The 72089-nt window shown below is 44.2% G+C and overlaps 2 protein-coding genes across 4 annotated transcripts in view; one reads left to right on the top strand and one right to left on the bottom strand.

The window, feature by feature from the left end:
* The window catches only part of ATP5F1B (ATP synthase F1 subunit beta), a 340468-nt gene extending 326412 nt beyond the window's left edge, over window positions 1-14056 (top strand). For both annotated transcript variants that reach the window (XM_078766925.1, XM_078766926.1), the window contains 8 exons: window positions 46-167; window positions 10700-10884; window positions 11537-11695; window positions 11826-11948; window positions 12587-12799; window positions 13219-13338; window positions 13556-13637; window positions 13831-14056. In XM_078766925.1, the coding sequence (XP_078623051.1) occupies window positions 46-167; window positions 10700-10884; window positions 11537-11695; window positions 11826-11948; window positions 12587-12799; window positions 13219-13338; window positions 13556-13637; window positions 13831-13928 (1102 nt within the window). In that variant the 3' untranslated portion in view covers window positions 13929-14056. The remainder of the gene's footprint in view (window positions 1-45; window positions 168-10699; window positions 10885-11536; window positions 11696-11825; window positions 11949-12586; window positions 12800-13218; window positions 13339-13555; window positions 13638-13830) is intronic.
* Window positions 14057-31813: 17757 nt separating this feature from the next.
* Window positions 31814-60458, bottom strand: LOC137437494 (insulin-like growth factor-binding protein 5). Of its 2 annotated transcripts, none has more exons than XM_068131858.2 (4): window positions 59731-60458; window positions 55413-55669; window positions 35384-35503; window positions 31814-33712 (listed from the first exon to the last, which is right to left on the bottom strand). In XM_068131858.2, exons 1-4 carry the CDS (start codon window positions 60101-60103, stop codon window positions 33605-33607), a joined length of 858 nt encoding a protein of 285 aa, XP_067987959.1. In that variant the 5' UTR covers window positions 60104-60458; the 3' UTR covers window positions 31814-33604. The 2 variants fall into 2 exon arrangements, with proteins under 2 accessions (XP_067987959.1, XP_067987960.1); XM_068131859.2 differs by having other exon boundaries at window positions 59824-60418.
* Between the last annotated feature and the right edge of the window lie 11631 nt (window positions 60459-72089).

The raw sequence follows: 72089 nt of genomic DNA, 5'->3' as shown, positions 1-72089 counted from the left end.
TTTTTTAAATTGTTGATAAATGCCGTTTTCGTTTTGTGGTTGTAGACATGCTTCCATCCATGCCGAGGCCCCAGAGTTTGTGGAGATGAGCGTGGAACAGGAGATCCTGGTGACTGGCATCAAGGTGGTGGATCTCCTGGCACCATATGCCAAAGGTGGAAAAATTGGTAAGGTCTTTTCTGGCAACCTATGAGCAATGCATGCGTTTGGTACGCCAACTACCCTCATACCTCTCAGGATGCTTTCTTGGAAAAGAGCCAATTATATTACGCTTGGGTGAAACTTCTGTATAGAATGGATCTCTGCATATTTTTTGTAATGATCCATATGGAGGTTTCTGTATTTTTGTCAGAAAAGCATGCCGTGATTATCGGGAATTTTGAAGTGCTTTTCCGACATGCTGAATAGTTTGTTACCCCATGGTAGTTTTTCAGATTTTTTTTTTTCCGCCCTCTCTCCAAAGTTAGTCAGGTACAAAAGCTTGCAAGCACGTTAACGTGATCAGACTTTTGCCAGGCAGGAGACAGTCTGTCAGTGAATGCAAAATGGCGTCCGTCATTCGCCTGTCTTCCTATGAGCTTCTTGGAAAATACCGAAGTGCCCTCTTCACATTACACAAAGTAAAGACACGGTTCTGCTGCACACAAAACCTGATGGCTGTCAGTCGCTGTGAATTTTGTAACCACATCGACACGAGACCAATAAATCTTAACGAGGAACTTTGATGCAGGAGGAGGCCATTTTGGCCCATCATGCCTGTGCTGCATCCCAACCACATTGCATTTATCTGTCTTTCTAGACCCTTTTATTTGGGGGGCGAGTGGGAATGAGAAAAGTGACAGACACGGGACTCAAGTGTTAGAAATGCAAATGAAATCGATATGTAAAATTTTGTTCGTTATGGCTTGGAACGTGTTCCTTTATGTCACGAAGCATGATGTGCGTTTACCGACTCCTGCTGGAGGGGTGGTGGTGGTTAGAATTGTTAATCCCACCTGTCTCTTTTTAGAGAACATTGACAATGTAACCTTTCCTGTAGAAAAGCCATTAAAGCCTTGCCCAAATGGTTTCTCACAAATAGTGCTAAATCTGCAATAACCGGTCACCACACCAAACGTACGGGCAGATAAATGTACTCTCGATCCGAGAACGACTACTATCCGCAAGTAAATAAATGGGCAAAAAACATAATTGGGCAGTGAATGCCCTGGTTTACACGGGAGCAAAGGTGATTCTAGTACCTTTAATGCATGATGCATGACATGAGGAGGTGTTAGTCATGTTCACTATGTCAATAAATTATATTTCGTTCAAAATCATGGTAGATTAGCAAACCTATACATTTTTGGAAAGGTTATAGCATAAGGAAACTAAAAATCAATGTTTACATTTGGAGAGATACCTGTATGGCGGCCATTTTGGATTTTCAAAATGGCCACTGTAAAATAAATATTTTGTTCTATTTCTGCCTCTAATTACCCTAAAAACTTTTTAAAATATACTAAACCTATATTTTCAGGGACAAGGAATCCAATGAAAGTATCAAATTAGTGCTATGGGGAATGGTAAGACACGAATCAAAGGTTTTGAATTGCAAAATACTGTCTTTATATGCGCGATAAGTTGCATAATCAAATACATGTTATCATTTTGTACAGGCAGTTAATAACATCAAAATGTGTCACAATAATTCATATCACCAAACATACACAGGCAGTCAGCAAAATCATATATACACAGGCAGTCAGCAAAATCATATATACACATGCAGTCAGTATAACTTCACATCTACACAGGCAGTCAATGACAAAATATACACAGGCAGTCAATGGCATCAAACATACACGATTACAGAATATGCCATTTAGAGTTCGTCATCACTGTCCTGTGTGTCGTATCCGACAATATAGTCCGCATCGTTTTCACAGTCCGTTCCACACAAGCAAAGGTCGGTGAAATTGATTGGCAAATCGAATTGGTCGAATGGTCGATCGAAGCGATTGGTCGAATGGTCGAATTGGTCGAATGGAATTGGTCGGAATTGGCAAATCTAAACATTGATTTTCAGATTTTCCATGTAATAACGTTTCCAAAAATGTATAGGTTTGCTAATCTACCATGATTTTGAACGAAAAAACTGTGTGTGTGTGTGTGTGTGTGTGTGTGTGTGTGTGTGTGTGTGTGTCATTTTTGTGGAGCTCTTCTGGAACTTTCTGATGTAGAGTGTGATACACCAAAATAAGCGTTATTATCTGAGTTGTTTCGGCTAAATAATCTGGAAGAATTCCCATGTTTTAAACGCACGTTGTGCTAAGGTGTATAGAGCAGCTTAATAGGTCCTTCCACTGCACTTCCAAAGCCTGGTGTTGGGCTAGCGGCTAGGGTGCCAGCTTAGGATCCCAGGATCCTGGGTTCGAATCCCGGTCGATCGCTGAATTAACACCAGGGGGGTTGACTCAGCCTGTCATCCTTCCGAGGTCGGCTAATTGAGTACCAGTTCACTGGTAATTCCCTGCTTGTCGTAAAAGGCGACAAAAAGGGTTGGCGGCAGGAAGGGCATCTGGCCGTAAAACATTGCTTCAAAAAGGGGACCGAAAAACAACAACAACCACGGTCCCCGAAAAAGGCCAACCCCCGCTTTGCGGGGAAAAATGGCCTCTAAATGTGGTTATTATTATTATTATATATTACTGCATAGACAAAGAGCAGAGATTGCAAACCCTCGCCAGGATGTGTTTTCGGTGGTTTTTAAGGTTTTTGTGTTAAAACAAATATGGCGCCGACCCACGTGACCGATGACATCATTTTTTAAAATAAACTAAGTTATTCCTAGATTATACTCAAGAAATTTCATCTTGATCGGATGAAGTTTTGTACTTGTCGAATTATGACGTCATAATGGAGGCATCTATGACGTCATCATTAACATATTTTATTTCCCCATGGAGAGTTCTTTACAATGAGCGATGTCAATTTTTTTCTATTCAGTGCTTTCGGGAGAGAGGTGCAAAGTTTCCCCCCCCCTCCCCAAGATGGCGGTGGGACCACGTGACCTATGACGTCCTAATTATCATTTAAAAAATTCTACAGGTGGAGTTTCACCTATGGTGAAAGTTTCCTGTCAATCGGACCAACTGTTGCAGAGAAAATTATATTTATTCTGTTCGGACAGACAGGCAAACTGACTCAAATGCAATACCCTCTCCTCTGGTGAGGATAATGACATTGTAAAACCACCGTTTAGAGGCCATTTTTCCCCGCAAAGCGGGGGTTGGCCTTTTCGGGGACCGTGGTAGTTGTTGTTTTTTGGTCCCCTTTTTGAAGCAATGTTTTACGGCCGGATGCCCTTCCTGACGCCAACCCTTTTTGCCGCCTTCAACGACAAACAGGGAATTACCAGTGAACTGGTACTCAATTAGCCGACCTCGGAAGGATGACAGGCTGAGTCAACCCCCCTGGCATTAATTCGGCGATCGACCGGGATTCGAACCCAGGATCCTAGGATCCTAAGCCGGCACCCTAGCCGCTAGCCCAACACCAGGGATTGGTACTGACATTGTAATAAAGCATATATTAATTAATAATAATTATGCTTACAATAACAGGAGTATCGTTTGGCAGCAATAGCGAATGTGTAATCCCTGCCCGAAGCACATCTATGCTTGGTGAAAGGTAAAGTAATGCTCACAGTACAGCAGCCAGGTATGCTATGAGGCTGCGAAGACAGAGGACTAATGAACGAGCACCCACGGACACCCTCAGACTCGTGTCCAATTGAGACGAAATTTTCAGGGTAGGAGTGACACCCATGCAGAATGTTTTTATGATTGTGACGTCATCGGTCACGTGGTATGGCAGCCATCTTTGATTAAATGCATATAATTAAAAACTATTGGAAACTGCTGAATGGAAAAATTTGAAACTTTGCACATTGTCATGTACTCCCAATGGGGAACAAAAGCATGATAATGACATAGGTGAAGTGGCATACCAGCCAAAAATGTTTTAATCAAATTCCTTATCCTAAAAATATGAAATTGCATGCACATGATCAGACCCATTTGTATTGAAATATGAAATTTATGACATAGGTCACATGGTTTGGCAGCCATATTAGATTTAACCTAAAACCAGAAAGAAACATCTTCTCCCAAACCACCAAATCGATTAACTCAACTTTACATGTCATTGACTAGGCATGGCGATTTAAAAGAAGATCACAAAAACATCATTGGTCACATGGTGTGGCAGCCATATTGAATTGAAGGAAAAATATTAAAAAATTATATCTCTTAAACCACTTACCCTATTGATGCAAAATTTTACAAATATCTGGCACCATTGTTGCATATAGTTTGAAAATTATGTCGTGGGTCACGTGGTTTGGCAGCCATCTTGGATAGAAAAACGAACCTTTTCCGATCAACACGAAATTTCACAAACGTGCCCTACCCATACATATGCAGAGTGTACATTTTTAAGGTCATATGTCACGTAGCGTGGCAGCCATATTAGTTTGAAAGCCAATATTTAAAAATATCCCTTCTCTGAAACCGCTTCACCGATTGATGTGAAACCTGTCATGGCTGGTGAAATTTGTGGTTCTTGAAAACAGCTGAAGGGATTTAAATAATAATACATTTATTTTGCATCTAGCGCTTTTCAAGAAACCCAAAGACGCTTTGACTTTTTTTTTTTTTTTTTTTTTTTTTTTGTTTGTATACAAGATCGAGGCTCGTGAAAGAGCGAACATCAATCACACAGAAAGACAAACCGACACACAAAACACACAACATCGGGAGCGGTAGACAAGATGGGGAGAGAGGGGGAAGGACACAAACACAACATTTGAGAGCAGGGACCGAGAGACATGGAGACATCGAGAGATCTGAGAGAGGGCGAGGGCTTTGGGGGGGGGGGGGGGGCATGGGAAGGGGGCGGTGGGAGAGGTATAAAACATATGGACACTGCCAGGACTTCCAGGAAAGAAGTTGGAATTTCAAACAAGGTGGATCTGGGGTGAATTAGCGGGGGTAGAAAAGATCAAGGTTTTGGATGGGGGAAGATAAGAGATGGTGGTGAACAGCTATTTTAAAGACCTGGAGGGAGGAGTGGGATTGAAGGGAGTGAGGGAGTTTGTTCCAGAGGCGGGAGAAAAGAGGAATGAAAGAGTGAAGGTGAGCAGAGAGCCAAGATTTCGGCAGTTTAACCATCAGAGGGTTGCTGGCAGATCTTGTGCGACCTGTAGGAATATTTGGGGGACAGAGCACAGAGAGAGCTGGGGGTGCAAGGCCGGAGAGGAGTCGGTAGAAGACAGAAAGACCACCCACCTACCTGCCTGCGGTGAGTGAGTGAAAGGCCCTCAGAGATAGCTTCATCGCGGGAGATTCCAATAATTCTGAAAGCTTTGGTTTCAACAGCGTGAAGCCGAGCTAGGTGTGAGGCAGGAGCACCGGCCCATAGGGGAGAACAGTATTCCATTGAGCTGCGGATGAAAGCCTTGTATGTGGTGAGGAGCTCAGGTGTGCCGAGGAAGGACTTCGCACGACGGAGGATGCCCAGTCGGCGACTGGCTTTGGAGGCCAGCTTGGAAATGTGGTTTTCCCAAGAAAGATCATGGCAGATAGTGAGACCCAAAATCTTGAGCGACAGAACTTCTTGGAGAGGATTGTTGAGAAAGTAGATGGGAGGGTTGTCCAGTCGATCTTTTCGGAGAGACATAGTAAGAGTGTGAGATTTGTCAGGATTGAAAGACATGTTCCACTTGTTTGACCAGTCTGTGATTTTGTCCAGGTCTTCAGAGAGTGAGGAGGCAGCAGACTGCTGATCTGAGGGAAGAGGAATGGAGCGGCAGAGAGTAGAGTCATCAGCAAAGAGATAGAGAGGATTTTCGAGAGAGTCAGAGAGATCATTGATGAAGACCAGAAAAAGCACGGGGCCCAGAACACTGCCTTGGGGAACTCCAGCCTGAACAGGAAGAGGAGATGAGAGAAACCCATTCAGGGCCACACGACGACGACTAGAGAGGAAGTCCGCCAGCCATGCGTGGAGATTTCCATGGATACCAAAGGAGGAGAGTTTGGTGAGCAGAGCGGGGTGCCAGACCGTGTCGAAGGCACGTGATATGTCGAGGGAGACAGCTCTAATTTCCTGTTTGGCATTGAGGACCTCCATCCATTGTTGAGACAGCAGAAGCAGCATGTCCAGAGTAGAGTGACCTGGTCTGAAACCAAATTGATGATCAGAGATCAAGCCATTGGAGAAGAGGAAAGATTTCATATCCGAAGCAATGATGGATTCCATGACTTTGCTGATTAATTGGGAGAAGGCTGATTGGTCTGTAGTTGCTAGGATCTGTTTTTGCACCTTTTTTGTGCAAAGCGGTGATGTTGGCTGATTTCCAAGCAGATGGCAGTTGACCTTGAGCAAAAGAGAGGGTGAAGAGAACAGAGAGAGGGTGAGATAGAGCAGCAGAGCAGGATTTTAGGACCCGTGGGCTGATGCCGTCGGGTCCAGTTGCAGAATCAGAGTCGAGGGTTGACAAACTTTTCCACCTTGTCAGGAGGAAAGGACACGGAGTCCAGGAGCAGCAGGGTACGACTGGGTATGGTGGGTACAGAGAGGGATGGGTTTGGGACACAAGATTTAGAGGCAAACACAGAGTTGAGGCATTCAGCTTTTTCACGTGCAGAGTCAGCTGTGTAGCCGTTTGAGGTAAGGGAGGGGATGGAGGGGGAACAAACACCAGAAACGGATTTGACCAGACGCCACCAGGATTTGGAAGAGGGAGACAGATAAGAGAGTTCGGTCTTGAGAACGGAGAGATATTGTTTCCTGGCTCGCCTGAGGGTGGACACACACTTGTTTCGGGCTTTGTGAAAGGAAATGAGATTTCCTTCCGTTGGATTTGCTTTCCTGGAGACGAAGGCAAGTTGTTTCTGGGCAACAGCCTCACCACAAGATTCCGTGTACCATGGACGGGAGGAAGGGTATGACAACTGAAGACGAGATGGGATAAATCTGTGCATGAGAGAGAGCAATTTACTTTGGAAGAATTCCCAGGATGAGTTGATGTCAGAGGTGGTAGAGATGGGAGACCAGTCCAGATGATTGATGGCTGCTCGAAGACCGTGCCAGTTGGCCTGAGTGAAATGCCAGACTCGTCGACGCTGAGCAGGCTCCCTGAGGATGGTCAGAGAGATGTCCACTTTAACAAGGACATGATCAGATGATCCGATCGGAGCAGAAGAAGAGCAGCAGACATTTTCAGGGAAGTTAGTCATAACCAAGTCCAGAAGAGAAGATGTTCCGTTGACTGAGATCCGGGTCGGGAAATTGACAGATTGTGTCAGTCCCAGTGAGTCGCAGAAGTCCTTTGCTGAGGAGCCATGGCTGGTGAGAGAGGTACCCACACCCAGCCAACTGGCATGATGACAGTTGAAATCACCACATATGAGGAAGAGAGAGTTGGGATGAGTAGATAGAAGTTGGTCCATATCATCAGACAGCGAGATGTAGATGGAGTCATCACTGTTTGGTGGACGGTACAACACACATATGAACAAGAGGTGGGAGCGAAGGGGAAGCCGTAGCCAGAGGTATTCCTGGGGGTGAGGTGGAGAGAGTGCAGTGCAGGGCGAGTGAGGAAGAGTTTTTGATAAAGATAGCAACCCCGCCTCCAGGACGAGGCTCAGGTCTATCATACCGGAGGAGGGAGTAGCCCGGGAGAGATACTATGGAATCAGAGACATCATAAAGGAGGAAAGTTTCTGTTAAGCAGATCACGTCTGGTTTGACAGAAGCAAGCTGTATGGAGAGATCAGTTAAGTTTGAACGAAGGCGCCGGATGTTTGAGGTCCATACCGTTAATGAAGAGGAAGGGGGAGCATCAGATACAGAACAGGGGGGAGGAGGGGTAGGGTAAGATGTGGAAGAGGTGGAAGAGGTAGGGAGAGCTGTTGAAGGTGTGTCAGAGATTTCAGAATAGCTCGGAGAAAGGGAAGGATGGGGCGGACAAAAGGTTTGATGGTGATTGGGTGAGCCACAATGAGGTGTTATTTGAGGAGGGGGAAGAGCGAGGCAGAAGGTTGGGGGAGATGGAGGTGAGTTTGAAGGGGGAAGAAGCGGGGAGGACGCTTTGAGGAGGGGGAGTGAGGGGGGAAATTGAGAAGCAATGAGGGTGGGGAGATTTGAAGGTGAGGGGGGAGTTTGGGAGGGAAGGGACAAGGGGAGGGATTTGAAAGGGATGGGATATGGGGGAGATTTGGAGGGGAGGGGTGAGGCAGGAGTCTAGGAGGGGAGGGGAGAGGGGGCGTCTTGGCGGTGCACGTGAAAGTGCAAAACAAAGACAAAAATGAAACTTGTTTATTTTTAGGACAGTGCACGACGGCATCTACCCATTGTGGGACCATACGGAGGCAAATCGGCAACGGTCGCATTGTTCTAGTTTTTATTAAATCGGTAAACTGGCTCCACCTCCTCGAACCCCACAATCGTCCACTGCATCCAGCAATGTCTTCTGCCTTGACAGTTCATACAAGTGCTCATAACTTCTTTGGCGAGTGCTTTTTCTTGGCCTTCTGGAAGTCCATAATTAACTCCTTATCTTGACCATCTGTTGCGTAGACCAGCTGCCTGAACATGCATCGTCGTGTATATATGTATATATGTATATATATATATATATATTTATGACGTGAAAAAGTAAGTACACCCCATGTAAAGTTTTGACTTTTTCAACATACAGCTATTTGATCTTCATTTCAACAATATTGATAGATAAAGGTGATATAATATAACAAATATCATAAAACATTTACATTTTGTAGTCCATTGTATAATTTAAATAAACATAAATGCAAATTTCGCATGTGGAAAAAGTAAGTACACCCCTACATTTATCACTACTTCAAATACCTAAAATTAGAATCAGGTGCACCAGCTCAGGTGCAAATGATTAGAACATCGTTAGAGAAGATCTTGGAGGAACCTGTCTTATTTAAACCTCAGACATTTAGTTTGGTTTGCTCTTTGTTGTTGAATTTTGCGGCGTCACCATGCCTAGATCAAAAGAGCTCTCTGGCCTTCCGAAAGAAGGTTATAGATGCCTACGAGCCTCGGAAGGGGTTTAAAAAGATCTCCAAACAATTTGAAATCAATCATTCGACTGTCCGGAAGATCATCGACAAGTGGAGAAGATTCCAAACAACTGCCAACTTGTTCAGGCCAGGCCGCCCCAGCAAGTTCAGCCCGAGAGCAGACCGCAAGATGCTGAAAAGTCTCTAAGAACCCCAGAATGTCATCACGGGACCTACAGGTCGCTCTTGCCACTGTTGATGTCAAAGTGCACGAGTCTACCATGAGAAAGAGGCTGTACAAATTTGATCTGCATGGGAGGTGTCAGGATGAAACCTTTGCTGTCCAGAAAGAACATCAGGGCAAGACTAAAGTTTGCCAATGAACACCTTGGCAAAGACCAGCACTTCTGGAACAATGTGCTCTGGACAGATGAGTCAAAGGTAGAGCTATTTGGCCACAGTACCAGAAGACATGTTTGGCGAAAACCAAAGACAGCATTTGACCACAAAAACCTGATACCAACTGTAAAGCATGGTGGTGGAAATATTATGGTTTGGGGCAGCTTTGCTGCATCAGGGCCTGGGCAGCTCACCATCATGGAATCCACTATGAATTCATTGCACCAGCGGGTGCTTGAGGATAATGTGAGGCCATCTGTCGGAAAGTTGAAGCTCAACCGAAGGTGGACCTTGCAACATGACAATGGCCCTAAACATACCAGTAAATCCACCAAGGAATGGCTGAAAATAAAGAAATGGTGGGTTCTGGAATGGCCAAGTCAAAGCCCGGATCTAAATCCCATCGAAATGTTGTGGGGGGATTGGAAACGAGCTGTGCATGCAAGAAACCCCTCAAACATCGCACAGCTGAAAGAATTCTGCATGGAGGAGTGGGCAAAAATTTCTCAGGGACTGGTAGACAGTTATAAGAAACGCCTACTTGAGGTTGTTTCTGCCAAAGGGGGCAATACCACCTATTAGAGCCAAGGGTGTACTTACTTTTTCCACATGCGAAATTTGCATTTGTTTATTTAAATTATACAATGGACTACAAAATGTAAATGTTTCATGATATTTGTTATATTATATCACCTTTATCTATCAATATTGTTGAAATGAAGATCAAATAGCTGTATGTTGAAATATGTTGAAAAAGTCAAAACTTTACATGGGGTGTACTTACTTTTGCGTGTGTGTGTGTGTGTGTGTGTGTGTGTGTGTGTGTGTGTGTGTGTGTGTGTGTGTGTGTGTGTGTGTGTGTGTGTGTGTGTGTGTGTGTGTGTGTGTGTGTGTGTGTGTGTGTGTGTGTGTGTGTGTGTGTGTGTGTGTGTGTGTGTGTGTGTGTGTGTGTGTGTGTGTGTGTGTGTGTGTGTGTGTGTCACACACACAATGGTGGCGGGTGTGTTTACTCGGCGTACGGATTTTCTTTGGAATTTTATTTTTTTTCTCCAGAACCAAGCTTTGAATTGAATCTGTGTTCAAGTGAGGTTGCTAAGCAAGTTATTGCTGTACTTTTTATTTTTATTTTTTCCCCTCTGGTGTTCAACATTCTGATTTTTCTCCATTGGTTGTGCAATTACTGTGGAGTTTGAGATTTTATTTTCTGTTGCTGATCTCTCCAGGTCTGTTTGGTGGTGCTGGCGTTGGGAAAACTGTGCTCATCATGGAACTCATCAACAATGTGGCGAAGGCACATGGTGGCTACTCGGTCTTTGCTGGTGTTGGGGAGCGAACGCGTGAAGGCAATGATCTCTACCACGAGATGATTGAATCAGGGGTCATCAACTTGAAGGATGACACTTCCAAGGTGCTTTGTTTGTCGATCTTTGACCAAGGGTGTGTGTTAGTTTGTGTGTTAGTTACACTAGCAGAAGTACCTGGCGTTGCGGGGTGGGGGGTGGGTTGTAAGTGGTTTGTGAATGTGGCGTTCATCATGTTTCTGAGTTAAGTGTGATGCCGATCAGGACGAAGAAGAAGAAGCTGTACTAGCAACTTCGTACACTTCCGGAATTGTTTGATTTCTTTGTATTCAAATGTCTGGTGATTGTTTTGTATTTATTTATGCGAATGTGTCCTTGTATATAACTGGCATTAATTTAAAAAGGCTTTTAAAAAGGCTTCTTTTTTTTTCTTTTTTTTTTTATAAATAAACTCCAAAGAAACGGTTTTTTTTTTGGTTTTTTTTTTTTGCCTAAAACACTCAGGCATTCATTGATGAACATCAAAGTTTGATGAAGATCTGTTCAGCCATCTGAGAAACATGGCGACACACAGACAGACATCTCTTATATAGTAGATTATACTGACCATTCTATATGCACCTTTGCAGTTCTGGACGAGTTAAGAGTTGAGCCATGTTGACAATGCACTTATTATAGTGTGCAATTAAATCTCTGCCTTGATTTGAGGTGCAACCACGATGGATGTATGATCCATTGCACCTGTTGCTGCTGTTTCAGGTGGCGCTGGTGTATGGGCAAATGAACGAGCCCCCAGGCGCTCGTGCACGCGTCGCGCTCTCTGGTCTGACGGTAGCCGAGTACTTCCGTGACCAGGAAGGTCAGGACGTGTTGCTGTTCATCGATAACATTTTCCGCTTCACGCAGGCCGGCTCTGAGGTTGGACTCTTAACCATTAATTTGTCTCTGTGCTCAGCCTTTCCCAGCCTGTATTTATAACATTAGGCCTTTTGTGCAGATGTCTTGAACGCAAGTGGTTGCATTGTGGGGTTGTTTTTTTTCTCTGCAGGTGTCTGCCTTGCTTGGCCGTATTCCCTCAGCTGTGGGTTACCAGCCTACCCTGGCCACTGACATGGGCACCATGCAGGAGAGAATAACGACAACTAAAAAAGGCTCCATCACGTCTGTGCAGGCAAGGCGGCTGTTGGTTCATCACAGATCCCTGTACCTCCATCTCTTGAATTTTAATGCTGTTCAAATCGCCTGGGTCCCCCCCGCCCCCCATACTCTTGCTTACTTGGCAGCCCTGTGCAATGTTTATCTTTGGACCTCGTTCATGGGGTGTTTGTACTGCATGAGCAGAGCCGTTAACTATTGCACGCAAGTTCGCATCATCGCTTTGCACAGGCGACTCGTTGTTGCAGGTGGTCAGAACTGAGGCCATTTTCTCTGCTGGTACAAGTGGTCCATTCAGAATGTTCCTTATCTGGTAGTGGTGTCGATATTTTGGTCATTGCTTGTGCATATCGAGTGAAGCGCAGCGTGTTGCTGGTTTGCCCGTGTTAGCGTACCGGGACCACAGAATTGCTTTACCAAGATGCTAGAGCAAGCGAGACTCGAAGTGACCCGAGCTGCCTGTTAGTCTTTCCTGACTAGCACGACATAAAGTCTACCTTGTCATTTGATATCCTTAAACATAAATTGTTCATATAGTTTGCATGGTTGGTTTCCAAGTAATTTTAATATTAAACAAATGTCACCTGCACATGTTTTCTCCTTTACATTATTTGCCTTACGTTTGAGCGTGGGGTTATTTTATTCCTTCCGCAGGCCATTTATGTCCCAGCCGACGACTTGACCGACCCGGCTCCAGCAACCACCTTTGCTCACCTGGATGCCACCACTGTGTTGTCTCGAGCCATCGCGGAATTGGGCATCTATCCGGCGGTGGACCCTCTCGATTCTACCTCCCGCATCTTGGACCCCAACATTGTCGGGCAGGAGCACTATGACATTGCCCGTGGTGTGCAGAAGATCCTGCAGGTAAGCGAGCCCGTGCGGTTGGTTTTGTTCCATGCCTGTGGTTTTTCTTGTTTGCTGCTGTATGTTCGTCCATCAATCCTTTTTGCTGAAGTTTGAGATGTTCTTCAGCATTTCTCCTTGTTTTGCACTTTCCTTTGTTATCGGTGTTGTGATGATGCAAAGAACAGGTTGGGCCATGTGATGCGAAGGTTATGCTCGAATTTGCCATGCTTTTGTGCATCCAATGAGTAGTTGTCCGTCATGCAATTGAAGTTTCCCAACAACCCATTTGCACTGTCGGAAGGTACCAACATGTCCGTTGCCCCGCCCCTCATACTCCATGGTATTTTATGCCTTTGGGGGTCAAAGGAGGCATCTGGTGATGAATTACAACAAGGTAATTTACTACGGTGCATCATGTTCTGTTTCATCACGTGCAGGATTACAAGTCCTTGCAGGACATCATTGCCATCCTCGGCATGGATGAGCTCTCTGAAGAGGATAAGCTGACTGTCTCTCGTGCTCGTAAAATCCAGCGCTTCCTGTCTCAACCCTTCCAGGTTACGCTCCATCCTATAGCATTGCAATGACTTTCCATGACACACCACGGATCCTTTTGAGCACTTTTCTCGTAAAACCACACTCCACCACCATTTAACCACAGCTGCCCATTCTTTGGAAAGCATTCATCACTTGAGGTTCCAGCTTTGCATCAATGACTGTTCGCTGCAGATATTTTGTGCGTGATGCGATGTTCTTGCTATCACCCCTTGCCAGGTTGCTGAGGTTTTTACGGGCCATGCCGGCAAGCTCGTGCCTTTGGCTGAGACTATAAAAGGTTTCCAGATGATTTTGTTAGGTGGGTTTCCATCATGTTTTTTTTTTTTTTTTTTTTTTTTCCCCCTGCTCTTTACTGATCATTTCACCAACCGCAGTGATCCTGCACCGTTTCAGTCGATTTTAAAACGTTTCCATTTGGTGTGATCAATTGATGTGTACATGTGTAAAATGTTCAGCGTCTCACGCATGTCTGCAATACCTGTTTTGTGCAGGCGAGTTGGATCACCTGCCAGAAGTCGCGTTTTACCTGGTGGGTCCGATTGAGGACGTTATCGCCAAGGCTGCAAAGCTAGCCGAGGAACAAAGCTGAGCCACCATGCCCTAACCAAGCACCTGTAATTGTCATTTCTTTTTGAAGGTTTTGTTTGTACAGATGCCATCTGTTGCACTTGACATGCCAGCCCATTGTGATTCCGAATAAACTGGCAGACAAACTCTTTTTGTCTGATCGTGTGGTTTGTGTTTGAACATGTGAAGCCTTGACATCCTTTTGAGCAATTTTGTTTAAAATGGAGACCATGCCGTCCCATCTGCACTAGTTCCAGCTTCCTGTGAAGAGCTTTCTGCACAAGCTGGTTTGCTTGCATCCTCTCCAACCTCGTAAGTAGATGACGAATCGTAATCTAGAGATGTTTGACCAATCTCTCCCTGTGATTGTGACGAGCTCGTCTTTGCAAACCATTGCAATGTGATGATCAAGTGGTTACCTTGATGTATTTTATTTTCATTTTCTCAGTAAAAGGCCTGTTGGGCCATTCTGCATCCATCTTGCATGGTGCTTCCTTCTTCCACTGTCTGTGCCCCAAAAGTGGTAGTACCACCTCGTGTACCACCTTGGATTGGAAGCGGTTTACACTCGGTCAATAAAAAATGAGAATGGATTTTTTTTCTTTTTTTTTTCTTTTGCCTTCCTGCTGATGGCTAGAATCTGAACGACAATTACGTGACGTGAGACAGCGTTTGTTCAACGCAAGTGTTTTGCAGATCATGTTTAAAGAGTTGATTTACTTGACGTTAACAGCTACCACCCATTGGTTGACATTAGCCATAATATTGGTAGTGCTCATTATCGAGTTGTGTAACTTGTGCTCCAGATTCTGAATACGTTTGTTCGTTTCTTTCCTCCTGCGTTTGATTATTTTTTTTACCCTGCGCTTCACGAAGCGGAAAGCAGGGTTAAGCATTCGGGTCCGTACGTACGTACGTGTCTGCATTTTAAAAATTCGTTTTCTCGGCAACCGTTGGTCCGATTGACATGAAATTTTCACCATAGGAGGGCCTAGAATATTTTGGTGAATATTATGGCGTCACAGGTCACGGGTCACGGGGTACGGGCACCATCTTGGAAAAACCAAAAACCTTTGCACCTCTATCTCAAAAGCCACTGCACAGAAATAATTGAGATGGGTCTCATTGCAAAGAACTCACCATGTGGAATAACATATGTGAATGATGTCATCGGTGCTGCCGTTATGACGTCATAATTCGACAAGTAAAAAACTAACAAATCAGGATGAAATTTCTTGAGCATCTTCTCAGTATAAATTGATGTAGAAATAAAATTATAATGACGTCGGTCACGTGGTTCGGACGCCATATTGTTTTGAGTGAAAAGCCTGAAAAAACCACTAAAATCCAATTTTTCTCAAACGACTGAACAGATCGAGGCCAAACTTTGCAGGCACAATCGCATACCCATGACAAACAAAAAAGTCACCGAGCGTGACGTCATGCGTCACATGGGTTCGGAGTTATGACGTTTTTAAGCATAAACTTTTAAAATCTAGCTCCTCCCTCATTTTTGATCCTATCGAGGGGAAACTTCACAGATGTGTTCGGCATATCAGTCTACTAAAATGACCTTTTGGAATTTGCGATAGATGACATGGTTTGGCAGATATAAATTAAACGAAAATATTTTAAAAATTATAACTGTTGAACCACTTCATTGGTCGACATGAAACTTTGTTTATTATAGTAGAGGTAATGAAATGTAACAAGTGTGCAAGATTTCAAGATGATTGTATGTACGGTCTGGAAGCTAGAATTTGTTATTGCATGAAGAAGAAGTCTTCTCGATTGGGCATGGAATTAATTATCACTGTACATGACGAGCAGGCAAAGTACGGAGTGACCTCATGGGGTCATTTTGACCTCGAATAAAATTCTGATTTCAGATTTGTCAATCGCTGAGGTATATTAACACGACCAAAACATATTTGGCGAAATTCCGACGATTTTTCACGAAAATATAATATTTGTGTCTGCATTTCAGTAAAGTAAAGTGTGTGCCGTGTCAGCATTTAAAAAAATTTAAACGTGGCTCATTGTAAATAACTCCATATGGGGAATAGGTGTTAACGATGGCGTCATTGGTGCCATAATTATGACATTCGACAGGGACAACGCTTAGTCTGATCAGTTTGAAATTTATTGAGCATGATCTATGCAACAATTATTTAGAGAATATACATTTATGATATCACTCACGTGGTCTGGCAGCCATATTGGATCAAAAAAAAAAAACGCTCAAAAATAGAAGAGTTGCCTAACACCAAGTTGACTGCGCAGGTTAAGTATTATGTCGGTGAGTCGGGCATATATCGATCCAGGTAGATCTGCATAGGTCGGTGCTTCGTTTTTTTTTTCGTTTTTTTTGTGTACAGAGTCGAGGCTCGTGAAAGAGCTAACATTTAGCAAACAAACAAATCGAGCAAACAAAGTATATAAAAAGGGGAGCGGTCGATAAGATGGGGAGAGAAGGGGAGGAAGCACACAAACACAACATTTGAGAGCAGGGACATCGGGAGATGTTTTTGGAGGGAGGGCCTGGGGGGAGGCAGGATAGGTATAAAACGCAAGGACACCAAGGACCTCCAGGAAAGAAGTCAAAAGTCACCTCAAAAAAGTGGATTTGGGGTGAAATTAGCTGGGGTAGAAAAGATCAAGGTTTTGGATTGGGGAAGATAAGAGATGGTGGTGAACAGCCGTTTTAAAGACCTGGAGGGAGGAGTGGGATGCGTGATGGGGAATCTTGATGTAATTTCTGTCACCCAAATGTCGGATTAAGCTTGTCTTCGTCCCCGCCACGAGGGGTCGGGGCTTGTTAACTAGCATAGGGATTATGCTAATTCCATTGTGTGTCATTCCCTCTGAACATCCCAGTGTCCCGTATGGCAACGCACATCACATACACGAGATAGGCCCATTAGCACGACACTAATTAAATTCCCCCTCTGCCAAAAGACTATAAAACTGACCAGAAGAACCAACAGGAAGCGGCCGCGTACAATGGCGCCATGGCAAGCAGACATCTGCCAGGCAGGCAATAGCCACGCCCAGAAGGACTTGATTGACAGGAGGGGGAGGGGCGAGCAACACCAAGAGCACTGATTGGAGAGTAAAGAAGGACTTGTGATTGGCCCCCGACCAATGGCATGGGAGCAGGGTGCCAAGTGCTCGGCCAATGGGAGGGGACGGATGAGATCAGAAGATTCGAGAGAGCTGACGTCAGAAGACGATCAGTAAAACGACTGGCTGACCGACATTTTCCTCTCTTCGCCTCTGCCTGTCTTTGCCTCAGCTTTTCTCTTCCCTTGGCCCTCTTGCTCTGGACTGTCCGATTGAGTTGGCCCTTCTCGCTTTGGTTTCTTCCCTGCCCGGACCTCCCTTCTGCTTTTGCCTTTCGTTCCCGGTTGGACCTTTCCTTTGCGAACCGCGCATTGCCTGCGTTACGACGGACGACGGGGGAACCTTGGAGCACCGTCGATTCTCCTCCCTGGCGTTCACGTGCGAGCGAGGCTTGCTGCTGGAGCGGGCGCACCCTGGGTGAGCGAGTGGCTCGGTGGCCTAGCATTGTGTGAAGGGGGCCTCATCGAGGCCTAGTGGACAAGAGCGCGCCGAGGCCTGCTTCTCGCCAACATCGGAGCCGGACGGAGCCTGACCGACACCACACATCCAGACAGATAAGACGCATCCACAAACAACGTTTTATTTGATTCATTCTTCCTGTGTTGTGTATTTGAAGTGAAGAGTGGGAGCGCTCCATTAGAGGGGTTTAGGTTTTATCGTCGCGTTTCATTGTTCTCGGGTTCCGTATATTTATTTCTTGTACATTTTACCTGTCTCGGGTTGAGTTAATTTCCACAGGGAAAAGACTGTCGGGACCGTGAAGGTAAGCCGCCGCATCCTCCCCCGATCCCCCGGTTCGTGTATCGATTCTCCATTGAATTGGAAACACCTCAAAGTAAGCTCTATTCCATCCGTGGATGCTCTGTCTTAATAGTCGTCCACACGACAGTATTCTGTGAATACCATCTAGTTGCGAGATGTGGTAAAAAACGATTTATATCAAGATATATCAAAGTTGTGGATGAGTTGGCTCGATGATCATAAGCCGATTCGATCTTGGTTCAGGTCCGAATCCAGATCCGGCCTATCGGTGGGATACAAATTGTAAACTGTTCAGCCTGGCGGAGGTATGCGCTCTACCGAGTGACATTGTTCCTGTAAAATTTATGCTGAAATAACATTTTTTACGGCGTAGTCCATAGGGCACAGCCGTCTAGAACAGTGTCCGTCCATATGTATGTCCCCTCAAACGTATACCAATCAGAGCTGAGGATCTGGTCACATGACAGGGTGATGTGATTACGTTTGATGTCATTATGGCAGTAAGGCTGCTGACTATCCACACTCCGGCAATTTAATTCCAATTTCGTTCAGGCTGAACATATCGTCGAACCTGTTTTGTATCACAATCGCCATACTCTACCGCAACGTTTTTCATTCAGTGTGAAACAAACAAACCGATTGTTAAAATGACCATGAAATAGCAAAAGCATCGGCGTTATGGCTCTTCAAACAATATGGTACGTATAGGCCTTAGGCTTCATGCCTCACCTTCGGGCTGTTTCGGTCAAATTAAGCACAGGTTTCTTGATACAGTAGTGTATCGTTTCAGTAGTATCGTTTTTGCAATAGTAATAATAATAATATAGTAAAAATGACCAAAACGCTTTAATCCCAATGTCGTGAATACAAAGTTAGTGGATTGAAGTGGTGTATGGTTCATGAATCGACGATAAGCGGTGTTCGGACTAACAACCGTGGAAGTAAGGAATTTGCCTCGGTTTTTTGATAGCATGTTATTAACCCAACCCTTGTGGGGAATATAGATTGCAGTAGATCTTCCCTCAGTTCTGTAAGTAAAACTTACCTCATGGATGTCCGGATTCCTCCAAATTTCTTTGTTTAATGTTAAAAAGCTAATCATATGTGTTTTTGGTTTATAATATTTTACAAGCCCGGCTTCGCCACTGTTAGACTTTGTCTTGTTTACTTTTGTTTATAACACTGGTCAACAGCCAAATTGGTTCACTTATTATTCCCGCCAGGGAGTAATGCATTCGATCGTGTCCGTCCGTATGTGTTTGTGAACAAGATATCTGGAAAAGTTGTGAACGGATTTGGATGAAAGTTGGTGGGATGATTGCCCTTGGGATAAGGAAGAATTGATTAGTTTTTGGTGAAGCTCAGGATATTATTCTGGATCCAGGAATTTTTTGAAGGATTTTTTTACCATTGGAAGATAGGGCTCAGCAGCGGCCACCCATGGCGGGAGTATGCGTTCTACTGAGTGGCGTTCTAGTTTTCAACTGTTTCTAACTACAGACTTGGCATTTAATATGGAATATTTTTTTTGTGGGGCTGAACTTACTTTTCAAGATGTCTTAGAACTAAAAGTTCATTGGAATTATGTTGAAATTATTCTAGATTTTGTTAATGTGACCTTTAAAAGAAACAAAAACCACATTTGACATTTCGAAACAAATAAATTAATCCTTGAAAGTGATGTAAACTGATATGGAACTCAATTCATGGACAGTACTGTGTTAAGCTTCTGTACGTTTTCCAGAAGTATGTCTTTATTTTGCACATTAGCCAAATTTTTTTTAACAAAAACAAAAGTTAAATTACGACTGGGATTACGGACAGTAAAATTACAGTTCAGTACTTCGTGTAACCCCCACGAGCATTCAGGAGAGCACGTACACGTTGGGCATGCTGTTCACGAGATTTGCCAATGTTTGGACAGGAATCGCTTGCCATGCAGTGACAATAGCCTGCTGCAATTCACGCACAGAGGTCGGCTGCTGGTCCAAGTGGTCGATTTGACGCGTTAATTCTGCCCACAAGTTCTCTATCAGATTCATATCCGGGGACATGGCAGGCCACTCCATATGCTCTACACCACGGTCAGCCAGAAAGTGTTGGATCGTGCGAACATGATGAAGCCCTGCATTGTCATCTTGGAAGACAAAATTTCCTCGAAAGGCTGCACAAGCAAATGGAAGCAGTTTCTTCCAGAATGGCCCTGTACTTGAACTGGTTCAGGTTTCCATTCAGAACAACCAGGTCAGTTTTGCCCCCTGCATGAAAAGCAGCCCAAACGGTCACCCCACCACCTCCAGCTTGGACTCTTGGCACTATACAATCTTTTTTGTAGGCTTCATGCACTTGTCTGCGCACTCGGACGTGGCCATCTTGTCGATAGACCAGAAATCTAGACTCGTCACTGAAGGTCACGTGATTCCAGTGTCCTGGCTGCCATTGACGGTGCTCTCTGGCCCACTGCAATCGGCGCTGGCAGTGTTGTCTGGTCAGGCATGGGTTTCTCAGGGGATGCCTGGCACGATAGCCTGCTTGAACCAGTCGTTGGTTGACTTGCCTTCTGGATACAGGCACATTTGTCAGTTGCTGCCACTCAGCCCTAAGCCGATTAGCTGACTTGGTACGGCCATTGCGGACTAACCGGTGCAGCTGGCGATCATCCCTCCTTGTGGTTCTGCGGGGACGTCCCGGCCTCGGTATTGGAGGAGGGACACCCCTCTGAGCATTTCGTTTCAGGATCTTTGACACCTGACCTTGAGTGATGCCATACTGCCGAGCAACAGCACGATGTTTCATGCTGTAATTTCGTAAAGCCACCACTCCATGACAAACAGCATTGTCGAGTTGACGGACCATCTCCAGAGGAAGCGGCAATAACTTTTGGAGACGTGCAGCAGTTGTTTTCCACTAATACAGAACACAACAACCCTTGTATACCCGACGGTGAAGCCAATCATCAAATGCACCTGTCCGTACATTTTGCCACGCCACCTGTGATATAATCCTGTTGTTGACTTCTTGCTGCGACAGACAGTGACATGGTTCTTTTAACAAATAAATCACCAAAGTGTAAAAGAAACTCACCAGATTGATATACTGAGTTAAGAAAGTAAACCCAAGTCGAGAAGAAAAAAAAATTCCATATTAAATGCCAAGTCTGTAATTTGGTGCCTCCGAATCTGACCTTAAAATTTCGCTATCACGTAACCTTCACATAGTACATCATAAGTGTGGAAAAAAATCTTTGGAGCATGCGAATTTCTTGATCAAGTCTCAATGTCTATTGTTACAAAAAAACAATTTCCTTTTCCCTCGTGGTCCCCCTGTGCTGTGTTCCTGGATGTCTTTTTGTTGAATGTGTTTTAATGAATGTTTCCCCCTGTACTGTCTTTCCCTCGCGGTCCCCCTGTGCTGTGTTCCTGGATGTCTTTTTGTTGAATGTGTTTTAATGAATGTTTCCCCCTGTACTGTCTTTCCCTCGCGGGCTCCCTGTGCTGTGTTCCTGGATGTCTTTTTGTTGAATGTGTTTTAATGAATGTTTCCCTCTGTACTGTCTTCCCTCGCGGTCCCCCTGTGCTGTGTTCCTGGATGTCTTTTTGTTGAATGTGTTTTAATGAATGTTTCCCCCTGTACTGTCTTTCCCTCGCGGTCCCCCTGTACTGTGTTCCTGGATGTCTTTTTGTTGAATGTGTTTTAATGAATGTTTCCCCCTGTACTGTCTTTCCCTCGCGGTCCCCCTGTGCTGTGTTCCTGGATGTCTTTTTGTTGAATGTGTTTTAATGAATGTTTCCCCCTGTGCTGTCTTTCCCTCGCGGTCCCCCTGTGCTGTCTTTCCCTCACGTTCCCCCTGTGCTGTGTTCCTGGATGTCTTTTTGTTGAATGTGTTTTAATGAATGTTTCCCCTGTGCTGTCTTTCCCTCACGGTCCTTCCTGCACACAGTGTGCTGTGTGCAGGAAGGGTGTCGGAGTGAACTCCATTCAATGTACAATGTGTGCTGAGTGGGTTCATCAAAAATGTAGTGGTCTGAGAGGGTCATTAACCAGTGTGGCAGCTACATTCAAATGTAAGGTGTGCACAGAGGGAGCTGCAGATGGAGGAAATGTTGAGTTGGATCTTGGAGACGGCGTGAAGCTGGAAGGTGTGAAAACATTTTGCTACCTCGGAGACTTGGAGAAGGTGGATCAGACTCGGCAACGGTTGCTCGAGTGAGATGTGCATGGAAGAAGTTTCGGGAACTGAGTGGCGTGCTGATGAGGAGGAGAGTGTCGCTGAAGCTGAAGGGAAAGGTGTATGCTGCATGTGTGAGAAGTGTTATGATTTATGGGAGAGAGACATGGGTAATGAACGTAGAGCAGCAACGAAGGCTGGAAAGGGTGGAAATGCGAATGGTTCGATGGATGTGCGGAGTATCGTTGAGAGAGAGGAAGACAAATGATGAATTGCGAAAGATGATGGGAATATTGCCTGTGATTGATGCTGTGAAGAGGAACAGGTTGAGATGGTTTGGTCATGTATTGAGGAAGGATGAAAGTGACTGGTTGAGAAGAGTGATGGAAGTTAATGTAGAAGGAAGTAGAGGATGGGGAAGACCGAGAAAGACTTGGCTAAAGATGGTGGAAGAAGAAATGCGGGCAAGGGGGTTAACGAGGAGAGATGCAGAAAATAGGGCAAAATGGAGAAGATTGTCATGGGGACCGCAAGGCTAACCCCCGCTCTAGCAGGGAACATGGCCTTAAAATGCATGTTGTTCCCCCTGTACTGTCTTTCCCTCGCGGTCCCCCTGTGCTGTGTTCCTGGATGTCTTTTTGTTGAATGTGTTTTATGAATGTTTCCCCCTGTACTGTCTTTCCCTCGCGGTCCCCCTGTGCTGTGTTCCTGGATGTCTTTTTGTTGAATGTTTTAATGAATGTTTCCCCCTGTACTGTCTTTCCCTCGTGGTTGTCAGCTCTTTCACGAGCCTCGATTCAGTATAAAAAATAATAATAATAAAACAAATTTAAAAAATTAGGTTCACGAGTTATCAAACAGTGACCACTATATTCGTCATGGGTGTGTGTCTGTCTGTCTGCAACATAACTACCCGATGATATCATCCGATCTTGATGAAACTTGGTTGGGTAGGAGGTTGATATGATCTCGTGTCCTGCCTGGAGTGGGTGTATTGTGGGCGGAGCGACGCCCGAAAAAGATGTCTTTTTCGGGGGTAATCGAGTTCAAGCTACATCTTCTCCGAGTTGGTGGAATCTGACAGGGGTTTCAGTATTTGATTAGGCCAATATCATGTGTCTAGCCCCACGGAGCTCGATTTTTCATTTTCGCGACAAGGTCACGAAATTTAGAAAAGTCGATTTTTTTTTTTTCTTCATTACATTGTTCGCTTCCTCATCGGGTGAAATGTCGTACATGATCTTATATTATCACATACATCATGAAATACAAGTTTTCCAACAAATTTCAGAATCTTCGACCTTTGACCGTTGAAGGTCACAAAGGTCAAATTTTCAAACTTGTCGGAATCGAACTGAATTTTTGGTATTGTGTAGCTAACTCGTCTCATAACAGATAATACATTCCTATACGCAGCGGATTGGGCCCCTTTGTGAATAGGCATGTACACCGCATGCCGGGGGCCAACACCTGCTACGTGGGCCCCCGACCCCCGCCACTCAGGGCCTGTTTCGGTTATAGTCCATCCTTTGTCATTGAATACTGCTTGCTCATGAACCATTGTCTCCTGACTTGTATGAACTTAAAGTTTTTTTTTACATCACACAAAAAAAAGTAAATCTCCAAAAATAATATGAAGTTTAAGTTTTTTATTTACATCACATTAAAAGTGCTTCTGAAATTTGCTTTTGCGTTTGTAGGAGCAATCACTTTCACGCTGTAAAGTCCAACAGTAGTCGCCCATCATGTTTGGATTGAATCGGTCTTGATATCGAGTCTCCATGATGGCAATTTCCTGGTGAAACCTTTCTCCATGTTCATCACTGACATCGCCAAGATTTTGTGGAAAGAAGTCCAGATGAGAATGGAAGAAATGTATCTTGAGTGACATTCGAGCACCGAGCGCCTGGTAACTCTTCCACATCTTGTCCACAACCTCTTCATAATTTGGTGCTCGAAAATTTATATGGTAATTGTTAGCAAGAGCCACAAAGCTATCGCAAGCAACGCTTTCCAGGTGAGATAGTCTCGTTACAAAGTCCTGATTAGTGAGTACAAGACGAATTACGGCTGTGGCTGATATTCCTATGGTACACTGGTTCTCAAAAACGATGTGCTAGTGAAAATTGGATATCATAATCGAAATCTACAGGTTCATGTAGGTTCGAATCATCTCAAAATATACTGGAACCATAAAACTTTTAAAATTTGGTTGACCAGTGTAATCGAGGAAGAACTTAATTTCAATATAATGTTACATTTTGAACATGAATCAGAACTGAACCTGTACTTTAACAGCACCTTGGTTCTGAATTAGCCCCAGTCGTTCATCCGCAGAGAGGAGTGAGGTCATTCTTTAAGTGGCGAAGCTGCTTCACGATTTGGCTATGTCCGTCCGTTCATTAACAATGAAGAAGAACCTTTCTAACCCACCGTGTTTAATTCTGGAGTTTTTAAAAGGTAATTCTAGATGGTTCTAAAGTTTTTTTTTTTGGGGGGGGGGGGGTTTTGTGTACATAATCGTGAAAGCAAGAGGCTCGTGAAAGAGCTAACGTTTATCACAAACAAATCAAACAGACAAACAAACTATAAAAAAGGGGAGTGGTAGACAAGATGGGGAGAGAAGGGGAAGCACATAAACAACATTTGAGAGCAGGGACATCGGGAATGTGTGGGGGGGAGGCGGCGTGGGAAGGGGGGGGGGGTGGGAGAAGTATAAACACAAGGACTTCCAGGAAATAAGTTGGTATTTCAAAAAATTGGATTTGGGGTGAAATTAGTGGGGGTAGAAAAGATCAAGGTTTTGTATGGGGGAAGATAAGAGATGGTGGTGAACAGCTGTTTTAAAGACCTGGAGGGAGGAGTGGGATTGAAGAGAGTGACGGAGTTTGTTCCAGAGGCGGGAGAAGAGGAGTGAAGGTGAGCAGAGAGTCTTGATTTTGGCAGTTTAACCATAAGAGGGTTGCAGGCAGATCTTGTGCGACCTGTAGGAATATTTAGGGGACAGAGCCCAGAGAGAGCTCGAAGAGCAAGGCCAGAAAGGAGTCGGTTGAAGACAGAAAGACTACCAACCTGCCTGCGGTGAGTAAGTGAAAGGCCCTCGGAGGTAGCTTCATCACGGGAGCTTCCAATGATTCTGAATGCTTTGGTTTCAACAGCTTGAAGACGAGCTAAGTGTGAGGCAGGAGCACCAGCCCAGAGGGGAGAGCAGTATTCCATTGAGTTGCGGAGGAAAGCCTTGGATGTGGTGAGGAGCTCAGGTGTGCCAAGGAAGGACTTCGCACGACGGAGGATGCCCAGTCGGCTCGGCGACTGGCTTTGGAGGCCCAGATTTGAAATGTGGTTTTCCCAGGAAAGATCATGGCAGATAGTGAGACCCAAAAGCTTGAGTGACAGAACTTCTTGGAGAGGATTATTCAGAAAGTTGATGCGAGGGTTGTCCAGTCGGTCTTTTCGGAGAGACATCGTAAGAGTGTGAGATTTGTCAGGATTGAAAGACATGTTCCACTTGTTTGCCCAGTCTGATTTTGTCCAGGTCTGCAGAGAGTGAGGAGGCTGCAGACTGCTGATCTGAGGTATGAGGAATGGAGCGGCAGAGAGTGGAGTCATCAGCAAAGAGATGGAGAGGATTTTGAAGAGAGTCGGAGAGATCATTGATGAAGAGCAGAAAAAGCACAGGGCCCAGAACACTGCCTTGGGGAACTCCAGCCTGAACAGGAAGAGGAGATGAGAGAAACACATTCAGGGCCACACGTTGACTACGACTAGAGAGGAAGTCCGCCAGCCATGCGTGGAGATTGCCATGGATACCAAAGGAGGAGAGTTTGGTGAGCAGAACGGGGTGCCAGACCGTATCGAGGGCACGTGATATGTCGAGGGAGACGGCTCTAATTTCCTGTTTGGCATTGAGGACCTCCATCCATTGTTGAGACAGCAGAGGCAGCATGTCCAGAGTAGAGTGACCTGGTCTGAAACAAAATTGATGATCAGAGATCAAGCCATTGGAGAAGAGGAAAGATTTCATATCCGAAGCAATGATGGATTCCATGACTTTGCTGATAAGTGGGAGAAGGCTTATTGGTCTGTAGTTGCTAGGATCTGTTTTTGCACCTTTTTATGTAAAGTGGTGATGTTGGCTGATTTCCAAGCAGATGGCAGATGACCTTGAGCAAAAGAGAGGGTGAAGAGAACAGAGAGAGGGAGTGAAAGAGCGAAAGAACAAGATTTTAGGACCCGTGGGCTGATGCCGTCAGGTCCAGTTGCAGCATCAGTCGAGGGTTGACAGAAACTTTTCCACCTTGTCAGGAGGAAAGGACACAGAGTCCAGGAGCAGCTGGGTACGACTGGGTACAGAGAGGGATGGGTTTGGGACACAAGATTTAGAGGCAATCAGAGTTGAGGCATTCAGCTTTTTCACGTGCGGAGTCAGCTGTGTCGCCGTTTGAGGTGAGGGAGGGGATGGAGGGGGAACAAACACTAGAAACAGATTTGACCAGACGCCACCAGGATTTGGAAGAGTGGGACAGATAAGAGAGTTCGGTCTTGAGAACGGAGAGATATTGTTTCCTGGCTTTCCTGAGGGTGGACACACACTTGTTTCGGGCTTTGTGAAAGGAAATGAGATTTCCTTCCGTTGGATTTGCTTTCCAGGAGACAAAGGCAAGTTGTTTCTGGGCAACAGCCTCACCACAAGATTCCGTGTGCCATGGATGGGAGGAAGGGTATGACAACTGAAGACGAGATGGGATAAATCTGTGCATGAGAGAGCAGTTTACTTTGGAAGAATTCCTAGGATGAGTTGATGTCAGAGGTGGTTGAGATGGGAGACCAGTCCAGATGATTGATGGCTGCTTGAAGACCGTGCCAGTTGGCCTGAGTGAAATGCCAGACTCGTCGACGCTGAGGAGGTTCTCTGAGAATGGTCAGAGAGATGTCCACTTTAACAAGCACATGATCAGATGAGCCGATTGGAGCAGAGGAAGAGCAGCAGACATTTTCAGGGAAGTTAGTCATAACCAAGTCCAGAAGAGAAGATGCTCCGTTGACTGAGAAATTGACAGATTGTGTCAGTCCCAGTGAGTCGTATAATTCTAAAGGGTAATTCTTGAGGGTTCTAAAGTGTAATTCTGGAATGTTATAAAGGGTAATTCTAATAGGTTCTCAAGGGTAATTCTAGAAATCTATCGGGTAATTGTAGTGGGTTCTAAAGGTTAATTCAAGAGGGTTCTAAAGTGTAATCTTAGAGGGTTCTAAAGGTTGATTCGATTTGGTTCTCGGGGGTTCTAAAGGGTAATTCGAAAGGAATATAAAAGGGTAATTCTGGATGGTTCTAAAGGGTAATTATAGAAGGTTCTAAAGGTTAATTCTAGATGGTTATAAAGGGTAATTTGGTAGGGTAATTCTGGAGGGTTCTAAAGGTTAATTCTATATGGTTAGAGTGGGTTTTAAAGGGTTAATTTGAAAGGGATCTAAATGGTAATTCTTGAGGGTTCTAATGGGTAATTCTAGAGGGTTCTAAAGCGTAAGTCCAGAGGGTTCTAAAGGTTAATTATATGTGATACTCGGGGGTTCGAAAGGGTAATTCAAAAGGGATCTAAAGGGTAATTCTGGAGGGTTCTATGTGTAATTCTAGAGGGTTCTAAACGTTCGTTTTAGAGGGTTCTAAAGTGTAATTCTATATGGTTCTAGTGGGTTATAAAGGGTAATTTGAAAGGATATAAATGGTAATTCTGGAGGGTTCTCATGTGTAATTATAGAGGGTTCTAAAGGGTAATTATAGAGGGTTCTAAAGGTTAATTCTCGATGGTTTGAAAGGGTAATTCTGGAGGGTTAAAAAGGGTAATTATAGAGGGTTCTAAAGGTTAATTCTATGTGGTTCTAAAGGGTAATTCTGGAAGGTTCTAATGTGTTGTTCTAGAGGGTTCTAAAGTGTAATTCTCGAACGTTCTAACGGTTGGTTCTAAAGGGTAATTCTGGAGGGTTCTAATGTTTAATTCTAGAGGGTTCTAAAGTGTAATTATAGAGCATTCTAAAGGTTAATTATATATGGTTCTAGACTCTTCCTCCATTAACCCTCCATCACATGGTTCCCCGAACCAACAGACACAGCAACTGCCCCCTCTTTAAATCTCACAACAAATAGGTAGTTAATCATTAAGATCACTGTACTCGTTTGTCATATAAACCAGATAACACAATCACATCAAGCCATTCATCATTTCATTACCCAACCTACAATTAACTCAGTTTCACAAATGTTAGACTAGAGGGGTCAAAAAACAAATTTCTCATCCAACCAGGTGGTTGGCAAGTACACAGACTCAGCATTGTTCAATTAGTCCGTGTTTTCTTCCTTTCTCGCACCGGAAATCTTCTGGACTCGCCAACCCGATGAGGTAGCTGACCAGATGATGGGGGAAGGCATGGGTTCATCCACAACCGGTTCTGAGTTCCCAAATTGATCAACCCGTGGAGAAAAAAATTGAGTCATCAAAATGCTGACCGGGAAGAGCAGCTCGTTCAACAGGTGGTGTAAATGGAATAGACATTTCCTGACTCTCCCTCCCAACAAGAGTAGTTGGAGACAAGGGTCCAGAAAGCGAGACTGGGAATTGGTCAAGGCCCCCATTTCACCACCGGGTTGTGAACACGAAGGGGTGTTTACATTCCAGGGACGTAGTTGTTCTTCATGTCTCTTCCACACCAACCCGTTTACTCACACATCATAATTTATTGGACTAATGACCCGATAGATAGTCCCAGGAACCCAGCTCGGACCTTTTCCAAAATTTTGCGCAAACATGAGTTGGCCTTGCTGGAACTTTGGGACATGTCCGAGGTTCTCTTGGAACACCTTCACTTGTTGTTTGGTTTGGTTAGCTCTAAGAGCACTGAGCCTTATTCTAGCTTGTCTGTTCATTAACAGTTCTGAAGGTGATTTCCAAAACGAGGTCGGCCTGTCCCTGTAAGTCAACAGGAATCTGTCCAGTTTGGTTTGTAACAACTCTCCGGTATCTCCAATGTTTTTCATTTTCTCCTTAAAATGACCGACATAACGTTCTGCCAAACCATTCGTAGTAGGGTGTCCTGGGGCCGTCAGGGTATGTTTAATGTCATTTGTCGTAAGAAACTCTTTGAACTCGGCGCTGGTAAATTGGCTGCCGTTATCAATAACAAGGTGTTTCGGCAAACCAGAAACACTGAAAACATGTTGGAGGCTTTGAATAATGGTCGTGGCAGTAGTGTTCACCAAGGGAATTACTTCTAAGTACTTTGAATAAGCGTCCACCAGGTCTCGATGAAGTCGTTTCCAGGGACCGGCAGGCCAACACCACGATGCGGGCTCGCTCCCCGGCGGAGCCTTTGCATTCCCCTGACACATTACACACGATTTCACGGTGCTTTCAATATCCTTGTCGATATTTGGCCACCACAGATATCTCCTGGCCATTTGTTTCATTTTTATCATGCCTGAATGTTCAGCATGTAAATCAGTGAGTAGAATCTGCCGAAGAGATCTGGGAATAACCACCCGAGAGTTCCCCAGTACAATATCGTGTTCCAGAGAAAGTTCCAGCCTTTTGTTGTGATAAGGCCGAATCACCTTCTCCGGATTCTCATTCCAACCATGTTTTATGAAATTAAGTACCTTTCAGAGAACTGGGTCCTTCTTTGTTTCAGCCACGACAGTGGTATTCACCATTTCATCATTTTTCACCAGAAGTACCTCCACAGTCACTCGTTCAGGCTTTGTAGGATGACCCGGTACGGGTTTTCGTGAGAGGAAATCCGCATAAACGTTTTTCTTGCCTGTGATGAACTGTATGGTGTAGTCGTAAGCTGCTAACAGTAAGGAACATCTCTTTATCCTTGCTGACGCTAACTGAGACACGGGTTTGTGCTCGTTAAACAGAGTTATCAGAGGCTTATGATCTGTCATTAGCATGAAATGTCTCCCCAGGAGGTATTGCCAAAACTTTGTCACTCCAAAAACTATTCCCAATGACTCCTCCTCAATCTGGGAGTAATTTTTTCTGCGTCATTCAGAGTTCTCCATGCGCAGGCCACCGGCTCTAACTCACCCTCTGGACTGAGTTGAAGTAGGACTGCCCCTACACCCACGGAGGATGCGTCCGCCTGAAGGACCAAGCAGGCTTGAGGGTTGTAATGACGTAGTATGTGACTAGCACAAAGCAGCTTAATTTTTTTCGAATGAGTGACCTTCGGCCTTTCCCCATTTCCATTTCACCTCCTTTTTTAGTAGCTTGCACAAAGGAGACATGATTTCGGCAAAATCTGGAACAAAACGACGAAGGAAATTTGCGAGGCCAATGAATCTTACTATAATTCACCAAATGTCCGTCCGTCCGTTCGAAGGTACCGCAAAAACGGCTCAACCTATCGCAACGATATTTTGGGTAGGTATTCCTGGGACCCCTGGGAGTAAAATAGGCTGTATTGTTTTTCCAAATTTTCCAGTTTTTCCAAACACGATGGAATAATATTTACCGATATGAACAGTGATGTGGCTTTTGTTGAAATTCTACAAATACTGTTTATTTTACGTACCAGGTGAGAGTAGATCGACTCCTGACGAACTCTTCCTATATAAATGTGCGGCTCCGAAGTAACATGGCAACGTGTGCAAAGCGACTGAGAAACAGGTGTAGTGTCCGCTTCCGTGTTGCAGATTCGGCGCGCACTCTTCACACATAAACGTGCGACTGAGAAAGATGTGTAGCGGCCACTTCCGTTTTGCAGAATTCAATCTTTTTTGGAGTGCCATGCACTGTTTAGATTTTGATGATTTGCGTGTAATATGATTCAACGGATGTTTATATGAATCGTTTAAAATAAAAAAAGCCTTCAATTTCTGATATTTTGCCTTTTCATTTGGGGTTCGCAAATGAAGCCCCACCCATAGGGTGGGTACCGTTGCTCGTCATAAAAATATGAAATTTCGCTCATGATCTATGACCCATGTCTATTGAAATATTACATTGATGACATCATAGGTCACATGGTTTCGCAGCCATATTGGATTTAACCTAAAACCCTGAAAAAACCCTTGACTCAAAACCTTACGTGTGTCATTGATTAGGCATGGCGATTAAAAGATGATCACGAACACATCATTTGTCACATGGTGTGGCAGCCATATTGGATTGAAGGAAAATATTAAATAATTATATCTCTGAAACCGCTTACCCTATCGAAACGAAATTTTACAAATATCTTCTAACCGCACTTGCATGTAGTTTGAAAATGAAGATGTCGCAATTCATGTGGTTTGGCAGCCATCTTGGATAGAAAAACTAACCTTATCCAATCAACACGAAACTTCACAAACGTGATCCCCTACCCATACATATGCAGAGTCTGCATTTGTTAAGGTCATATGTCATGTGGTACGGCAGCCATATTAGCTTGAAAGCCGATATTCAAAAAAAATCCATTCTCTGAAACTGCTTCACCGATTGGTGTGAAACCTGTCATGGCTCGTGAAAGTTTGATACTTGAGAACACCTGAAGGGATTTAAATCAAACTTGTTTATTTTTAGGGCAGTGAACGAGGGCATCTACCCGTTGTGGGACTTTGCGGAGGCATATTGGCGACAGTTGCATTGTGCTAGTTTTTTAAAGACGACTTTTAAAATCTATTATTTCAATTGAATTACATATTTCAAAACTGTGTCGGGTAAGTTCTTTTCTGACCTCTCGAGTTACCTCTGTTCTTGGTACCAACACTGTTAAAGTGATGATACACATACCTTACGTAGAGCTTGCAACAGTTTTGTTTAAAATAAAAATGCATTCAATTGATGTGAGGAACATTTTCGGTCTGACAACATGCAACGTGTGCAAGTTCCTTTTTATTGATCCCAAAACTTTATAACAAAAACCTTGAAACATGCTTTAAAGAAATAAATAATGCAACATCGGGACTCACTAAGAAGTGTGTTGGGAGAGATGACAGCAGAGTGCAGTTTTGAGTACAGTACATAAAGTGAAGTAAAAATCATTGTCCTCAGCACCACGTTCATTTTTTTTATTTTTTGTTCTGCACCCTGTGACGTCACCACCGCTGCGGGAAAACACCCAAACACATTTGATGGTGACGTGCAGTTTGGTACTTTTACGCACCGTTCGGTTGCAAAAACAGTGCCAACGTTGGACAGGTAGAGAAGTGCATTGAAAAAGTTTGGTTTTTTTTTTTGTTTTTGTTTTTTCGACCCATGGCTCTTAGGTGGGGGTGGTGGGAGGAAGGGGAGAAGGGGGACTTTAGGAACAAAGATGCAAACCTTATAGTTGAGATTCAATGAAACTTCAGTGTTCACTTTTGGACATCTGCATCTATTAGATGTAATAACGAGGGAGGGTTTTTACCTGTACGTTTCATAATAAGATCAAGGTAAAACAAATCGGTGATATCAGCTCAACGGTCGTGCACGTCATTTCTTCTCTTCTCTTTTAGCTCTAATCGGTGTCGAAGGTTTTGCAGGGTCGAGCTATTGGAATGTTTCGTACAAACATCGTCAGTTAGTGCAAAACCTTGTAGGCAAGGATTCTCAAGGGCAGTCTCATCTGGTTCTAGAGTATAGTTAACTCATGGCAGGTTTTCCTGTCTCTAACTAATCAGTTTTGCATTTTGTGAAGGCCTCGACTAGAGGGTGTTGCACCGGAGTATAGAATATGTTATGACTGACTGTGCTGGAACGGGGTAAAGCGGAACTACCCAGACTTCTACATAGCGATGTGGTAATAGTTTCAAAGCTTTACTCTCCTACGATGTCTAAAGTCATTTTAGTTGCTAGTACAGAAGAAGCCGCTGATCTGCCTTAACATTGGATCTTTAAACATAAGCTGGTAAGACTAACCGTGTAAATGTTGCCTCTTTGAAAGTCGCTGCCAATTGTGCCGCTGCATGCTTTGCATTAAAGAAGGTAAATAAAATAGTCTAGCTTTGACTTTGGCAGATGAAGGAAAGTGTTAGTGCAATATGGACACATTCACAGGCCTTGCTCTGCAGGCTTCAAGATACATCTGCACTCCTTTTGAGGAAGGAATACACTTACACAGCAGCAAGTCTGCACACAAAAGGGCTCAGCTGGAGTGGAATTCTCTTTCCCACGGTCGCTCTTGTTTGACAAGAAGCTTCCTTCTTGCTGTAAATGATTTTCATCAACAAAAACGATGTTTGTAGAGGAAAGAAAATTTATCTTTCCTTTTTTGTGTTGATTTCTTCCTTTATTTAGTTTTTTAATATGCACTTTTAACTTATATGGGATGAAACTTTATGATGTGTGGTTTCAGCCTGATTTATTGGCTTCAAAGGCCCGATTTTAAAAAATAACCAAAATAACCCCAATAATTGTCACTATTACTAAAAAAAAAACACCCAATTCTGATGGACCAAACCAAAGCTAACTCGGCTCAAGAATCTTTGATTCCATTTGAGATTTTGGAATGGCCTCGTCGCTACTGTCAACCCAAATGGGCCGTCCCTGCAGTTTACTACCACTGGAGTAAGGTTTCGGGGTTTAATGTGCAGGGGTGAGGAGGAGTTGGGGATGCTGGTGTAAATGGAAAAAACGGACAAATGGGGAAAGGGCGCGTGCCTCGAGTTGTGTGGCGGATTTTGCTGCTCAGTCTGTCCCTGATGATGGACAAGGAGCTTGGGAAGGTGCAATGCTGTTCCCATAGCGATCCACCAACCAGCAGAGACCCTTCTTTCTGCCTTTTGCGGATTGACACTGTCAGGACAAAGACAAAGGGTTAGACAAATGCATGCATTCACAAACACAACGCTCCAAAACGCATTTTAAAACTTTGACATCTGCAGCTCTTTGTGTCATATGGGGTGTCATTGCAAATCATATGGGGTCATCATCACTAATCTGAAGATTTAGTCATCATTGCATCATATGGGGTGTCATTGCAAATCATATGGGGTCATCATCACTAATCTGAAGATTTAGTCATCATTGCATCATATGGGGTCATCATTGCAAATCATATGGGGTCATCATCACTAATCTGAAGATTTAGTCATCATTGCATCATACGGGGGCATCATTGCAAATCATATTGGGTCATATGGGGTCATCATCACTAATCTGAAGATTTAGTCATCATTGCGTCATATGGGGTCATCATTGCGAATCATATAGGGTCATCATTGCGAATCATATGGGGTCATATGGGGTCATCATTGCAAATCATATGGGGTCATATGGGTCATCATTGCGTCATATGGGGTCATCATTGCGTCATATGGGGTCATCATTGCGAATCATATGGGTCCATCATTGCGAATCATATGGGGCCATCATTGCGTCATATGGGGACATCATTGCGAATCATATGGGGTCATATGGGGCCATCATTACGAATCATATGGGGCCATCATTGCGTCATATGGGGTCATCATTGCGAATCATATGGGGCCATCATTGTGTCATATGGGGCCATCATTGCGTCATATGGGGTCATCATTGCATCATATGGGGTCATCATTGCGAATCATATGGGGTCATCATCACTAATCTGAAGATTTAGTCATCATTGCGTCATATGGGGGTCATCAATGTGTCATATGGGTCATCATTGCCTCATATGGGGTCATCATTGTGAATCATATGGGGTCATCATTGTGAATCATATGGGGTCATCATTGCAAATCGTATGGGGTCATCATCACTAATCTGAAGATTTAGTCATCATTGAGTCATATGGGGTCATCATTGCGTCATGTGGGGTCATCATTGCGAATCATATAGGGTCATCATCACTAATGTGAAGATTTAGTCATCATTGCGTCATATGGGGTCATCATCACTAATGTGAAGATTTAGTCATCATTGTGTCATATGGGGTCTGCACGTCCTTTTGAATCATAACTTTAAAAAAAATCTTTTATTTTTAGGACTAAACTCTCCGAAGGTTTGAGATGTACTTGGTGCTTCCATCGTTTTTGGAGTGTATACATGCCGAGCACGTTCCCTCTTTGTTTCGGCAGAATTCCACATTTAAAACTAGAACGCCACTCAGAGCGCATACTCCCGCCGTGGGTGGCCGCTGCTGAGCCCTATCTTCCAATGGTAAAAAATCCTTCAAAAAATTCCTGGATCCGGAATAATATCCTGAGCTTTACCAAAAACTAATCAATTCTTCCTTATCCCAAGGGCAATCATCCCACCAACTTTCATCCAAATCCGTTCAGAACTTTTCCAGATATCTTGTTCACAAACACACGAACACACACACACACACGGACGGACACGATCGAATGCATTACTCCCTGGCGGGAGTAATTACTCTCAATAGTGCATTGACGGTTTCCACCCTCGTGAGTCAAGCCGATTCACTTGTGTATTCACAGGTGTGCAAAAGCTCCCAGCATATGATTATAATTGCATACACACCTGTTTCCGTTTGTAGAAGCCCTTCTTGTCGCAGTTTGGGAGGTAGAAGTCTTTCACGTATACAACACCTCCTTTGTTGAGATCCCTTAATACGGACTCCAACTCGTGCCGGCACGGCCCCTGCGAACCAATCAAGGTGTAAACATCCACGTGCTCTTAACAAAATATCGATGATCAATTTGTCGAACACACATTACTTGCCAGTTGTAGTAAGGACCCTTTCCCATTAAACACATGCATTAGTGTGTATATTGACGTGGACTTTTATTCCAGGAAATCAACAGGTATGTCAAGATTGGTGAAACTACCTATTTTCTTACTTACATGGTGTTCTGATACCAGTACACGTTCATTTTGAAACAATCCACATATAAATCTTTGGGATGCGTTTGCTGCCATTTCAGGACATGTGTGGATCTCTTATTCATTCCGAAACTTAGAAGTACCCAGGTGTTCTTTGGTAAATCCACAGAGATGAAAATCACAAGTCTGGACTGTGTGGGGGAATCATTTAGAACTTCAGAACAAATCTCCAGTACAGGTGTAGTGGTCACATTTGCTGTGTCAGTAGACATACCTGGCGGTTGTCTGCGTATTACTCATCTCACCTCCTGGTTCTCCCATGTTTAACAAACTCCACGTGAATTAAACCGTTAAGATCCCAAAACACGATACGTTGTCCTCCCATCTCCAGCTGATCGACGGCTGAACCTTGAATATTTTCAGGTTTCAGGTGATGACCAAATCAAGAGTCTCCGCTCCATTCTGACTCGTTTTACCTGTGGCATTAAATTATGGACTCGGTCACATCAGACGTCACAATCCTCTTCAACAACTCATCTCCCTCCGTCTGGTGATGTTATGGCATAAACTATTGGTAATTGGTCACAAGAGATACCTTTCCATCAACCACAAGGTGCATTGGTAAAAATGAACGATTGTTTCCAAATTTCCAACACTAATCATGGAAAGTAATCCGGAGATTGCACAAAATTATCTGTTCAACACATTCCAGGTTTGCTTGAGCAACAGCAGTTGGTCACAGGTGAGAATGCCCAAGATCGCTCACCAATTCACAACCATTTTTGAACTCTCTGTACTTAATAAACACAACAACAGGAAACATGCGTTATCGCCTGAACAAAGGTGACCGTAGGTTTTTTATATTCACCAAGGCCCCAAGCCCTGGCAGGTGGGTTAACTTCTCTCTGATGTATGGCAAACACATTGGACCTTCCGATGCATTGAACCCAACCAACATATATATATATATATATATATATATACGTACATACATACACACAGTCACGTGAAAAAGTAGGTACACCCCATGTAAAGTTTTGACTTTTTCAACATACAGCTGTTTGATCTTCATTTCAACAATATTGATAGATAAAGGTGATATAATATAACAAATATCATGAAACATTTACATTTTGTCGTCCATTGTATAATTTAAATAAACACAAATGCAAATTTCGCATGTGGAAAAAGTAAGTACACCCCTACATTTACCACCACTTCAAATACCTAAAATTAGAATCAGGTGCACCAGCTCAGGTGCAAATGATTAGAACATCGTCAGAGAGGATCTTGGAGGAACCTGTCTTATTTAAACCTCAGACATTTCGTTTGGTTTGCTCTTTGTTGTTGAAGTGTGTGGCGTCACCATGCCGAGATCAAAAGAGCTCTCTGAGGCCTTCAGAAAGAAGGTTGTAGATGCCGACGAGTCTGGGAAGGGATTTAAAAAGATCTCCAAACAATTCGAAATCAATCATTCGACTGTCCGGAAGATCATCTACAAGTGGAGAAGATTCCAAACAACTGCCAACTTGTTCAGTCCAGGCTGCCCCAGCAAGTTCAGCCCGAGAGCAGACCGCAAGATGCTGAAAGAAGTCTCTAAGAACCCCAGAATGTCATCACGGGACCTACAGGTAGCTATTGCCACTGTTGATGTCAAAGTGCACGAGTCTACCATTAGAAAGAGGCTGCACCAATTTGATCTACATGGGAGGTGTGCCAGGAGGAAACCTTTGCTGTCCAGAAAGAACATCAGGGCAAGACTAAAGTTTGCCAATGAACACCGACGCAAAGACCAGCACTTCTGGAACAATGTGCTCTGGACAGATGAGTCAAAGGTAGAGCTATTTGGCCACAGTACCAGAAGACATGTTTGGCGAAAACCAAAGACAGCATTTGACCACAAGAAACTGATACCAACTGTAAAGCATGGTGGTGGAAATATTATGGTTTGGGGCAGCTTTGCTGCATCAGGGCCTGGGCAGCTCACCATCATAGAATCCACTATGAATTCCGTACCAGAGGGTGCTTGAGGATAATGTGAGGCCATCTGTCGGAAAGTTTAAGCTCAACCGAAGGTGGACCTTGCAACTTGACAATGACCCTAAACATACCAGTAAATCCACCAAGGAATGGCTGAAAAGAAAGAAATGGAGGGTTCTGGAATGGCCAAGTCAAAGCCCGGATCTAAATCCCATCGAGATGTTGTGGGGGGATTTGAAACGAGCTGTGCAGGCAAGAAACCCCTCAAACATCACACAGCTAAAAGAATTCTGCAACAGAGGAGTGGGCAAAATTTTCTCCCAGTCGATGTCAGACTGGTAAACAGTTATAAGAAACGCCTACTTGAGGTTGTTTCTGCCAAAGGGGGCAATACCACCTATGAGAGCCAAGGGTGTACTTACTTTTTCCACATGCGAAATTTGCATTTATGTTTATTTAAATTATACAATGGACTACAAAATGTAAATGTTTCATGATATTTGTTATATTATATCACCTTTATCTATCAATATTGTTGAAATGAAGATCAAATAGCTGTATGTTGAAATATGTTGAAAAAGTCAAAACTTTACATGGGGTGTACCTTATTTTTCACGTGACTGCATAACATGTTTGAAGTCATAATGTAATTGTGTACTACGTATTTTAATGTTAAAATGAAATCTTTGTGTATAACATGCTTGAAGTAATAATACAATCTGTGTGAATAACATGTTTAACATTATAATGAAATCTGTGTGTATAACATGTTCAACATCATCATATAATCTGTGTGTATAACATGTTTAAAGTTATAATATAATTTGTGTGTATAACATGTTGAAAGTTTGTAATGTCATCTGTGTATAAGATGTTTGAAGTTATAATGTAATCTATGGACAAAATGTTTAAAGTTATAATGTAATCTGTGTGTATAACATGTTCAAAGTTATAATGTAATCTGTGTGTATAACATGTTCAAAGTTAAAATGTAATCTGTGTGTATAACATGTTCAAAGTTAAAATGTAATCTGTGTGTATAACATGTTTAAAGTTATAATGTAATTGTGTATAACATGCTTAAAGTTATAATGTAATCTGTGTATAACATGCTTAAAGTTATAATGTAATCTGGTTGCATAACATGTTTAAAGTTATAATGTAATCTGTATATAACATGCTTAAAGTTATAATGTAATCTGGTTGCATAACATGTTTAAAGTTATAATATTGTTGCGGTTTTGAGAACCCACACAGGTAACATCATTAAAGGTTAAAGGTTGCACCCCATAGATAGGCCACAAGCAACACGTAGGTCACCTTAGGACGTTAGTTATTTCTTAGTATGTGTTTAGGATAAGGCCATTCCCAATAGTTGCATCTGCGTTGTGTAGAATAAATCAGAGTAGGCCCATCCGTCCATTTTGCAGCCTCCCTTCCATCTACGCCATGAAGCGCTAGCCAGTCTTTACTTCGCCCTCGCCCTTTAGGCTGCCAGCAGCCTTCGCGAACTCGTTGGGCTTCCGCTCAAACCAGCCCAAAGGCCACGAGGTAAGGCCCAAAAAGGGGGCGGAGCGCAATGGTGGAGGTGTGGCCATGTCAAGCAGCCATCAAGGCGGAGCCGGTAAGCTCTCACCAGCCAACCAGGGCTCGAGGGAGATCGCCTGACAGGGTGTGGCTAGAGATTCGAGAGGGTTCGCGGGCGTGGCAATATAACCCCTTGCACGAGGCCCCCACCTCAGTTATGAGGAGGACATGCGCTGAATCAGACCCCAAAATAACATGCGCTGAGTTATGAGGAGAGAGAGTGCTTGAACATTGTACCTGAGTTGTGAGAACGGACGCAACTGTGATCATTGTGAACGAGTTATGAGCGGGGAGAGAGAGGCGCTTGACCTGATCGGAGTTGAGTAGTTACGAGAGGGAGAGACGTGCTGTGGCAACCAGCTTTACAAAAGGGCGGGCGCGCGGCATGCATTGCAGAGGACTGCAGCGTGCAGAAGGACGTTGGTGAAGGGTGCTGGGATCGATCATAGTAATACCGGGAGCACGTGTAAAGGCGTCGGAGCACATATTACGTACGCCGTCTGATCGCCAGCTTACCTATCTCCTGCTATATAATTGTCCGCTCGTGCCTACGCCACGGGGAGAGCTGCCTGCCGTATTCCACCATCTGCATGGTACGAGTCGGGGGCCGGACGAGCTGTGGACCCTTGGACCCTCAAATCCGACCATCTTCAAACCCCGTGTGAGTGACCCTGAGAGTGAGTCTGAGAGTGAACGCGCCCGTGTCCAGGGAATAAGTTAAGACTGTTATTAAGGATGCCCTGTGTATCTGCTTCTTCCTCTTCCCTGTACATTCTCTTCATCTTTTCCTCTTCTTAATTTGTACAAAGTGTAATAAATTCCTTGTTCTTCCTGGTTTCTTCCTAATTTGATCGTCCTAGTCTTTTCTCCATTGGGCAAGCGTGGCACGATTAGGAACCGCTAGAATCGGGTCTAGTCATTGTTAACGGCCCGATTCGCGGCTCGCTTCGGTCTGCGTGTCCACTAACGCCGTGGTTCGGGCGGGAGTTATTTCCTCGTTTCCGGTCAGCGTTAGTACTTAGGTAACAGGACTAATTCGACCAACAACCCTTTATAACGCTGCCTGGGAAGGACGTTATAGCCCCCCGGGATCACGTCGGCCAGTAAAAGGACAAGGGGATTAACCCCCCCCCCCCCCCCTTGTTAATGGGAGGGCCGACGTTGGATATTCGCAACAATTGGTGTCTCGGAGTGGGATTTGGACCCGAAGTGCATCTAACGCACTCCAAATTACGAGCGGCCGAAATTTTATTAACACCTAAATTTGAATCGTGCCATGGATAGCCAAGGCGATCGGATGCCGGTGGGGGTAGATGAGGAGGAGTTAGAATTAACCCAGAACCCCCGGGAAGAAGTGGGACAATTGGGAGGAATGGAAGAGGAAATTGAGGAGGGTGCAGCAGTAGGGGTGGCAGAGGAACAAAATGGCGGCGCCTCGCACATGGCGGCGAGGGCCGTGCCCACTGCGCAAGTAAGAGTGATGGATATGCAATCCTTCATGGCGCAATTCATGGCAGAAATGAGAGAGATGGGGAACCAATCAAAAAGGGAAATAATTGACGCCCAAAAGAATGACATGAATAAATAAATGGGAGGATGGACATCCAAGAAAAAAAGATGGATGCGCAAAGTAGCCAAATGAAAGAAGGGTTAAATAATTTGGAAAACAGAATGGGGGAGCAATTGGGCAATCAAATTGGGGGATTGAGAAATGATGTGGGAAATCAAATTGGGGGGTTAGAAAGCAAATTAGGGGGATTAGAAAGCCAATTGGGGGGCCAATTGGAGGACGTAGGTGGCCAAGCCAGAGAAATGAACGAGGGGTTAACGGGGTTGGAAAACAGGATGGCCACCCGAGAGAATCAAATGAAAGGAATAAAGGACGGGTTAACGGGGTTTGAAAACAAAATGGGTGGCCACATAAAAAAGATGGGGAAGGAAATAGACCGCAGGTCGAGCGGGAAAGGCACATTTGTACGCGACGAGGTAACGCGACTTGAGGAGTGTGGGGAAGGCGAGGTGGAGCAAAGCACAGCTGGGTGGACCAGGGTAGAAATCGCGACATGGGGATATAGAGAAGCCGACGGCCGCTGAATTGGAAAATTTTATTTTATGTGCGCCAGCGGTCGTCGAGCTGAATAGAGAAAAAGAATTTATAGTTGAAATCGGGGTTGAGGAGACGGCAGACTTAGAAAAGCAATCGCGGGAGGAAAAGATGAAATTTGCACAAAGTCCGTGTTCGCATCATGATGCCGTACTTGTTAACCCCAATGGAAGTTTGCAGTTGGTGCAGGAGAGAAGAATCCCAAAGGTGAGTCGGGCTGTATATGGCGCGAAAAGGTTTGGTGTGAAAGTGTTTGGCGCGAAAGGATTTTTCACGCGCTTGGGATCCCAACGTCACCCGGGCGCTTGTGGAAGGTCCGTGGTGCACGGTCTGAAAGGAAATGACGTGCGTGTGAGGAAAAGGTGAGCGCCGAAGTGCGAGTGTGATACAGAGTGTGGAAGTGAGAGTGAGTGAGACACAGAGTGTGAGATGGATGAAGAGAGTGTGCGAGAATGCACACCAGAGTTGGTTGTGGAGAGTGTGCGAGGATGCACACCGGAGCGGGTGATTGGGTATGTGCAAGAGTGCACACCCATGGTGGTTACAGAGTACGTTACGGGGGAGAGTGCACGAGAGGAGTGCGGGGAAGAAAGGTGTGTTACGGAGTGTGTAACAGAAGTGTGTAACAGAGTGTGCGAATGGTAGGTGTGTGCAAGAATGTGCGTGAGAGTGTGTAGTAATGGAGTGTGTTGAAGGAACGAGTGCGCCTGAGTGGTGTGCACCTGAGTGTGGAGCGGAGGAGTGTGCACGAGAGCGTGCGGTGGCAGAGTTAACAGAGTGTATGGGATGTGCGAATGAGAAAAGGGTCGCGTGTGGATGTGAGAATGCGATCCAAGCATCGATGCAGACTGGGGCAGCGTTTAGGCCGACGGATAGCCGACGCGAGTCCTCGGTGCGCGGGGTGCTTTGTGTGCTGCGGGAGCCGGCGGGGATCGTTTCCGCGGCGCTCTTGCAAGGAGCGCCGTGCACGATTCTGGCCGGGCCCCGCCCTGTATAGTCGGTGCCGTGCCTCCGTGGCGCAAGGGGAAAACGGCACGATTCCAGGGGGGGGGGGGGTATGGCCAGGTCGGACCTTCGCCCCCTGGCGGGCGCGGTGTTCCGGCCGGGGGAGGTTGGGTCATCGTGGCGGAGACTGAAAGGCTCCGTGCCGAGATGGCGCCTGGAACCTCGGTCCGAGTATGCCTCCTCCCCAGAATTGAAAATGCCGGACGGACCCAACCAACAGGAGACTGACCATCCGCATACATTGCTCGGCTTTGCGAAGCCGAGCTGCGAGAATGTATTCCCGCACCGAGAGGCTCAAGATAGTAGACGAATAGAGGTAGTGAGGGGGAATGGTACCCGGTGTAGAGGGATGGTAGCTTTACCATCCCTCACACTATATTGGGGGCACATGAGCAGTAGAGTATGGGATTTGGCAGTGTGAACTAGCCAGGGCGGGCTAGGTTATTGATAGGGATTTATAAAGATGACCATAGGAGACCCAAGATTTAAGTAGTGACATTTGGCCAGGTAGAGGGGACGTAGAGAGATTAGGTGGATGGTAATGACTAGGGATGTGCTTAGTGTAAAGGTATGACAGGGAAAGCACTAGTATTAGAGGGAAGGAGTTAGGTAGATGATGCTGTGTGTGTGAGTATGAGGATGCGCTTTAGGCGCAAATGAGGAATTGAGAATGAGAGTCTTGGTGGTGAGCGTGAGGAAATGAGGCAATGGTCGTGAATGATGTGTGTGTGTGTGAAAGTGTATGAGTAGAGCATTGTGGACAAGTGTAATGGTGTGGAGTAAATGGTGTGTGGAAAGAGTGGTGTGGAGTGCATTGTGCGAAGGAGTGGATGGGGGAAGATGGATCCCTTCACGAATACCCGGGGAGGGTAGTTTAAAGTTAGGTAGAGGGAGTAGGTAAATTGTTGGATATTGACCTCTGTGGTGCGTGTAGTAGTAAAGAAGTGCTTTGAGGGGTGCAGAAGTAGGTGGAATGGCTGGGCGTGTGAGCCTGTTGGTAAGTATGGTTATTGGGGCACTCCGCCACTGGTAGTCTGTCGGCCAGGTGAGGCCGCAGGTAGGCTCTGGGAGCCAGGTAGTGTTCAGAGTTAGAGTTCAGTGGGGCCCGAGAATCCTAAGGAGAGGACACGGGTAGCCCAATGCCAGAGGGGGTATTAGTGGGGTGAGAGAGCCAGGTGGGCCTTCCCCAAGTTAAGGTAGTCACAGGAGATAGGCAAGCTCGGGTGGCGACTTCAGTGGCGGAGGTGCGCAGGTAGGTAGACCTGCTGGTGGAGCCACACGACCCAGCCCCGAAATTGTGCGAGGGAACAGATAGAAAAATTGGGGGAGTGAGACCCCAAATTGGGAGGCACCACAGGATGGTCAATGGGAATTGGTTTTTAGAACCACATAGTTTAAAGATGCCAAGTGGCAGGGCAAGACCCCAGGTAGTTTAAAGAGTTAATGTCAATTAGAAGGATAGTTAGGAGGAAATCTCTTCGCACCATCCGCATCCACTCACCAAGGTGATAGGACTCTACACCAGGTTTTGCAAATGTTTGGAATGTAAGATGCTTCATGATGTGGGTGAGACATTGTGTTTATTCCTTCCCTTCCTTCTTGGGAGGGATTGGGGATGAATTTGGTATAGAGGGGGGATACAAAAGACAGGACAGTAGAGACGAATCTGTAAATTGTGTAAATTACGGGGAAGGGCAAGGGTAGAGTAGGTGACATGGGGGGGGGGGGGGTGACGTACGAGTAGGGACGTGCTTTCTCCGCTCGCTCTCCTGCGCCCCTCATATCGCATTGCCTTGTATTGTGTGTACCCTTGCGCCCTTTCCCCCGCTAACCTCTGCTTTGTCTTCCTCCCCACTCATGGACCGATGGTCTTTTGTCGAGGGGAGTGTGCAGGTGCCCTGAGTTGTGCGGCTGCACTCTTGTGCTGCACCCTGCTGCCTGCCGCCTGCACCAGTACACCATATGGACCACACGTTCTGTGGCCTGGCACCTTTGCTGGAGCAGACCATTGCTGTCAGCAGCATCTTGCTTACAGACCACTGTTTTTAAGTGGTGCACATGCCAAGCAGTCGGACCACCTACGCTGGCCCTGCTGGCCAAATAAAAAGCGGACACGGTTTGTGCCCTTTTTTATTAATCAAGCTTTAGTGTGCCCGGACAAAAAGATGGTAAACTTTAACGATGGCACACCGAAGATCCATGAAGCCAGAAGCAAGAAGATACAACGGCCCAGCAGCCAAGCACAAGACATCATCATTAATTATTTCAAAATGTTTTTGTGCATTTTTGGTGATGGTGCTTTTTGTGCATTTTGTTTATTTTTGGTGCATATGGGTGTATGGTGTATTGGTGCAGTGCATTGCAATCGGTGTTTCCTCTTTCCAAAAGTTCTTTTCTTTTCCCACAAAAGACAGGTCCTGGGTTGTAGTTGTAAATAATTAGTTAGTGTCTTGTAAATAACATGCTCCCCACCGGCTTTATGTGTAGTTTGTGAATAATTCCGTAATTCGGTTAATTGTGGGCGTGAGTCAGTTAGGTAGTACACAACGCAGCAGGTGGGACATATCTAGTGTTAAAACTGTCGCACTCAGGGTGAGGTTAAATGTAGAGGGTAACCACACCTAAGTGTCACACTAATTGTTAAAAAGTAGTCCTGACCCAGGTATCGGAAGCCGGCCGTCCTCACTGATATGTGGTTCGGCTCGGGACGAGCCTGGCAAAAGGAGGGGTGCAGTGTTGCGGTTTTGAGAAACCACACAGGTAACATCATTAAAGGTTAAAGGTTGCACCCCGTAGATAGGCCACAAGCAACACGTAGGTCACCTTCGGACGTTAGTTATTTCTTAGTATGTGTTTAGAATAAGGCCATTCCCAATAGTTGCAGCTGCGTTGTGTAGAACAAAAAAGAGTAGGCCCATCCGTCCATTTTGCAGCCTCCCTTCCATCGACGCCATTAAGCGCTAGCCAGTCTTTACTTTGCCCTCGCCCTTTAGGCTGCCAGCAGCCTTCGTGAACTCGTTGGGCTTCCGCTCAAACCAGCCCAAAGGCCACGAGGTAAGGCCCGAAAAGGGGGCGGAGCGCAAGGGTGGAGGTGCGGCCACATCAAGCAGCCATCAAGGTGGAGCCGGTAAGCCCTCACCAGCCAACCAGGGCTCGAGGGAGATCGCCCGACCGGGTGTGGCTAGAGATTTGAGAGGGTTCGCTGGGCGTGGCAATATAACCCCCTGCGCGAGGCCCCCACCTCAGTTATGAGGAGGACATGCGCTGAATCATATCCCAAAAGAACGTGCGCTGAGTTTTGAGGAGAGAGAGGGCTTGAACATTGTACCTGAGTTGTGAGAACGGACGCAACTGTGATCATTGTGAACGAGTTATGAGTGGGGAGAGAGAGGCGCTTGACCTGATCGGAGTTGAGTAGTTACGAGAGGGAGAGACGCGCTGTGGCAACCAGCTTTACAAAGGGCGGGTGCGCGGCACGCATTGCAGAGGACTGCAGCGTGCAGAAGGACGTTGGTGAAGGGCGCTGGGATCGATCATAGTAATACCGGGAGCGCGTGTAAAGGTGTCGGTGCACACATTACGTACGCCGTCTGATCGCCAGCTTACCTATCCCCCGCTATATAATTGTCCGCTCGCGCCTACGCCACGGGGAGAGCTGCCTGCCATATTCCACCATCTGCACGGTACGAGTCGGGGGCCGGACGAGCTGTGGACCCTTGGACCCTCAACCCGACCATCTTCAAACCCCGTGTGAGTGACCCTGAGAGTGAGTCTGAGAGTGAACGGGCCCATGTCCAGGGAATAAGTTAAGACTGTTATTAAGGCTGCCCTGTGTGTCTGCTTCTTCCTCTTCCCTGTACATTCTCTTCTTCTTTTCCTCCTCTTATTTGTACAAAGTGTAATAAATTCCTTGTTCTTCCTGGTTTCTTCCTAATTCGATCGTCCTAGTCTTTTCTCCATTGGGTAAGCGTGGCACGATTAGGAACCGCAAGAATCGGGTCTAGTCATTGTTAACGGCCAGAGTCGCGGCTCGCTTCACTCGGCGTGTCCACTAACGCCGTGGTTCGGGTGGGAGTTATTTCCTCGTTTCTGGTCAGCGTTAGTACTTAGGTAATAAGACTAATTCGACCAACAACCTTATTTAACGCTGCCCGGGAAGGACGTTATAGCCCCCCGGGATCGCGTCGGCCAGTAAAAGGACAAGGGGATTAACCCCCCCCCCCCCCTTGATAAGGGGAGGGCTGACGTTGGAGATCCGCAACAATATAATCTGTCTGTAGAACATGTTTAAAGTTATAATATAGTCTGTGTGTATAACATGTTCAAAGTGATAATGTAATCTGTGTATAACATGTTTAAAGTTATAATGCAATTGTGTATAACATGTTTAAAGTTCAAATGTAATCTGTATGTAGAACATGTTTGAAGTTATAATGTAATCTGTGTGTATAACATCTTAAAGTTGCAATGTAATCTGTGTGTATAACATGTTTAAAGTTATAATGTAATTGTGTAATGTGGTTTAATGATATCATGGAATCTGTGTGTAAAACATGTTTAAAGTTATAATATAATCTGTGTGTCCAACATGCTTAAAGTTACAATGTAATCTGTGTATAACATGTTTAAAATCATAATGTAATCTGTGTATAACATGTTTGAAGTTATAATGTAATCTGTGTGTATAACATGTTTAAAGTTACAATGTAATTGTGTATGGCATGCTTAAGTTATAATGTAATCTGTGTGTATCACATATTTAAAGTTATAATGTAATCTGTGAATGACATGTTTAAAGTTATAATGTAATCTGTGTGTATCACATATTTAAAGTTATAATGTAATCTGTGTATAACATGTTTAAAGTTATAATGTAATCTGTGTGTATAACATGTTGAAAGTTATAATGTAATCTGTGTGTATAGCATGTTTAAGGTTACAATGTAATTGTGTATGGCATGCTTAAGTTATAATGTAATCTGTGTGTATGACATATTTAAAGTTAAAATGTAATCTGTGTGTATAACATGCTTCAAGTTACTATTTTATCTGTGTTTATAACATTTGAAAAGTTATCATCTAATCTGTGTGTATGGCATGTTTAAAGTTATGATGTATTCTGTGTGTATAACATGTTAAAAGTTCTTATGTAATCTGTGTGTGTAATACATGTTTAAAGTTAAAATGTAATCAGTGTCCAACATGTTAAAAGTTAAAAGGTAATCTGTGTGTATAGCATGTTTGAAGTTATAATGTAATCTGTGTATCACATGTTTAAAGTTATAATGTAATCTGTGTATCACATGTTTAAAGTTAAAATGTAATCTGTGTGTATAACATGTTCAAAGTTAAAATGTAATCTGTGTGTATAACATGTTCAAAGTTAAAATGTAATCTGTGTGTATAACATGTTCAAAGTTAAAATGTAATCTGTGTGTATAACATGATTGAATTTATAATGTAATCTGTGTATCACATGTTTAAAGTTATAATGTCATCTGTGTGTATAACATGTTTAAATTATAATGTAATATGTGTGTATAACATTTTCAAAGTTATAATGTAATTGTGTATAACATGCTTAAGTTATAATGTAATCTGTGTGTATAACATGTTTAAAGATATTATGTAATTTGTGTGTATAATATGTTTAAAGTTAAAATGTAATTGTGTATAACATGCTTAAAGTTATAATGTAATCGGTGTGTATGACATGTTTAAAGTTAAAATGTAATCTGTGTGTACAACATGCTTCAAGTTACCATTTAATCTGTGTTTATAACATTTGAAAAGTTATAATCTAATCTGTGTGTATAACATGTTTAATGTTATAATGTAATCTGTGTGTATAACAGGTTTAAAGTTATAATGTAATTGTGTATAACATGCTTAAAGTTAAAATGTAATCTGTATGTATAACATGCTTAAAGTGATAATGTAATGGTGTATAACATGCTTAAGTTACAATGTAATCTGTATGTCTAACATGTTTAAAGTTATCATGTAATATGTGTGTATAACATGTTTGAAGTTATAATGTAATTGCGTATGACATGCTTAAAGTTATAATGTAATCTGTGTGTATCACATGTTTAAAGTTAAAATGTAATCAGTGTGTATAACATGTTGAAAGTTTATAATGTAATTGTGTATAACATGCTTAAAGTTATGATGTATTCTGTGTGTATAACATGTTTATAATTACCCTCGCCAGTGGAGAGGGCATTGCATTTGAGTCCGTTAGTTTGTTTGTTTGTCTGTTTGTTTGTCCGCACAGAATAAATATGATTTTCTATGTCCGCACAGTCCGCACAGATAAATATGTCCGCACAGAATAAAATATGAATAAATTCTTCTTCTCTGCAACCGTTGGTTCGATTGACAGGAAATTTTCACCATAGGTGCAACTCCACCTGTAGAATTTTTAAATGATAATATTGACGTCATAGGTCACGTGGTTCGGCCGCCATCTTGGAAAAATGGAAAAACTTTGCACCTCTATCTCAGAAAATGCTAAATAGAAAACATTGAAACATGGCTCATTGTAAAGAACTCTCCATGGGGAATAAAATTAGTTAATGATGATGTCATAGGTGCCTCCATAATGACGTCATAATTCGACAAGGACAAAACTTCATCCTATCAAGATGAAATTTCTTGAGCGCCATGTCGGCATAAACTGGTGGAGAAAAAAAATGGTTCGGCCGCCATCTTGGAAAAACCGAAAAAATTTGCACCTCTATATCTCTGAAAGCGCTGAATAGAAAAAATTGAGACATGGCTCATTGTAAAGAACTCTCCATGGGGAATAAAATATGTTAATGATGATGTCATAGGTGCATCCATTACGACGTCATAATTCGACAAGTACAAAACTTCATCCGATCAAGATGAAATTTATTGAGCATAATCTAGGAATAAATTAGTTTTGAAAAAATATAATGATGAATATAATGATGACGCTCACGTGGTTCGGCCGCCATATTTGTTTTAACACAAACGCCTTAAAAACCACTGAAAACACATCCTGGCGAGGGTCTGCAATCTCTGATTGCTCTTTCTTGTTTACAATGTAATCTGTGTGTATAACATGTTTAAAGTTATAATGTAATGTATATGTATAACATGTTTATAATTTACAATATAATCTGTGTGTATAACATGTTTAAAGTTATAATGAAATCTGTGTGTATAATATGTTTAAAGTTATAATGTAATCTGTATATAACATGTTTAAAGTTATAATGTAATCTGTATATAACATGTTTAAAGTTATAATGTAATCTGGGTATAACTTGTTTAAATTAATAATGTAATCTGTGTGTAAAACATGTTTATAATTTACAATGTAATTAATGTGTTTACGTTTATAGGTTACAATTTAATAGGTGTGTATAACACGTTTTATAAGTTACAATTTCATTTGTGCATATAACATGTTTTTGGTTGAAATGTAATGGGCGTGCAAAATATGTTTATCGGTTACAATCAAATTAATGTGCATAACACCTTTGTAGGTTACATTGTGCTCGGTCTATCTGTTTGACATGATTTTTAGCTCTCCTGCAACAAAGTTCAGGGGAGCTTATGCGATGGCGCGTCGTCAGTCAGTCCATCTGTCCGTAAACACTTGCAACCTCTTCTCCGAAACCGCTGAAGGGATTGTGACCAAACTTGGCACAAATGATATTTGTTGCGTTGTGACTAAAGTTTGTTTATGGCATTAAAATGTAGGGGTCTAAGGTTGTTCACCGGGATCAAAGTTGATCCAGGTTTGACCCCCCGAAATAGGTATATATTTGCTTTCTTCTCTGAAACTACACACACAACGTTACCACAACCTTCACTACCCGTGCTGTGCAAAGTTTGTTCACGGCATAAAAAAAAAATCTGCCCCTTTGGGAGTCTACGGATGTACCAATGTTTGTTCAAGGCATTACAAAAATGGGGGTCTGAGGAGGTATACGGGGTGGAGGGGGGGTGAGGGGAGGGCCAAAATAGGTATTTTTTGTTTGTTTGTTTAAAGTGTTATGATTATGTTAGTATGATTCTACATGCTGCCCTGTCTTTTAGCAACCATTGAAATTGGTTTAAAATACCTTTAGTCAGTGCAGTATACTGTTTATTCTACCAGGTGAGCACCAGGGGTATTGCCCCCATGTTTGGTTTTAAGTATGACGGTGTGAGTGTTACAAGTGAAAACGTATTTTGCCTCCAAACATCTGGGGATTGGATTGTTTTAATCTGGATCCTTAATCTTATGGAGGTGTGGATTTTTGAACAGCACATTGGAGAGTGTTATACAGACAGATTAACTGATGAGTACATTTGTGTTAACACACATTCAGATAGTTATCCGATGTATATTTAGACTATATGGGAAACTTCTGATGTTGTGAGGAAGAGGCGTTTGAGATTGGTGGCTCATGTCCTCCGGCACGAAGAAGAATCAGCAAATAGCGTCCGACCTTGGAAGCCATCAGAAAGGAGAGTTGGTCGGCCGAACCTGACGTTGATTAGTTTTGTCTGCAGCGACACTGGGCCGCACACGGACAAACTGAAATCCGCCGCAGCTGCCAGAGCTGTTTGGGCAAATCTGACAAAGTAACTTTGCTCATTGTCGCTCTGGTTTCTTTTTTGGTGTTTTGTTTGTGATTGTCTGATCAACACTATGTATAAATAAGTAGTAGTAGTAGTATATGGGAAACGGTCCATCTCCCCAGATAGTGATATGATTGGGGTTAGGGTTGTTGTTTTGGTTTTGCAAAGCAAATATAGGCCAGAAAAACACAGGCGTAAAAATGTCATCTATGTGCAAACGTGTTACTGTAAACTGTTAAATATAATTACCTTCAACAACTGTATAACATGTTATGGTCAGTGTTAATAACCAACTGTATAACATGTTATGATTGCTGTTAACATCTGCAACTGCATAACATGTTATGGTCAGTGTTAATATCTGCAACTGTATAACATGTTATGGTTTGTGTTAATATCTGCAACTGCATAACATGTTATGGTCAGTGTTAATATCTGCAACTGTATAACATGTTATGGTCAGTGTTAATATCTGCAACTGTAACATTTTATGATTGATGTTAACATTTGCAACTGTATAACATGTTATGGTTTGTGTTAAATATCTGCAACTGTAACATTTTATGATTGCTGTTAACATCTGCAACTGCATAACATGTTATGCTTTGTGTTAAATATCTGCAACTGTAACATTTTATGATTGATGTTAACATCTGCAACTGTATAACATGTTATGGTTTGTGTTAAATATCTGCAACTGTAACATTTTATGATTGATGTTAACATCTGCAACTGTATAACATGTTATGGTTTGTGTTAAATATCTGCAACTGTTACATTTTATGATTGCTGTTAACATCTGCAACTGTATAACATGTTATGGTTTGTGTTAAATATCTGCAACTGTAACATTTTATGATTGCTGTTAACATCTGCAACTGCATAACATGTTATGGTTTGTGTTAAATATCTGCAACTGTAACATTTTATGATTGATGTTAATATCTGCAACTGTACAACATGTTCTGGTCAGTGTTAGTATCTGCATCTGTATAACATGCTATGGTCAGTGTTAATATCTGCAACTATATAACATGTTGTGGTTTGTGTTAAATATCTGCAACTGTAACATTTTATGATCGATGTTAACATCTGCAACTGCATAACATGTTGTGGTCAGTGTTAATATCTGCAACTGTATAACATGTTATTGTCAGTGTTAATATCTGCAACTGTATAACATGTTATGGTCAGTGTTAATATCTGCAACTGTATAACATGTTATGGTCAGTGTTAAATGTTATGGTCAGTGTTAATATCTACAACTGTATACCATGTTATGGTCAGTGTTAATATCTGCAACTGTAACATTTTATGATTGCTGTTAACATCTGGAACTGTATAACATGTTATGGTCAGTGTTAATATCTGCAACTGTATAACATGTTATGGTCAGTGTTAATATCTGCAACTGCATAACATGCTATGGTCAGTGTTAATATCTGCAACTGTATAACATGTTATTGTCAGTGTTAATATCTGCAACTGTATAACATGTTATGGTCAGTGTTAATATCTGCAACTGTATAACATGTTATGGTCAGTGTTAAATGTTATGGTCAGTGTTAATATCTACAACTGTATACCATGTTATGGTCAGTGTTAATATCTGCAACTGTAACATTTTATGATTGCTGTTAACATCTGGAACTGTATAACATGTTATGGTCAGTGTTAATATCTGCAACTGTATAACATGTTATGGTCAGTGTTAATATCTGCAACTGTATAACATGTTATTGTCAGTGTTAATATCTGCAACTGTATAACATGTTATGGTCAGTGTTAATATCTGCAACTGTATAACATATTATGGTCAGTGTTAAATGGTATGGTCAGTGTTAATATCTGCAACTGTATACCATGTTATGGTCAGTGTTCATATCTGCAGCTGTAACATTTTATGATTGCTGTTAACATCTGCAACTGTATAACATGTTATGGTCAGTGTTAATATCTGCAACTGTATAACATGTTATGGTTTGTGTTAAATATCTGCAACTGTAACATTTTATGATTGCTGTTAACATCTGCAACTGTATAACATGTTATGGTTTGTGTTAAATATCTGCAACTGTAACATTTTATGATTGCTGTTAACATCTGCAACTGTATAACATGTTATGGTTTGTGTTAAAGATCTGCAACTGCAACATTTTATGATTGCTGTTAACATCTGCAACTGTATAACATCTTAAGGTTTGTGTTAAATATCTGCAACTGTAACATTTTATGATTGCTGTTAACATCTGCAACTGTATAACATGTTATGGTTTGTGTTAAATATCTGCAAATGTAACATTTTATGATTGATGTTAACATCTGCAACTGTATAACATGTTATGGTTTGTGTTAAATATCTGCAACTGTATAACATGTTATGGTCAGTGTTAATATCTGCAACTGCATAACATGTTACGGTCAGTTTTAATACCTGCAACTGTATACCATGTTATGGTCAGTGTTAATATCTGCAACTGTATAACATGTTATGGTCAGTGTTAATATCTGCAACTGTATAACATGTTATGGTCAGTGTTAAATGTTATGGTCAGTGTTAATATCTGCAACTGTATACCATGTTATGGTCAGTGTTAATATCTGCAACTGTAACGTTTTATGATTGCTGTTAACATCTGGAACTGTATAACATGTTATGGTCAGTGTTAATATCTGCAACTGTATAACATGTTATGGTCGGTGTTAATATCTGCAACTGCATAACATGTTATGGTCAGTGTTAATATCTGCAACTGTATAACATGTTATGGTCAGTGTTCATATCTGCAACTGTAACATTTTATGATTGCTGTTAACATCTGCAACTGTATAACATGTTATGGTCAGTGTTAATATCTGCAACTGTATAACATGTTATGGTTTGTGTTAAATATCTGCAACTGTAACATTTTATGATTGCTGTTAACATCTGCAACTGTATAACATGTTATGGTCAGTGTTAATATCTGCAACTGTATAACATGTTATGGTCAGTGTTAAATGCTATGGTCAGTGTTAATATCTGCAACTGTATAACATGTTATGGTCAGTGTTAATATCTGCAACTATATGGAACACATGCTTAATTTTAATATCTGTAACTCCATCAGGTTAATACTTATATTCAACGTCTCCTGTTTGGAACTCGATGTAAAAAGTTTGTCCTTTTCCTATCTTTGTCTCTTTGATTGAATTTGTCTTCCATCAAAATGTTAAAGCGTTTTCAAATCGGAAAGCAGCATTTAAAAAAGTCACTGCTCGATTATTCTGCTTCTTCTAGTAATGCCTGCACTCTTCCACAATGTCATACTTTATATAGCAAAGTTGTCTATTTGATGCAAATATCGCCGTCTTAGCTTGCACATGATAAGTAAGGAAAGGGTATAACGAGGCGCTGATGGTAAGTGAAGGTATGAAGCAAACACTGCCATACTGTGTGCCCCATCATCGAGCCAGCCTTCACCGTGAAACGGGCATGGAATTTTGGTTGGTGCATTGCATTGGGTAACCCTCGCGTGTTGCACATTTTCTGGCATTCGCAAACTGGACATTAAACTCCGCAACTCCAAGTCGCTGCGTTTGACATCTCACGGGTCCGGTCCTTTCTACCCTGATGACCTGGGTTAACTACCACCACCGGTTAATTAAACGGCCAATCATTTGAAAATACCACGCTCGATTCGATATCATCGCAATTGCTTTTATGAGATGTACAATGACTTTTGATATCACCTTTGGTGTCTCGTTAACCTCCAGAAGTCTAGGAATGGAACCATAAGCCAACAGAATGCCGACAGGGGTTTCTCAATGACACTTTGCTGCTAAGTTGAGGCTGAAATAATAAATATAGTTTGAATAGCAAAGTCAACCACAATCCAACCCACACCTTTTCCCTCCTTTCCCCTCTAACTTACATCCATGCTGAACCAGTGTTTGGTAATTTATCATGTTGTATGATATGAAGCATGCTTGTTGAATGCGATTTGAACCTGGGATCCCAACACCACAATGGTAACACTAAACAGGTAACCTAAATTACCTGGATGAAAAAGAGCAGAGTGTCTAAATAGATCTGTTTTTCACAGCTTCATCATAATTCCTAATTCGTGCCATGAATATGCCTTTAGTTACCGGTACATATAATCTTAACTATCTTAAACCGTTTATTTTTTTATTTTTTTAAGAATCAGAGCAATTACTGAATTTTGTAAATACCTCTACATTCTGTGACGACCTTTTTGACCGTCTCCTTTTTTTTTTCTAAAGGCCATCATGGAACCCCCAAGTCACACTCCCTCCCTGTGTCCTTCGCCGGTCTCGATGATGATGACGATGATGCAATATGTGAAATGTCCCACTGAACAACCTTAACAACTCACTGAATGTAATGATTCATTTTGTAACCTGTGAGGTTGTTCGGTTAACCGCGTTCGGACCTCCCCGGCTTACATAGTCGTTGTCTGACGTCTTCGGTTCAGGCCCGGGCTGGGACGCCGAGTTGTCCGAGTCTCTGTCCGACGAGGACTTGTCCGAGGACGCGTGCTGGACACGTTTGCGCATCTTTGCACGACGTGTCTGCTCCTTGTCCGAATCCTGGGCGGCCCAGGTCGGCCGGTCTAGTCGGCAGTCCGCCCCGGAGGACCGCGTCGAGGGGGACACGGCGTCGGCGCGGCCCAGGACGCCTCCTCGCGTCTCGACGTCCGAGCCTGAAAGACACGAAAGGAGGTGCGATTGAAGGCTCTGTCGACGATGCCTGCAGTTAGGTGTGCATCGGCGGTTTCGCAGCCACGTGCGATGTTTGTCCAGTACTACTCGTGAGGTGGACACGCAATTTACCTGGAGCAGAGCCCGCAAACGGGCAATGTGTTTAAAATGCTCAACGCACACACATACGGGCATATCTTAGTCATGGACTCGCAAGCATGTTCCTTCACTTCACTTGGGACATGCTAATTAAATGTCGTTTTCAAAAAGCACAATCTTATGAATTCATCATCTCTGAATTTCCTGCACACAGTCACATTTATAACTTTCCCTCCATAAAGAATGTATTGGTTTTAAAAAAGGTAAATGAGAGACGGTTCGTGAGATGGTTCATGAGAGATGGTTCATGAAATATGGTTCATGAGAGATGGTTCGTGAGAGATGGTTCATATGAGATGGTTCATATGAGATGGTTCATATGAGATGGTTCATAAGATATGCTTCCTGCAATGGTTCATGAAATATGGTTCGTGAGATGGTTCATGAGATATGGTTCATGAGAGATGGTTCGTGAGATGGTTCTTGAGATATGGTTCATGAGAGATGGTTCGTGAGATGGTTCATGAGAGATGGTTTGTGAGATGGTTCTTGAGATATGGTTCATCAGAGATGGTTCGTGAGATGGTTCATGAGAGATGGTTCGTGAGATGATTCATGAGATATGGTTCATGAGAGATGGTTCATGAGAGATGGTTCATGAGAGATGGTTAGTGAGATGGTTCATGAGAGATGGTTCGTGAGATGGTTCATGAGAGATGGTTCGTGAGAGATGATTCATGAGAGACGGTTCGTGAGATGGTTCATGAGAGATGGTTCATGAGGGATGATTCATGAGAGACGGTTCGTGAGATGGTTCATGAGAGATGGTTCATGAAATATGTTTCATGAGAGATGGTTCGTGAGAGATGGTTCATATGAGATGGTTCATATGAGATGGTTCATAAGATATGCTTCCTGCAATGGTTCATGAAATATGGTTCATCAAATATGGTTCGTGAGATGGTTCATGAGAGATGGTTCGTGAGATGGTTCATGAGAGATGGTTCGTGAGATGGTTCATGAGATATGGTTCATGAGATGGTTCGTGAGATGGTTCGTGAGATGGTTCATGAGAGATGGTTCGTGAGATGGTTCTTGAGATATGGTTCATGAGAGATGGTTCATGAGATATGGTTCATGAGAGATGGTTCGTGAGACGGTTCATGAGAGATGGTTCGTGAGATGGTTCATGAGATATGGTTCATGAGAGATGATTCATGAGAGATGGTTCGTGAGATGGTTCATGAGAGATGGTTCGTGAGATGGTTAGTGAGATGGTTCATGAGAGATGGTTCGTTAGATGGTTCATGAGAGATGGTTCATGAGAGATGATTCATGAGAGATGGTTCGTGAGATGGTTCATGAGAGATGGTTCGTGAGATGGTTCATGAGAGATGGTTCATGAAATATGGTTCATGAAATATGGTTCATGAGAGATGGGTCGTGAGAGATGGTTCATATGAGATGGTTCATATGAGATGGTTCATATGAGATGGTTCATATGAGATGGTTCATAAGATATGCTTCCTGCAATGGTTCATGAAATATGGTTAATCAAATATGGTTCTTGAGATATGGTTCATGAGAGATGGTTCATGAGATGGTTCATGAGAGATGGTTCATGAGATGGTTCATGAGATATGGTTCATGAGAGATGATTCATGAGAGATGGTTCGTGAGATGGTTCATGAGAGATGGTTCATGAGATGGTTCATGAGAGATGGTTCGTGAGATGGTTAGTGAGATGGTTCATGAGAGATGGTTCGTGAGATGGTTCATGAGAGATGGTTCATGAGAGATGATTCATGAGAGATGGTTCGTGAGATGGTTCGTGAGATGGTTCATGAGAGATGGTTCGTGAGATGGTTCATGAGAGATGGTTCATGAGAGATGGTTCATGAGAGATGGTCCATGAGAGACGGTTCGTGAGATGGTTCATGAGAGATGGTTCATGAGAGATGATACATGAGAGATGGTTCGTGAGATGGTTCATGAGAGATGGTTCGTGAGATGGTTCATGAGAGATGGTTCATGAGAGATGGCTCATGAGAGATGGTTCATGAGAGATGGTCCATGAGAGACGGTTCATGAAAGATGGTTCGTGAGAGACGGCTCATGAGAGATGGTCCATGAGAGACGGTTCATGAGAGATGGTTCATGAGATATGGTTCATGAGAGATGGTTCGTGAGATGGTTCATGAGATATGATTCATGCGATGGTTCATAAGAGATGGTTCATATGAGATGGTTCATAAGATATGCTTCCTGCAATGGTTCATGAGATATGGTTCATATGAGATGGTTTATAAGATATGATTCCTGCAATGGTTCATGAGATATGGTTCATACCAGATGGTTCATGAAATGGTCCATGAGAGATGTTTCGTGAGAGATGGTCCATGAGAGATGGTTCCTGAGAAATGGTTAATGAGAGCTGGTTCATAAGAGATGGTACAGGATAGATGGTTCATGAGTGATGGTGCATGAGAGATGGTGCATGAGAGATGATTCATGAATGATGGTTCATGAGAGATGGTTCGTGAGATGGTTCATGAGTGATGGTTCATGAGAGATGGTTCATGAGAGATGGTTCATTAGAGATGGTTCATGAGATGGTTCAAGAGATGGTTCATGAGAGATGTTCATGAGATGGTTCATGAGATATGGTTCATGAGATATGGTTCATAAGAGATGGTTCATAAGAGATGGTTCATGAGATGGTCCATGAGAGATGGTTAATGAGAGATGGTTAATGAGAGATGGTGCATGAGATGGTCCATGAGAGATGGTTAATGAGAGATTGTGCATGAGAGATGGTTAATGAGAGATGGTGCGTGAGATGGTTCATGAGATGATTCATGAGATGGTTCATAAGAGATGATTCAAGAGAGATGGTTCATAAGAGATAGTGCATGAGATGGTCCATGTGAATGGTCAATGAGAGATGGTTAATGAGAGATAGTTAATGAGAGATGGTGCATGAGATGGTCCATGAGAGATGGTTAATGAGAGATGGTGCATGAGAGATGGTTAATGAGAGATGGTGCGTGAGATGGTTCATGCGGGATGGTTCGTGAGATGATTCATGAGATGGTTCATAAGAGATGATTCAAGAGAGATGGTTCATATGAGATAGTGCATGAGAATGGTCAATGAGAGATGGTTAATGAGAAATGGTTAATGAGAGATGGTGCATGAAAGATGGTTCATCAGAGATGGTTAATTAGAGATGGTGCATTAGAGATGGTTCATGAGAGAAGGTGCATGAGATGGTTCATGAGAGATGGTGCATGAGATGGTTCATGAGTGATGGTTCATGAGTGATGGTTCATGAGATGGTTCATGAGTGATGGTTCATGAGCGAAGGATGGTTCGTTGTTAGTGACGTAGTATTTTATATTGTGCTTTCCAGGAAATTAACACTTCATGATCCAAGCAGGCACGAGAGAAAAAAGTAGGATGAAGAATTTTTTTTTAATGGAAACAAACCAAAGATTTCAAATTCCAACACACACACACACACACACACACACACACACACACACACACACACACACACACACACACCATTTTTAACACCCCCCCCCCCCCCCCCCACTCCAAGACACACATACCTCCCCCAAACGCGAAAACAGCATACTCCCCCTCCCTAAAGAGACCCACAAACACACCATATTTCCCCCCCTCCCGAACACACACATGCACATACATAACTCCCAAACGCACACACATGCTACTCCCCCCACCCCCACACACACACGTTCTCCCTTCCACCCCCCACGCAAACACACACACACACACACATCCCCCCCACCCCACACCACCCCCCCACCCCACACACACTCCCCCCCATCCCCACACACACATAGCCACCCTCCGTACACGCACACGTACCGCCACCCCTCCCCACCACCCCCTACACACACACACAGTGTCGGACTCAGTGACACCATTATATACGCACTCTGCTGGAATGTGTCGATGTACAGACGGTACGTCCTGGTACTTCTGCAAACGCCCCGAGCTGCAAGAAGAGCGCGCAGCGGCCTTGGCTCACCCAGGCGCGGTGTGCATTTGAGGCCCGGGCCGCAGCTCTCGGTGTACGCGCCGCACGGATCGCCGTCTCCAAGAGCGCACACCAGACAACAGCCGCAGCCAGGCTCTCGGACGAGGAGCGGACAACCCGGAGCCCGTTCGGGCGTCTCGGGACAGCGGGCGAGCGCGTCGGCATCGCAGGGCGCGCACCGGAACACGGAGCCCAGAGGTTGAGCGAGTGCGGACGATCGCCACGTCGCTGCAGCGCACAGCACGAAGAACAAGCTCCGCTGGCGCAGCATCGAGCTCGCTCGCCGGGGCAGCGCTTGTGCGGACGAGGAAGAGGAAGATTGAAAGCGTTCCCCGGGGCCGCCCTCGCCCCCTGCACGCCGTCCCCACTGGCGTCCGTACAAACCCGCCGCTCAAAGTCGCCAAGGGGCGACGCTCGGTGAAAGGCGCGTTTCTTTTCTTTTTTTTTCTTGCCCTCACTCTCTCTCTCTCTCCGTCGTCCGAGCGACCGATCTTTGCTGCGCTTGAATCGACGCGCCAACCCTTTAAACGGGATTTTCGTTCCTCGGTGTTTTTCTTTAATGATTAGAATGTTTAAAAGCCTCTGCACCCGCGGCACCCGGGCACGATGCTTATATTGCGCAGCCCGGGAAGCTGCATACGTCCCGCGGAGGACAGTCATGGCGGGGGCGGATTGTTCGCGGCTCCCCCGGCCGGCCCGCTTCTCGTCCTCCCCACCCCCACCGAGGCCGTGACGCGAGCACAGGCTCTCCCTGTGGGAGGTTTTTTTAAAAAGGGGGAAAAAAACTACGCTTTGTGCCTCTCGTCGCGATGCTCCCTTTCACGTCCGCGTGAACAGAAAGCGCACAAAGGGAAACGTGAGGACGCTCGAGTAGCCGCGACCATTTTTACGCATTCTCTGCGCCAGGTCACGATGTTTTTACGCACGGTCTTTTGGGACCGTCCCGCGCCTCGGGTACAAGCTTTTCGCGCCTCTTTGTGCTCACGGACAACAAACAACCCGTTGTGGCCCTCAGGTCACGAGGGAGTGCACCGCTGATGAACGTGCCGTTGTCGGTACGTCACACTTTTACGCACGAACTCGGTGCTGACAAGTGCAAGGGAGAATACCCTCAAATCCGTGCTGGGAAAGGTGTCGAAATAAGATCGTTTCGATCCCAACATTATGAGATTTCCGAACATTTCGGAGTGTTAGGGGGGAGGGAGGGGTGCTGCACCGAGACGGAATCCGGGCAGTAGAGAGCGCTGTGCTCCTGTGACGGTGAGGGTCCCTCGCCCCGCCACGGATCACACGTCCTCCTTCTGCTGTGGTTTGTGAGGGCTTTGGCACGAGGCCCAATCTTTTACGTGCTTTTGTGGTACTCATTGTGGTTTTAGTCTATGGTGGGGCTGCCTGTGTATCCTCCTTGCAAATTGAATGGCTACTTTGCCCTATTTCGTGCTCAGTGACGTTCAAACGCTTAGTCTCTGTCGATCGCTGTCCCCTGGAATCGTACTCGCCTAGCTTTTAAATTGCTTTAAGCAGCGGCCAAGGATGGCTGTATACAGAGTGTGTGTGTGTGTGTGTGTGTATATGTGTATATATATATGTGTATATGTATGTATATATATATATATATATATATATATATATATATATATATGTATATGTATGTATATATATATATATATATATATATATATATATATATATATATATATATATATATATATATAATATATACTGTTACGTGTTACGTCCCCAAACTCCGGCTACAGTGCCCCTCAGAGGGAATGCGGCAGAAAGGTTTGTTATTTTGAGTGTTCTAATAAACCATGGTAAAACCGAACCAATGCAAATGTGTAGAACAAAATGAGTAATTGTATTAAGAACTCTCACATACACAACAATAACACTATGAAAGAAAGTACAGTGAAAATATCACTTGCATCAAATGAACAATACATATGATGGTACCATCATTCCCCAATGCTCTCAAAGCAATACACTCACTATATGCCAAACGTGAATGGAATGTAACAATCCCAAAGCCCGTGCACAAATCCCCACGTGCGGTGAAGGTTGAAGTAGTGCAGAACGTTGAGAACAGGCAGGTATTGGCACGGTGGTGGACGAGGAGTTACGAGGTGAGAGGTCGATATGGAAATTAAGCCGATATGGAAACCAACGGCGATCAACACGATGATGTCGATATGGGAATCCCAACGACCAAACATGATGCGCCAAGCGGATGGCCTCTTTGATCGGCCAAACGGATGGCCAAGTGGATGGACAAAATGGCAGATCGGCCTGCAATGGAGGCTCTTGCTTTCCCACTAACAATAACTCACACTTGGTAATAAAACCTGAGACGCAGGTTTAATTGCAATCGCAATATAGGACGATGTCACGGGCAATCCCTTTCACGGGAAGCCTCAACTCATTCATGACCAATATCAAAAAAGTCCGCTCGCAGCCTCGATGCGACTCACGCCTGTCTCCTCCTCTCCCTTTCGATCTCCTCTCTCTTCCCGTTTCTTTCCTGCGTTTTCCTTTTTCCTTCACAAACATTTCTTTTTTACCTTTCACTAAAGTCATCTCAATTTCACGCAAAAATCTTAACAACAATATTACCTGAAACGAAAGAAATCCTACAAGTATACAATAACAACAAAGGCGGAAGTGAGGAATCCGCAACAATACACACATACATACATATATTGTCGCGATCCCGCCTGGTAAATGTTCCCAGCACGGAATACGGACGTGAATGTCCGGGCTTCAAGTAATCCACGGAGTGGACAAAAGAGACGTAATCAACACAATTGTGTTTTAATCGGCCTTCTAGGGGTAAGGCACGATGCTTTATTGGCTCGATCACAAAAACCATGAAAGGTAACAAATGGAATAGGCTGCACAAGCCTGCAGGAACGGTCGGCCACAGACGCTCCAACAAGACGCAGGTAAGATCCTCGCGGCTCCAATCGACGAGCTCCGGGACTCGAAGGATACCAGGATGGAATACCACACAAGGCCGCCAGGAACGGTCGGCCAGGAGCTCCAACACGAAGCAGGCAATATAGGACTCACAGTTCCAATCTACGATCTCCGGGAATCACTCGTTCTCTTCCGGAATCACTCACTCGTACAATCCATAACTATAAACGATCAGCACAACTCGCTGTCGTGAGGCGTAACGAAAGTTCCCTCGCCTCGAGGCCTCGAACCTCCGAGCTGCGTCCGTATCATGAGATGGCGGCCGCGCTCTCTGACCCTCCACCAATCACGTCCCGACTCGCCTCCCAATCGCGTGAGGCTCCAAGGAGGTTACGTCAGTGGTGGGCGGGGCACTCATTTTGGGTGAGAACAAAGGTGGTTTCACCGGGGGGGTTTCTCACAGTCCTCCCCCCCTAAGTAAAAACCCCGTCGAATAGACGGCGTTTTTAAAACCAGTATTTGTAGTAGGTGCAAATCACATGGCAAGATGATGGCGGGAATTGCTAACAGGCAATTAACGCAATTAACAATTACTAACACTTGTTAACAACAATAACGAAACAACGCAACAATACAACGCAACGCAATGGCGCAACACAATAACGCAACAATAACGCACTTATTAACGCAACAGGCAATTAACAGGCGTTAACAGGGTAAACAATGAACCAGTTTTGTTTTTTTTTCACACACAATATTAAACACCATACACCCCATTAACATCTACCCCACAAGAGTTACACTTCACCCAAAGCACAATAGAGAAACAAGGGAGCCAAACTCAAGGTGGGGAAACATTTACAGGAGGGAAACGGACCGAGACCTAGAGCGGCGGGTTCTCCTCCTGTGTCGAGAACGACAGTCATATGCGTAATGACCCCTTTCACCGCACTGGTAACATCGATCTTTCGGGTCGAACGGCCTGCGGACCAAAGGGCGTCTGAAACGAGGCCGCCGCGACATGCCATTCGACATCTCGACGCACACCCGCGATCCGCAAATTAACCTTCCATCAAGGGCTCTGACCGAATCTTCAGCATCTCGTGGATCTTCAAACTCAACAACTGCGAATCCAGGTGGGTTCCGAGCAACCCATACGTTGCGGAGTGGTCCGTAATGCCCGAAGACCCTCCCTAGCTCGGCTCTCGCTGCTCCATTGCCCAGGTTTCCCACATATACCTTAGCATTAGCGTTCCTGCTGAATCGCGACATGGCGGGAGCGGTCCCTGAGGAGCACGGCACCTGAGGTTGGCTTGACGGGAGGCTCGGGTGGACTTCAGCTGACGCAACGCCACCGTCGGAAACTGGAGTCGAGGCGCTAGGCTCCTCGGGCCAGAGTGAAGATATGTCTGACTCCGCCACTCTCTCCGCCTGTTTACTCTGGGCTCTAGGGACCCCCCCACAGGTCAGAGTCAATGACTCCTCCCTGGCTATGGCATCATTGCCAATCAGCAAGGAGACCCCGGGTATAGGGTAGTAGGGTACTACCACACAGGTCACTGGACCCTTAAAAATGTCACTCCGGACCTCGAGGAGGGCAAGGGGGTACCGGCCAAGAACCCGGTCAATGCCCCGAAGGAGGGTATACTCGCCGGTATAACGCATCTGAGAGGCCGGAACTACCCCCACCCGGAGAACACACCGTGTCGCCCCAGTATCCCGAAGGTATTTGGTCTCAAACTTCAGCATCGAATCGGGGCCACCCACTAAGGCTGTCCCTGAATACTCCTGATGCAGTGGATGAATGGAATTAGCCCCGGTGGCAGTGACCTCGGTCACCGATGCCACCGTCGTGTGCGAGGGCCCGGCGGATGAGTTCCACTGATCTCCCTCCGACTTAACAGGAGGGTTGCCTCGGTAGGCCGGACTGGCGGGATTAGAGAAACAGCGGTTTTCACCGTGCCCCACGCGTTTGCAGAAATCGCACCAGGGCCCTGCCCTGGTCTGCGGCTCGCGAGCGCCCCCAGTGGAGGTCATCGGAGAACCCTTCCCCTCGATCCAGCCGCCGGGCAGACGGGGGGCGGTCTTGATCGCAGACTCCTCCGTCTTACGAAGCGACTGCGTGACTTGCAGCATTTTGCACGCCAAAACATGTTTATCAATAAGGTTGACGCAGTCTGCCAAGGAAACAGTGTCTTTGTCGACAAGAAACAGTGCTAAGTCAGGCGGAAGCTGTTGATCGATACGGTAACGCACCAGGAGTTCCGCAACCGCTTGAGGTAACTCAACCTTGCTCCCCTTGAACCATCTCTGCAGCTGTTCCAACAAGGCCCGCGAATGTTCCTCATAGGTTTGACTGGACTCACGAGTCCAGCTGAAAAAATTTCTCCTATAAATACATGCGGACACCGCATAGGCATTCAAAATCTCGGCCTTCAATGCCCTGTATTTGTTTGCGTCCTCGGTTGCCATCCTCGCATATACCTCCCTCGCCTTCTCAGATAGATGGCTCACAAGATGGCCGACCCACAAGCTCTCATCAATGCCACCGGCAGCCAACAACTTCTCCGCCATCTCCAGATACGCTTCTGGCTTCGTGTCTCCCGTCCAGTCCGGCAAACGAACATGAACAGTTTCCGGGACTCTTGCAGCAGACCCCTCTGCCCGCAGTCGTTCAGTCAACATTCGCAACTCATGCTCTCTGACGCGTTCAGCTTCTGCTGCCGCATGCTCTCTCTCTGCTGCCGCCGCACGCTCTCTCTCTGCTGCCGCATGCTCTCTCGCTGCTGCCGCACGCTCTCTCTCTGCTGCTGCCGCACGCTCTCCCTCTGCTGCCGCATGCTCTCTCTCTGCTGCTGTCTCTGCTCTGTCATTCTCCCTGTTATACATGTCAAGTTGTTGAACCGGAGTCAGCCCGGTCCAGAAGGGCGAACGCATGCATTTGGTCATGATGGGATCGCTTCCTAACATCTCGGGTTGAGTGCCCGGGTCAAGGCTGCTTGCGTCGCTCACCTCGCCACCCACGTGACTGTCAACATGATCAGGTTGAACTCTCACTTCCCTGGTCGACATAGCTTGGCTACGAGTTATCATACGACCAGGCACAAAACACAACCTCAAACACAACGCTCAAACACAACGCTCTGTTGGGGAAATACGACACAACTACGCAATATCACCCGCACATCAAATTGCCAATGAGAAAAATACCACGTACAAATACTCACGTTTTTTTTTTTTTTTCGGTTGTTTGGAGGGATCCGAGGCTATTCGCTTATTCTTTGTCGGTTGTTTGGAGGGATCCGAGGCTATTCACTTCTCTGCCCCAGACAGCGTCCTACGGCGAGAAAGTTCCTCCCAGACGGCGTCCGCTGGTGAGAAGGCGATGAACAGATGCCAGAAGATGTCGTCCACTGCAGAATTCCCGTCTCAATCGAATGGCTCTTACTTGAATGATCCCGGACGGGCCCCCATTTGTCGCGATCCCGCCTGGTAAATGTTCCCAGCACGGAATACGGACGTGAATGTCCGGGCTTCAAGTAATCCACGGAGTGGACAAAAGAGACGTAATCAACACAATTGTGTTTTAATCGGCCTTCTAGGGGTAAGGCACGATGCTTTATTGGCTCGATCACAAAAACCATGAAAGGTAACAAATGGAATAGGCTGCACAAGCCTGCAGGAACGGTCGGCCACAGACGCTCCAACAAGACGCAGGTAAGATCCTCGCGGCTCCAATCGACGAGCTCCGGGACTCGAAGGATACCAGGATGGAATACCACACAAGGCCGCCAGGAACGGTCGGCCAGGAGCTCCAACACGAAGCAGGCAATATAGGACTCACAGTTCCAATCTACGATCTCCGGGAATCACTCGTTCTCTTCCGGAATCACTCACTCGTACAATCCATAACTATAAACGATCAGCACAACTCGCTGTCGTGAGGCGTAACGAAAGTTCCCTCGCCTCGAGGCCTCGAACCTCCGAGCTGCGTCCGTATCATGAGATGGCGGCCGCGCTCTCTGACCCTCCACCAATCACGTCCCGACTCGCCTCCCAATCGCGTGAGGCTCCAAGGAGGTTACGTCAGTGGTGGGCGGGGCACTCATTTTGGGTGAGAACAAAGGTGGTTTCACCGGGGGGGTTTCTCACAATATATAGAGACTGGAGTTGCTTAACGGTTAGGGAGCTGGCTTGGGATATTCTAGGGTCCTGAGTTCACAGTGTCCTGCGTAGGGGTGATGACCCGACCAGGTTTGTGCCCAACAGTCAAGAAACGGCTTCGGCAGCCAAATGCTTCTGATGATGCAGGAGTGGACATCATCATCATATGTGTATATCTATATATATAAAACACAGTTTGTGTGTGTGTGTGTGTGTGTGTGTGTGTGTGTGTGTGTGTGTGTGTGTGTGTGTGTGTGTGTGTGTGTGTGTGTGTGTGTGTGTGTGTGTGTAATGTTACCGATAGACTCCTAAACGGAGAGGCTTACGTGCTTGATATTTGGCATAGACATGGCCATTGAGCCTGGGACGAACATGGCCAAACTCAAACTATTTGACGATCCATATTTTTTATTCATAGTTACCTCAGCGCATTTCAGCGCACGGAAGTAACGGAATCAGAGCAGGTGGGCGCTGATTCGCTCAGAGCGATCACGTGATGACGCTATGACACTATGAAGGCTATGACGCTATGAACGCTATGACGCTATGACGCTATGAAAAAAAAAATCGCTATGACGCTATGAAACGCTATGAACGCGATGACGCTAAGAACGCTATGAACGATATGACGCTATGACGCTATGAACGATATGACACTATGATGCTATGACGCTATGAAAAAAAAAATCGATATGACGCTATGAAACGCTATGAACGCGATGACGCTATGACGCTATGAAACGCTATGAAGCTATGAACGCTATGAACGATATGACGCTATGACGCTATGAAAAAAAAAATCGCTGTGACGCTATGAAACGCTATGAACGCGATGACGCTAAGAACGCTATGAACGATATGACGCTATGAACGCTATGAACGATATGACACTATGATGCTATGACGCTATGAAAAAAAAAATCGATATGACGCTATGAAACGCTATGAACGCTATGAAACGCTATGAACGCTATGACGCTATGACGCTATGAAACGCTATGAAGCTATGAACGCTATGAACGATATGACGCTATGACGCTATGGAAAAAAAAATCGCTATGACGCTATGAAACGCTATGAACGCTATGAACGATATGAACGATATGAATGCTATACAGAGTTGCTGATATGTCTATGCTGATATGTCTGAATACAGCTGATTGCTGATATGTCTATGACGCTATGACGCTATGAAAAAAAAAATCGCTATGACGCTATGAAACGCTATGAACGCTATGAACGATATGAACGATATGACGCTATGACGCTATGACGCTATGAAAAAAAAAATCGCTATGACGCTATGAAACGCTATGAACGCTATGACGCTATGAAAAAAAAAATCGCTCGCTTTACCAAGGGGCTCGCTCTCCCCCCGTTCCCCTCCCCTCCCTTTCCCCCTCCCCCTCCCCTCCCCCCTCCCCCTCCCCTCCCCTCCCCGGCAATGCCGGGTACTTCTGCTAGTATATATATACACGAACATGGATCAGCTCCCTACGCTCGCCTCACCACAAGTCGCTGTAGAGGAACGGGCTTGTTTTAACTGAGGATAATGACTACATGAGTTGCTGTGTTGTCATAATTTACAGTTTACATCAATCAAATTACAAACATTTATTTTGCACATTTGTAATATTCACACAATATTTGTCAAAACAAGGAAACTCCTCACCATGCATAAAATATTTTACAAAAATCAATGCATCCCGAGAATGTAGCTGCTGAGACGAGAACGAGGTCGCGTCCTGATGGAGCTCAACTAAGTGCATAGAATGACAACTGAAGGATTGGCCGAATACGTACAAAGTGCAAAATACTACCAAATCCACTTTGTAAGCAAACGCAAAGACAACAAGCGTTACGCCTCGGTCCCCCGGCGGTGAAGTGATGTGAGTTGACAAAGTGGAAGACGCAAGGCGGCCATCTTGGATTTTTACATGGCGACCCAATTTTCAATAGCATTCTCCCTTATGCTTAGATACACCCACACACCAGATTAGAAGTTCGTAGTTCGTTTATTTTTCAAGATATTTCGCTCACAAGGTTCAGACATACATATGGTGGCGGCCATCTTGGATTTTGACGTGGCGACCAAATTTTCAATAGCGTTCTTCCTTATGCCTCGATACACCCACACACCGGATTAGAAGTTAGTAGTTCATTTATTTTTCAAGATATTCCGCTCACAAAGTTCAGATATTTACTGTTCAAGATATCGCGCTCACAAGGTTTAGATATGGTGACAGCCATCTTGGATTTTGACGTGGCGACCTAATTTTCAATAGGGTTCTTCCATATGCCTAGTTGCACCCACACACCAAATTAGAATTCGGTCCTTCGCTTACTTTTATAAAGATATTGCAGTGCACGCACGCACGGACGCACGGACGCACACACGGACGGAGGGGAAAACCATAGTCCCCCTTTCGCTCCGCGGTGCGACGGGGGACAACAAACCAGAGAAGGTATTAGAAAAAACCCACTTAGCAAAAAAAATTCCTAAGACAGGTGTGAAAGGAAGATGTCACACAAAAAACCAAAATGAGTCCAGCCTCAACAATTGCAAAAAAACGTTCGTTTTGATGCTTTCACGGTGAATTTCATCGATGCTAAAATAACTGAACTGATAAATATATTTGGGAAGAACGATGAGGAGGAAGGGGGGGGGGGGGTTTGTAGGGGTATGGGGTGGGGATTTAATGCATTGATGGCTCATAATGAAGAACGTTCATAGCCTTGACTAGGTATACAAAAAACCAAGTAGAGCTACATTCAAAGTACACCCCCATGCCAAATAATTAAAGAAAGAGTAATCAGAGATTGCAGACCCTCGCCAGGATGTGTTTTTAGTGATTTTTAAGGCTTTGTGTTAAAACAAATAGGGTGGCGGGACCACGTGACCGATGACGTCATCATTTTTTTTTCTCCACCAATTTATCCCGAGATGACGCTCAAGATATTTCATCTTGATCAGATGAAGTTTTGTCCTTGTCGAATTATGACGTCATAATGGAGGCAACTATAACATCATCATTAACATTTTATTCCCTATGGAGAGTTCTTTACAATGAGCCATGTCTCCATTTTTTCTATTCAGCGCTTTCGGAGATAGGGGTGCATTTTTTTCGGTTTTTCGAAGATGGCGGCCGAACCACGTGACCGATGACGTCATCATTATTTTTTTTTCTCCACCAGATTATGCCATCATGTCGCTCAAGAAATTTCATCTTGATCGGGTGAAGTTTTGTACTTGTCGAATTATCGAATTATGATGTCATAATGGAGGCCTTGGGTCGAGAGAATTAAAAATTGGGCACAGGCTATTCCAGGGCAAGACAAATATGTGTGCAAGGTTTGGCGATTCTACATGCAATGGTGTAGACGTAGTGCTGCAAACAGACAGACAGACAAGCAGACAAACAGACAGACAGATGAAAAATCGGTCAGAGACCGAGGACTTGTCGGAATTTACTTTTTTATCGGCCATTTAGGACAAATATGGCGGCCGAACAACGTGACTGATGACGTCATCATTAACATATTTTATTCCCCATAGAGAGTTCTTTACAATGAGCCATGTCTCAATTTTTTCTATTCAGCACTTTTTGTTTTGGAGATATGGAGGTGCTAGGTTTTACGGTTTTTCCAAGATGGAGGCCGAACCACGTGACCTATGACGTCATCATTAACATATTTTATTCCCCATGGAGAGTTCTTTACAAGGAGCCATGTCTCAATTTTTTCTATTCAGCACTTTCGGAGATATGGAGGTGCAAAGTTTTTCGGTTTTTCCAAGATGGCGGCCGAACCACGTGACAGATGACGTCATCATTAACATATTTTATTCCCCATGGAGAGTTATTTACAATGAGCCATGTCTCAATTTTTTTCTGTTCAGCACTTTTGGAGATATAGAGGTGCAAACTTTTTCGGTTTTTCCAAGATGGCGGCCGAACCACGTGACCGATGACGTCATAAATTGGACACAGTCTATTCCAGGGCAAGACAAATACGTGTGCAAAGTTTGGCGATTTTAGGTGCAACGGTGTGGACGTAGTGCTGCAAACAGTCAGACAAACAGACAGACAGACAAACAGACAGACAGACAAATGAACAGATCAACATACTTGCCGGAATATTTTCCGGCAAGTAACAAACCAACCGATCAACATACTTGCCGGAATCTTTTCCGGCAAGTAACAAACAGATGAAAAATCACTCATAAAGCGACACTTGGAAAAACAGAACAAAGTGGAATGGCACTCAGTAGAGCATCCTTTTAACCTCAAAAATAGTTGGTGGTTGAATTCAGTTGGCTGATATGAAAATCCTATTCAAATTTCAAGTCAATCGGATGAAAATTGAGGATTTTAGAAATTGGAAAAAAGTGGTTGACCTTGGGCCTATGTTGACCTTTTGGCCTATGCTGATCTCAAAAATAGTTATTGGTTGAATTCAGTTTGCTGATATGTAAATCCCATTCAAATTGCAAGTGAATCGTATGAATATTGAGGATTTTAGAAATTTGAAATTGTTGTTGACTTTTGGCCTATGTTGCTCTTTTGGCCTATGGTGATCTCAAAAATAGTTGGTGGTTGAATTCAGTTTGCTGATATGTAAATCCCATTCAAATTTCAAGTGAATCGGATGAAAATTGAGGATTTTAGAAATTCAAAAAAAAGTGGTTGACCTTTGGCCTATGTTGACCCTTTGGCCTAAGCTAATTTCAAAAATAGTTGGTGCTGTAATTCAGTTAGCCGATATATAAATCCTCTTCAAATTTCAAGTCAATCGGATGAAAATTGAGGATTTTAGAAATTTTAAAAAAAAGTGGTTGACCTTTGGCCTACGTTGACCTTTTGGCCCACGCTGATCTCAAAAATAGTTGTTGGTTGAATTCAGTTAGCCGATATGTAAATCCTATTCAAATTTCAAGTCAATCGGATGAAAATTGAGGATTTTAGAAATTTGAAATGGTTGTTGACCTTTTGACCTTTTGACCCCAAAAATATATAGGATTTTGTCGGACTACGAACTCTACCATTTGGTAAAGTTTCGTGAAGATCGGTTTAAAATTGCGTCCTGTAGGCAAGTATAAGTGAGTGGACAAACAACACACACACACAAACACACAAACCGGAGTGAGCAACATACTTGCCTGAATCTTTTCCGGCAAG

Source organism: Myxine glutinosa, chromosome 12 (assembly GCF_964187855.1).
Source record: "Myxine glutinosa chromosome 12, kmMyxGlut1.1, whole genome shotgun sequence".
Taxonomy (NCBI): Eukaryota; Metazoa; Chordata; class Myxini; order Myxiniformes; family Myxinidae; genus Myxine; species Myxine glutinosa.
The sequence above is the reverse complement of the archived record's forward strand: the minus strand, read 5'-3'. Positions and strand labels throughout refer to the sequence as shown.

What these genes read in the sequence shown, in the direction of transcription:
- LOC137437494 (XM_068131858.2), bottom strand. Translation starts at nt 60,103, where the DNA reads ATGCTGCGCCAGCGGAGCTTGTTCTTCGTGCTGTGCGCTGCAGCGACG. An exon ending in CATCGACACATTCCAGCAGA is followed by an intron (nt 55,670 to 59,730) that starts GTGCGTATATAA and finishes CGTGTCTTTCAG; the next exon opens with GCTCGGACGTCGAGACGCGA. An exon ending in AGACGTCAGACAACGACTAT is followed by an intron (nt 35,504 to 55,412) that starts GTAAGCCGGGGA and finishes ATTGGTTCGCAG; the next exon opens with GGGCCGTGCCGGCACGAGTT.